At 32.6% G+C, this 72,089-nt stretch overlaps 2 pseudogenes; one reads left to right on the top strand and one right to left on the bottom strand.

The window, feature by feature from the left end:
- The first annotated feature begins 15,732 nt into the window (after nucleotides 1-15,732).
- LOC107504287 lies at nucleotides 15,733-16,703 on the top strand (annotated as a pseudogene).
- A 29,172-nt stretch (nucleotides 16,704-45,875) lies between these two features.
- LOC118603115 lies at nucleotides 45,876-45,994 on the bottom strand (annotated as a pseudogene).
- Nucleotides 45,995-72,089: the final 26,095 nt, after the last annotated feature.

Here is a 72,089-nt window from a genome sequence, read left to right as displayed (position 1 = left end):
AGGGATTATACCTCAAAAAGTATGAGTATAACCTATTGATTTTGAATCAACAGAAGAAAAAATATTCTCAGCACTTTGAAGATAGACTGAAAACAGATGATAACCATTTTCATCACGAGATGTGCTAAAGCTGAAAGTCCAGCTACAATGGCATGCATTATAGAGAAGAGTCTAGAAGAAATAACCCCAGATTGGAATCTAAATTGCATGAATGTCAACTTTCACCTACATCGGAAAATGTTTAATGTCATTAAAGCTACATATGTGTACATTAAATAAGTATTCCTGAAAAGGTACCATCAATCCTTATTTTAAAGTTAAATAGTTTTTATTTTCATAAAAGAGAATTATTCCACTATCAAGAAATTTTGGATAAAACAATAAAATAGAAAAGAAAAAAATTATTCTGATATTTCTATTGCAGAATGTTAGCATGCTAACACATTAGTTCATTTCTCAATTTTATGACTCTCCATTTCTTTTATATTATAACCATGCTATAAATGTAACATGTTGAATTTAACATGTAAAATAGTTTTATTTCTATAGAACTACATAGTTTAATGATATAAATGGATTTTTAAATAATACTTAATAATTTATCAATAATTTCCTTGTAGAATATTTAGTGTAAATTAGAAGCTTGATATAACAATACTGAGATAAAAATATTAATGCATATGGATTCTACTAAATATTAAATTATTTTTGCAGGAAAGCTTTCCAGGAATTATCTTATTAAGTCACATGGCATGGGGAGTATATGACTCATTGTAGAGAATGCCAACTTTTTTTCAAAAGTGCTGCATCTTTTCATTCACCTTCAATTTTATTTTAATTTTACAAATACATTGATTAACTTCCTAATATGTTTTTTGTAAATGTTTTTAACAGTTGAAATATAAGATAATCTTCTTCCATCGTCTTTTTACACATGACACATTCAGTATTTTTTCCACCCAAATAGGTATAAGCAAGAGAAAGTAAAGAGTAATTACTTTTTAATTTACCTATATAAAAACTAAGTAAAATACAATTGGCTTTTTAAAATATAAATGCAGTAATAATATTCTATTATAGCTATGACCCTATATGATGCTCCAAGTTTCATACTTACTGTTGGCACAGCAAGCATCTTAGACTACTTCCCCATATTTCCTACTTCTAAGGGCTTAAGCCTTTTCCTGCATCTCTCTCATCTAAGAAGCACCTTACCCTGGTATCACTATGTCCCCTTTTCTTGTTAAATAATCACAGATGCAAACAACCCTCAGGATAGATTTCTTGACTGATATTGATGATAATGATAGCTACATTAATTGTAATGAATAATAAGTTATTTCTAATTGATGCTTTTTATGTAGCAGACACTATGTCAACAACGTAAAAATTAACTTATTTAATTCCTACCCTTTATGCTATCACATCCATTTTACAGAGGACACTGAAACTCAAAGGTAATTTTCCTAACATAACACTTCTTATAAATGCTAGAACGAGGATGTGAATCCATATCTTTCTTACCTCAAAGTTATTTTTAATTCCTTCTGCTTTAAACAAATGATAATAATATTCAAACTAGAAACAGAGAGGCCCTAACAGTTATTTTTACCATCTACTCATGGGATATCTTCATTACATTTAGGAGTCAAATCAAGTTTAGTAAAACCTCCTCTTACCAGAGTTCTTTGTACTTGGTTTAAACTAGTATTGATCCTGAAGAAATATTAATTGTGTTTTCATTAGTAATCTTCTATCCAAAGCCACACCTTTTTTTTCAGTTTTTCAAAACTATACTTTTTTTTTTTTCATTTTACAGCTTCTATTTCCAATTTAGTTACCCTGACTACTCTCAAGTAGAGGCTTCTCAACTCCCATTGAATACTACTATCTTTCTCTTTCAACTGTAAATACCATTCTCATCTCATTTGTTTTTTCATGGAAACTGTAGTGTCATTTTTTTCTTAATTAATGGAACTAGACAGTGCAGTTTTTTTTGTTTGTTTTTTGGGTTTTTTTTTGCTCAGTAATCACCTTCTACAATCTGCATTAGTTTTCAAATACAAAAAGTCACTGGGATTTCAAATTCAATAAACATGGAGACATAATATAGGAAAGGGTGATGGAAAAAACTTTTCTGTGCCATATTGAGTTGAAACTACATAACTACAGTTCAAACTTGTCTCAATAAAGATATATTGCACCTTCCAAAGAGCTTCAGTTATAACATGTGGAAAATTAAGGACAAGGAAAAGTTAAGCATGAAATGATAAAATAAAATTAGTTAATAATAAACATTTATCTGATGAATCAGCAAAATTACCCTTTGGCACAGACTCAGGCCATTTGGGCATTCTAAAATGATAGTATTATCTTGGTGACTGGATAGTCTAGGATAATAATTCTTGAAATAAATATATCAGTTTTCATTCCCTCTTTCGCTTCCCTTTCTCTCTCTCACTCTCCCTTTCTCTCTCTCTCTCTCTCTCTCTCTCTCTCTCTCTCTCTCTCTCTCTCCCTGCCCCCATAAAAGTAGATCAATATAAAAGATAACTGTTTTTTAGCATTTCCATTTTAGCATTGGAAAATGAGCAGTGCAATAAAGCAGTACCTGAAAGAAGGAAAACTCAAGAGGCGAGCCCTGTGAACATCTTGGCACCTTATAAACAATTGTCAGAACACGGCACAGTGAAATGAAAACCAAGGAGTCAAGTGTTGTTAAATGATTACAGATGCAACCAATTGAAGTACCTATAATCTGTGGGAAATTTTATTGGTGAGAAAGGAGATGTGCAGGTAGAGAATGGAGACAGAAATCTAAGGGGTAAGGGTGAGACTAATTAAGATTTAGTAGAGATCAGCTGCTCTGAGATTGAGAACACAAAAGAGATACAAAAAGTCAAGTAGTACGAGGAACTTTGGAGTTCTGGCCCAGTGAAAGCAGAAGGATATTTATATAATACGCCATTAAAATGTCAGGAATTCATTGCTACAGCAGTATTTATGGTACTTCTTAAAACCTATATAAGAAGACAGTTCCCAAATTCATGATCTCAGCTGCCACTTTAAACAATAAATAACAAGAACAAATAAAACTTGAAATAAGTAAATAAAAGGAAATAATAAAAATGCTAGTGAAAATTAATAAAGTATAAAAAAAATGAAAAAATAAACCGAAGAGCTGCTTCTTTGATAAAATCTTTTAAAATGATAAATCTTTAGCCAGATCAATCAGGAAAAAAAAAGATAAAAGGCACAAACTACCAAATCAGAAATAAATGTGATATCATCATTACACAGTCCACAAATTTTTAAAGGCAAAAGACATCTACAAACCTCTTACAGCTACCTCTATAATTAATGCTAAAAGACTGACTTACTTCCCTTTAAAATCAGGAACAGAGTAAAGGTGTCCTCTTTTACCACTTATGTCAAAATAAAATAAAATGAAGAAAGAAAAAAGAAAAAATAGACAATAAATGACATCCAGGTTAGAAAGAAGAACTAAAACTGTCTTCATTCACACATGACATATTTGTACAAAATCTGATGGATCCTATTTTTAAAAAGACAAAAAAAAAACTAGATCAGCGAGTTAATGAGTTTGAGTTTAGCAAGCTTGCAGTACACAAAAACAATACACACACACACAAAAAAACATCAAAAATATGAATTACCTTTCACCTAGGTCCATATGCACTTCTATAAAAGCATGACTTGAAATAAAGTATTAATGAAAAAAATATGAATTACTTATAAATCAATTTAATAACAGATACGAAAGGTCGACATACAACAGAATTACTAGGGGAAATCAAATATATCATGTTCATGGATCAGAAGATTCAATATTATTAAGATGCCATTTCACCTTCAAATTGATATAAGCATTCAGAGCAATCTTAATTAACATTCTATTTAAATTGATTGTAAAATTCATATGGAAATGTAAAAGCCTACAATAGCCAAACAGCTTTGAAAAAAGACACAGTTGTATAACTAACACTACCTTTTTTTCAAGACTTATTATAACCCTACAGTTATCCAGAGAGCATGGTAATGGCATAGTGATCAACAAATAGGTCAACATAATGATACAGAGACCAATAATAGAGCCACATCTTATAAACAACTGATTTTCACCAAATCAGTTTTTGAAAAAAGTCTTTTTCAGTAACTTGTGGTATATCAATTGACTATCCATGGGCAAAACAAACCAAAATAAAACAAAACAGATTCCACTCATACTTTTCTGCATCTGAAAAATAACTCAAAATGGATCACAGGTCGAAATTCATAAATCCCAAAACTCTCAAATGTCTATAAAAGACTATAGGAATAAGCATTTGTTATTTTGGGATGGAAAATATTCCTCAGATTTGACAATAAAAGCATGACAGACAAAAGAAAAAAAAATTGATAAGTTGGATTTTTATCAAAATAAAAATCTCTTCTCTTCAAAAAACAATGTTAGGATAAGCTACAGATTGGTTGAAAATGATTTCAAATAATATATCTGATAGAAGACTTCTAGCTATAATGTATCTATAATTATATAGAATATATAGCGATCTCAAAACTCAATAGAAAACAAACAACTCAATTTTAAAAACTGGAAAACACTAACAGCTACTTTGACAAAGAAGATATGTAGGTGGCAAATAAGTACCTGAAAATTTGCTAAATATCATTTTTCTTTAAGAAAATATGAATTAAAACCATAATGAGATACCACTATACAGTTACTAGAAAGAATAAAAATAAAAATGCAAAACATACAAAGTGTTGAAAAGGACATGGAAAAACTGGACTTTTATACACTATTGATGAAATGTAAAATGCAGCAATTTTGGAGCAGTTTGGCAGTATCTTAAATAGTTAAATCTAAAACTACCACATCAACAATGAGGACATTCAATAAAAATCAGTCTCAAAATCACAGTGTTGCAGTTAGCAAACAAAGCCAATAAAAGCACGTAGTTCAAAGAACTAAAGGAAAACATTCTACATATTAAAATCAGTAAACTATGAATATCAGTTTTAAAAAACTATAAAAATTTCCCCAATTAATAGGAAAATTTTCCTAAATTAACTTGGTAGTTTGAAGATGTCAGTCAAAAAATAAGTGTCAGTGAAAGAGAAACCAAATACATAGAAATTTTCTGACCTGAGGAAGAGACAGAATAGGATTAAAGAATAACAGACTCTCAGGAACCTGTAGGAAAATATTAAATGAATTATATATAAGTGCAAGTAAATGCCTAAAAAGAGAAGAATGAGACACACAAAAAAAAGAAGAAAATAAAGATAGTCCGATGGTTGTAAATTTGGTTAAAAAAATCAATTTACTGGTTCAAGAAACTTATGAAGCCCAAGTAGAAGAAATACAAACAAACAAAACCTCTTATATAGACACATAAATGTGAAACTTCTGAAAAATTTAGAGAAAATAATGTTAAAGACATTTTCAGATAAATGAAAACTAAAAGAATCTGTCACCAAGAAAGTGCTGAAAGATACTCTTCAGCCTAAAGGAAAATGATACCAAATTAGACCCTGCTTCTAGAAGGAAAAAAAGATTCAGAAACAATTAAAAATCATGATTTCTTCTTGTAACTTCTTTATATGTAATAACTGTTTAAGAAAAAAATAAGAACAGTGGTAGGTGGTGATTACTATATATGTGGATGGAAAACATGTGAAAAATAGTGCAGAGAAGAAGCCTGGGCAAATGGAATTAAGCTGCTTTAAGGTTACATTTTTTAAAAGAAAGTGAGAAATGTAAATGATAAAATGAGACTTTAGGAAAGTTAAAAATCTACTTTTCAAAAAATATCATTAAAGGGCATAAAAAAGCATGCTATAGATTGGCAAAAGCATTCTAGTATACATCTCTGGCAAGGACTTGAAACTAGGATATGGAAGTAACTAAATAATTAAAAAAACAGCCCAGCATAAAAAAAATTCAACTAAACTTCACAAAAACAAATAAAAGCCTAATTAGATACCCCTGTACCCCTAACAGAATTTCTAAATTTAGAAAGAACGACAGCTCCAAGTGCTCATGAGGATGCAAAGTAACTGAAATCTTAATACATCACTAGTGGAAATGCAAAAGTGTATGGCCGCTTCTGAGTAAATAACCACTTCTCATATGACCCATCAATGTCAACCCTGGGCATTCACCCAAGAGAAATGAAAATCTATGTCCATAAACAGACTTAAAGAAGAATGCTCACAGTAGTGGTCTTCCTAAACATCAAGAATTGGAAGCAACCAAATGAATGTCCATCAACAGGTCAATGGATAAGCAAGTTGGAGTAAATTTATATATGGAATTAATGAATATGCATGATTAATTAATAAATAAATAATAGTATTAATAAATAATAAAAATGAACTAACCATGGATATGGGCAACAACATAATTGAATCTTAAAAACATGTTGAGCAAAAAAAATCTAGATTATTATATATTGTGTAAAGAATTTATATAAAATTTAGAACCAATACACATAAAATAAAATTTAACAGGATCAGACATAATTCTTAAGGCCATATTTTAACTGTAGTCATAGCTCCCTCATATTATTTTAGACAATTGCAACTTTCTACTCACAAGGGAACTTTCAAATACAGCATGTGAGTATATGAGTGCAGAGAAGAAGAGACTTAAATATCATCCTGTTACAGTGGAAAGGAAATATGACATGACAATGCCAATACAGTGTGAGAATTCAGACAGTGTGCTGAATGACATTCCTTTCTATAAGAGTAACTATCAACAGACATTCAGAACACTGACCACGCCCCTCATGCAAATCTAAGGCTTAACAAAACAGAAGAGTAAATCAAGAGTATGCTTCCTATAGGTATATGTGTATGTATAAAAACAAAACTGCCTAGAAAAAGTCAGCTTACCGTTATTTACAAAGATTTGGCTCTCACTTTTTCCTTCAAGAACCACATTCAGAGATCTTTCATTTGAACTTAATGTTCCTTAAGCCTAGGACTTCTTTAGAAGTCTAATATTTCTAAAACTCGATAAACAAAAATTACAAATTCTTTTTTGTTCCTCACTTAGTTGCTCCTGGATTGAATAGTGTGGCTACTTTATCCTTTCATAAAAGTAGTGGCTGATAGATAGTGATACTGATCATGTACATTTATAAAACATTGTTTTCTGCAAGCTAATACTTACTAATAAGAAGCTAGGTTTACTGTCATTGATATCATCCATATGGTCTTTTGGGTGACTTACCTGCAGATCAGTTTAATAAACTTGGGGGGAAAACTACTTTCATTTTACTTCTGACCGACCTAACAATTGAACAGAACAATTGTATTTTATATAATAGCCTTATTTTTTCAACCATTGTCTCTTAGACAAGAACTATTTAAAAATGACTGTATATCAATATAAAAATAAAAGATTTTCCTTTTAGAGGTTGCTATATCAAATAAAAATAAAAACATATGAATCACATCATTACATTAGTTATTTGGAGTTGAGAAGTAGGTGAGGTGAGGACCAGAAAGGCAGATTGCGTTGAAGTGAGTTAATTTCGTTTGAGGGCAGGTGTTAAACTATATCACAAAAGGCTGGGAAGATTAACTGATTTTCAAATCCATGAGGCAAGGAGAAAATATAATTTGATCTTCAAATTCATGAGGCAAAAAATCAAGTCATTGTCCAATAAATACCAAGCATAAAATAATTTCAAAGTCGAACCTATCATATTACTACAATAAGGTCAATTGCATGGTTATACAAAGAAATACATTAAATATTAAGAGTTAAACTTCTAATCTATCAAGATTACTTTCCTCATTTTTTCCTAATCTGAATATACCAGTAGGTATCATTATGATAGCCTTCGGTGTGCTCATAATAGCATGAATAAATATTTTCATGTAAAAAAATACAGAGAAGTAGATGAGAATAAATGTTAGCTCTTTCATTTCATCTATTTTCAGTTCCCCATTCTAGATCCTAATTTTGAAGAACCTCCCCCCCCCAAAAAAATAATGTAGTTTAAATTGACTGAATTTTCAGACTAGATCTCTTTCAAATACATCAATAGACAAGGAAGGAGGCAATGAGGTTTTAAAGAGTGTGCATATAATGAGATCTTGACTAAGCTCCAGGTGTTTTTCTTGACTTTGGGCAATTATTATGACAAGAGACATTAAGAACTTATGAAATCATGCATTTCCATGTACTGTGAAATCTATCATTAATTAAAACATATCCACATTTAAGTCATCTCAGAAAGATTCTAGTTACCAGGCATTTACTCTTATGCCCAAATAAAAGTTAATTTCAAGCTCATAGACTAAATCAACTATTCAGTTTTTTTTCAAAATCAGATTACTATTGATTTCTTTTGTCCTTTTTGGTTCTTATGTGACTGTTTGAATCATAGCTGTAAAATAAAGACCATATAGCCTACCATGTTTTATTCATGGATATAGTATGGGATTAAGTACCAAAGGCACTGCATGTCAAGTACTCGCTTATAAACATTAGATGCCTAAAGATGGTAATGAATAATTATAGTGAAAGTGAAATAGATTGGCTAATGAAGAAAAATGTCACTTTTAAGTTATTTTAGAAATGTTTTTAATATGTTTGAATTCCACCTCAGAAAAAGCTTGCAATTAAATTCTGTGTAGATAATTGAATAAGCACCATATACCACGTTACGTATAGTTATCCTCCTATATGTTTTCACTTGAAGTGTGTAATTTTATTTTAGTTGCCCCTTAGAGAGTTCTTCGATGACTATGCAAATTGCTTTTATAGTAACCAGTAGGAATTCACCTCCAAATCCCAAGGCTTTCTAGGAAAGAACTCATAAATAAAAATCAGTTCTGCTCCAGTTTATAAAGTAATATTCTTCTGTTATTCACAGTTCTCACTAACTACATTAACCCACAGGCTGCAGGACAGTGAAAATCATCCTTTTGCTTCTGCTATTCAGTGGAAACATTCTTAGAGGTACTGGATTAAACTCTTTGTTTTTCATTTTTTATGTTCAAATTCTTCATTGCTTATGTATACATGCTCATCAAATTTTGAAGATTCCCTTTACATTCAAACCTTAGTTATTGAGTTTTCTCCTTCAGTATTTGACATCAACACTCAGAGATCTCTAAAGCTGAAGTTACGTTATAGGTAACAAAAAATTGCCCACTGTTTCTTTTAGCAGTAAGTGTCAATGAAAATATGGTCTATCATTCTAAAATAGAGGTTTTAGAAAATTTAGACAATCATTGGAAATTCTCCCTGAGAGGCAGAAATGAGACAAATTAAACCTTCACTGACTTGAAATCCTGGAGATTTAGTCTGTCTACAGAAGCCAAACAGAAGCATAGGAGATTTATGAAGAAATCTGCTGTATCGCTATTAGTGAAATACACTGGAGACTCTCTCCTTGATCTGGTTTTAAATCATTTCAAAGCCATACTTGGGTGTTTTTTTTTTTTCTACTAATGTAACAAAATTGTATCCCTGCCTGATTGTAATTCAGAAAAAAAATCAGTCTTGACATTTCTGTTTTTCAAGCTTCAGGTTGTAGAGGAAAATTAAAATATTAACCACTTGCAAAGGTTTGATGTTAACTTTACACCCTGACTCTGGACGTTTTGTTTTGTTTTGTTTTGCTTTGTTTTGTTTTTTGAATGGGAAGAAATAAGTCACTATAGTTATGCCATATGTTGCAAACCTTTCTCTACTGTCCTGTCCAGGCTGTGTACTTTTTTTGACAGTGCTTTCCTGTTGTCTTTGAATTCATTGCTATAACCCCGTGTAACAATTTATTTGGACAAGATCAGTACCTTAAGGGAATGCTCGTAATATAAATCAAACTTCTGGGCTACCTTAAGAGAAAAGAAGAGGTAAGAAAACATCCCTAAACCCATGTTCAAAGAGTTCTAAGAAGTTACTTTTGCTAGAAGAGTTGGAGTAAAATGTCATTAAAGTAGTATATGATGGTAGAGTTTCATACAGAGATGCAAGAATATTTAAATTCTGCCCTGACCCAGCCAGCTCTCCAACTTGCCAGGTTTCCAGAAGAAATAGAAATTTGTAGGAAATAATAAAAAAGAAAATAAACTTTTACATTAACGGGTTATTTGACCACAAGGCACAATGTAGAACTCCTGAGCACTGAATTTTTTTCTTCAAAGTCAGTAAATGATCTATGTCATGATTCTTTAATGCCCAGGTTGAAATCTCACATCTCATAATCCCAATAAGAAAAAGAGTTAACTCAAAGCACAGCAGTCAATGTACACATGACTATGAGTGTAAGCCCACGGCATACACAAACACACACACGCACATTCAAAATTTCACACTCTTGCATGTTCAAGAAAGAAAGAAATAGAATACATTTTCTTAATGTTCATTGTAGAATGTGCCAAGTTACAAACTCTCAGCCTTCTTGGCCTAGAACAATAAGCCACAATTGTTGTTGCAAAAGATAGCAATTTTGATTTCGATATGAATAGAGCTCAGAAATCCTTCTGTTGTATAATTTCATTTGTCTCCCATTTAATCAGTCACTTCTTACTTCAGCTTCAATAGTTTTGATTCTGTGAAAACTAATACCTCAACAGACAAATGTGAAATTTGCTTTAAGGTGTTATCTGAGTAAACAGACTGAACAGAATGTTAAGTGTCCTCTCAAAGACACTGTCCAGATCTATTGGTAAAACAAAAAGTCAATGTACTGGCCTTTTCAAGCTGACCAAGGTCTAGATAAGAGCAAGTGTGAAAAGGTATAGGGCAAGTATACTAGGAATCATGAGGCAGTTTGCAAAGAGAGAAGAAAACGAGCTCGCTCTCTCTCTCTTGCTCTCTCTCTCTCTCTCTCTCCTACCCTTTCCCTCTCATTCTCTTTCTCCCTCCATCCTTCTCTCTATCTCTCTCCCTCTCTCCCTACCTTCCTTCTCTTTGGGTATCACCAAATGCTCTCCCATGGAAAGCAAAAAAAAAAAAAAAAAAAAAAGGATTACAGACTTGCTTCTAATTATTTCCTTCTCAATTAATAACTGTCAAAGAATTGTGATGACTGTTATTGTGAAATCATGTGAAAATGATATTAAAATGTTTGTAAATGAATAATTCTATAGTCAGATGTGATCTTACTTAACTTCCATAGCTTCCCATGATAAATAATAGGTTAGTTATTTTTTATGTGAGTTCATTTCTTTACCAAACATTTACTGAGCACCTACTTAAGGTCTGACACATTTAATGATACCTTACTATCTAGTATAACTGAAATAATCAATGCAAAGAAAATTACAAGATTCCAAGAATCAGGAATGGGTCAGTTACAATGCTAGTACAGGAAATTCCCTCACTACACTTTGTAAATGTTAATTCATTTACACACACACACACACACACACACACACACACACACACACAATTGGTTCTATTATTTACTTCATTTTATGGAGCCAGAAAGGAGGTGGGAGCATAAATAACTTCCCCAGTGTCACACAGCTAATGAATGGTGAAGCTGTGAATTTAACAGTTTAAATCTAATGTCTGAGTACTTAATTATCATACGGCACTTGATCAATATTTATATGTTAATATAAGCAATACATAATAATTTTTACTTAAATGGAAGAAGTTAATACTATAACATTTAATACAAGAAAAAATATACAAAAAAAAAAAAGGTAGGGGAAGGCAGATAGAGAGAGAGAAACACACACACAAACAGAGAAATCTAAATACTTAAGTCATTTTTTAGATGGTAATGGCTGCTGTGTCTGGCCCACCTGGATAGGTTTTATACTACTCTGTTTTACTCCTGCAAAACCAAAACCCAGACAGATCTAGATTTGGAAGTTTAGTTAGGACTTCACAACTTTTTATCTCTAGTGTTTCAATATTAAATTCCTTTGAAATGAAAACAGTGTAGATATTAGGCCCACAGAAGATAAGAACATCTTGTAGAAGAATTTAAATGGAAAAAAAAAAATCTTGAGAGACGGCTATTTCTTGACTGTGAAACTATCATCCCTCATTCAGTCTAACCAGATAGCATCTTTCAGTGATGACACAATAATAATTTATCTTTGCTCTGAAATCTGCTGGAACCATAAGCTCGGCATTTTCTTTGTAGGGGCCCTGGTTCAGAAATGTTCATTTCCTCTTAAAAAAAAAAATGAATAAAATTTTGTTTCTGTCTTCTCAGTTCATATCAATACCTACCTTTTGGCTCAACTTATTTAAATAAGTAGCCCAAAGCAATTTCCTAAACCCCTTTTTATTCATTAATATTATAAATTTTAAGTCTATTTGGTATAATTTTCAAATCCCCAACTTAAATTTCTTTAGATTTGAAGTTATGAGAAACATTTTAAATAAAAATTAACTTATGGAGATTCCCAATTGTAATTTTTAAGCAATTCATCATAACTCATAAGAGAGTAGCATTTGTTATTATTAGAGATATACTTGGTGATTCTCAAAAAATTTCCGCCTTCTGGAACAGCAGCTTTTGAAAATCATTCAATTAAAATAGAAGCCAGGGGAGTGAAACTCTTGGGCTATCCATTACACCTAGAATTCTAAACAAATGATTGATTTTTCAAAAAAAAAAAAAAACCTAGCTACATTAAATATAAAATGTCATTATATTGTATTGTATTGCATTGCATTGCATTGCATTGTATTTATTTAATTAGTGCATGCGCTGTTGAATTTGCGTTGCTACATGTTGTAGAAATATTTTAGAGAAAGATAAATTAACTGTTATTAGGACTAGTTACATATTTTTAATTTTTAGTTATCCCAGACTGCCTTTTAAAGTCAAATATTATTATATTTGAAGTCAAGTATTATTATATTTGACTACTCCCTCTTTTCTAACACACCTCATGTTGTTCCTTAACTAACTTTATTGGAGTACACATATCTGGTACTCTACACAGATTTCCTTTACCAGCTGGTGCTGTAGCTGGCCTGAAACTAATGGCTTACACCTGAGCCTTCTCCAGATACTGCTTTGTTTATTAAGAAATGCCTGGAGACTTTACCCTATAGAGCTCCCCATGAATGAGTCAAGGATAGATTTGACTTAAGAAAGACCACATACCTAATGAGCTACTTTCCCTTCCTAATTCTGTTTCTCTCACTCCCTTACAGATTTTCCCTGAGGAGTACTCCTTTAATAAATCACATGTACATCAATCCTTGCCTTAGGCTCATCTTTTTGGAAACCCAACCTAACCATTTCCACTCTTTCCCATCATATAAATTACTATTATTCTCCAGGGTCCAGCTCAGATGCATTTCCTCCAAAGTCTTTCAGTATATTCTCTCCAACCTGACATTCCTGGCAAAATTAATGATGTTTTCTCTGTACTCTAATGGAATATATGGCATTTATATTAATTTATAATATTTTTATTCACTCAAAAATCACTTATTATATACCCACTACATGCACAATACTATTTTAGGCACTAACAATACAAAAGTAAATAAAATAGACAAAGTCTGGCTCTCATGGAGCATACATTCTAATGAAAGGAGATATGATAAATATTAGTGGATGAATTAGTGTACAAGATAAGGTTGGACATAAATTAATGCAACAATGAAAACTCAGCAAGTAGAGTGATAAAAGTTGAACATTCTTTAGATTGAGTAGTCAGGAAAATGCTATTGAAGAGGTAAGCCAGAAAGGTTTTTTTTTTTTTTTTTTATTCTTATGTAAAGCTAAGAACTCAACAAGAGCAACAATATATGTGATTAGCAGAGTGAAATGCATAGCACCTAAAAAAAAAAAATGACCAACTTGAATTAGAAACTCTACTGTTAATTGAATGGAATTCCTAAAAATAGTGTTCTCTTTGAAACTTTACTCCATGATTCAATGATGTTCTAATGCGGTAATTTGAGACTTCTTATTTAAAATGTTATCTAAGAGCCCTTAAATTATCCTTACTCAATTTTCATTGAAATATCCATGAAGACTGAAAAAAAGGGAAAAAAAATCACAACTTGGAAAGCAAAGTCCTACAAGTAAGAAAATAGCAAACTCTGATATAAATCTTGTAAAAAATGGCTTATAGAACTAGATAAAGACTATTTGGGGACACATGCATGCAGTCTTTTTAATTCACGAAGTGCAGTCCTACCTAGTTAATAGGGAGACTTATGGTTAGTGCTATTGCTTGCTCCTGATTCAGAGGTTGAAGATAGGCACCAACCAGAAATAGAAGTTACCATCCTGCCCTCTGATAGATTTGTTTCATGAAGAGAGTCAATTCCCCTGCTTTCATCAGGCTATATCAGACTTATACAATTCTCAGACTCACTCACATCCTTGAGAAAAATGACCACATGATAAACGAATGTTAAAAATGTAGATTTCTTAAAGCCAACAACCAGTTAAAAGATAATTCAAAGAATAACTGCATTCACAGCATAGCTTAAACAAAAAAAGATAAGAATAAACTTGACAAAAAAATTTTGAAGTACATATTTTTAAAAACTGAAAAAAATAAATAGTATGAGAATAAATATACATACTGAGTTTCTATGTAAGAAAAAAGGAGTACTTTAATAATATCTCTTTTCCTAAATTTATTTACAGTTTAATATCACTGTTTTTCAGAAAAAAAGGCAAAATAAAGACATTTTCTGAAAGCAAATGTTTAAAGAACTCATCATCAACAAACTTACACTAAAAAAATGTTAAAAGAGTTTTTTAGGCAGAAGGAAAATGATACCATAAGGGTATTTGGCTATGCATGAAGAAATGAAGTGAGCTGAAAATCGTATATATAAAATCAAAAATTTGCATAATACTTTATTATTATTCTTTAAAATTATTTTAAAAGTAATTGAGTATTTAATTCAAATATAATAATGATGTATTTTAGAGTTTATAACAGAAACAGAAACAAAATGTATCACTGCAATAGCATAAAGAATCTGAAATACACTGGGTGAAGTACTTGTATTATATGTGAAGCATTGTATTATTTGAAAAAAGATTGTGATAAGTTAAAAATGCATTTTGTAAAGTACAAAACAAGCACTAAACTAATATTTAAAAAAGTAAAGTTCTTAAGGTAATGGAGGAGATAAAGTATAATCATAAAAAATATACAATTCATGTAAATGCAGGAAAAAAATAAAAAAGGACAAGTGAGGACAAATAGGAACAAATTTTAAAAGGGTAAATTTAAAACCCACCTAATCAAAAATTATATTGAATATGAATTGTCTAAACATTTCAATTAAAAGGCACAGATCGTCAGATTGGATTAAAAAAAGCAAGTGCTTACTATATGTTGCCTATAAGAAATCCACTTTAAATGTAAAGACACATAGAAGTTAAAAATAAAAGGATTTTAAAAGATATTCTATGAAAACAAAAATCATAATAAAACCAGAATTATATTAATATTAGAAAAAGTAGAGCATAGAACAAAAGATATTACCGATGATAAAGAGGAAACTTTTATAAAGATAAAAGGATCAATTTAATATAGGGATGAAGCAAGAGAACTAAAGTGTTAAATCAAGCCACATTCAGTGACTGCAAGGTGCTGATGAGCCCTACAGCCAGGCCAGAAGGAAACTTGCAGAACAAAGGAAGATTTCTGCTGAGAGTGCTAACAACTTATTTCCCACACCTGTGAAGGGGAAACAGGAAAAGCAATTTTTAAGTGGCTGCCCTGCATGCCCGCATGGGCGTTTGGGCAGGACTTGGGAGATTACAGCCTTGGGTTGATGTGCTGGTCCTGCTAGGAAGCCAATGTCATGGTTGCCCCTCCATCCACCCCCCAGTGGTGCACCTGGTGGTAGTGCTCTGCTTGATGGCCTTATCTACTTCCTGACTTGCAGACAGGGCTGGGTGGCAGTAGGTGGTCAAGAGCCAATGCACAATGAAGAGCCAGTATTAGCAGGCAAGTGGCCCAGCCTCGATTCCTGGAATCCAAGGACGGAGATCTGGGTGTAGGCCCCCAGGCAGAGATCTGGGCAGCCGCCTGCAGGCTCAGCATTGAACCCAGCAGGTGGCCTGGTCAGAGATGGATGGGAATGAGTCAGAGGCATTCATCACAGTCCAGGAGAAAGAAGACATTGAGAAGCCAGTGGAAAGTCACCTGTCAGGGAAAATTGGAGCCAAGAAACTATGGAAGCTGGAGGAGAAACAAGCACGGAAAGCCTAGCGCGAGGCAAAGGAAGCAAGCTGAGTGTGAGGAACGGAGGAGAGGCTTCACCTAGAGGGAAAACAGAAGGAGGAGGAGGAGAGGAAGGCCCAGTGGGAGCATGAAGAGTACCTGAAACTGGAGGAGGCCTTTGTGGTGGAGGAAGAGAGTGTGGGCGAGACCGTGACTGAAAAACAGTCCCACAGCTTCCTGACAGAGTTTATCAACTATGTTAAGCAGTCCAAGGTTGTGTTCTTGGAAGATCTGGCTTCCCAGGTGGCCCTACGGACTCAGGACACTATAAACCGCATGCAGGACCTGCTGGTTGAGGGTACTTGAAAAGCGTAATTGATGACTAGGGCAAGTTCATCTACATAACCCTGGAGGAACTAGCTACTGTGGCTAACTTTATCTGACAGCAAGGCTGAGTGTCCATCGTTGTGCTTGCCCAGGCCAGCAACACACTCATCATCTGGGGCTGGGAGTCCCCTGCCCCGGCCCTAGCCTGACCTAGCCCTTCCCTCTTTCTCCTGGACTGTGATGAATGCCTCCGACTCATTCCCATCCATCTCTGACCAGGCCACCTGCTGGGTTGACCATACATCTTTATCCCTTCCTACCATCCTGGGGCAGTGATGGAGTGTGGCCAGGCAGTTATAGATTAAAGGCCTATGAGCACTTCTGAAAAAATGAAATAAAATCATTCGTTCCTTTATGCTAACTCTAAAAACCATAGGGAACTTCTGGATTAAAGGCTAGGAACTGCAAGGTCTTTCACGTTACATATTCTTACCTTTTTGCTATATACTCTTCTTCCCTTTCCCCTTCCTTACTGTATGTCCGTATCAAAGGAAATGCATAAACAAAGTCTTTAAACTGTAATTTCAAGAAATAAAGAATGATAAATAAACTGAATTCCCCGAAGTCAGGGTCTCTCTCACTGTCTTTCTCTCAGTCCCTCTCAGTGCCTTTACTCTGTCTTTCTCACTGTCCTTGTCTCTCTCTATCTCTCCGAGTCTCTCTCACTCTCTGCTTCTGAGAGACCATACTCTGTGGAGTGTGACTCCTTCTCCAATAAACCTTTCTTTTAATTCTAACTTTGGCGTGTGTATTGAATACTTAGTTAAAGAACTCTCTTTTCTCAGTGCACAGATTGGTCCCCCCGCCACTCTGGGGAATTTGCCTGAGTTCATTAAGTTCATTAAGAGGACATAATCCTGCATCAAGTTCATTAAGAAGACATAATCTCAAATGTGTGTGGACACAATAACAGAGCTTCATATATATGAAGGAAAATTTCATAAGAAAAAAATTAGACAACTCTATAATTATCACTGGAGATTTTAACACTTTTCTATCAGTAATTATGCAACAAGTAGTCAAAAATGGTCAGAAAGGATATAGAAGACTTGAACAATGCTATCAACCGATTTGTATGTGTTTCAATTTACAGAACATTCTATCCCAAAATCACATTAAATATACATTATTTTCAAGTAACGTGAAATATTCAACAAAATAGACCACATTCTGAGCCTCAAGACAAATCTCAATAAATTTAAATGGATAGAACTTTTACAAAATACATTCTCTGGCCAAGTGAAATTATACTAGAAATTAAAAAGATGAAATCTGGAAAATCCCCAAATATTTGGAAATTAATCAACACATTAAAAATTACTCATGGATTAAAGGAGAAATTATAAGTAAAACAAATAATTAGAGAAAGAATGAATGTTTTTCCACAGCAATGATGATAACTTTTCAAATTCTATTTTCTTCAAGAAGTCATTTTTGTGAGTAAATCTGTTAAATATTTGAATTATAAAGTTTTTTGTAGTGCTTTCGTATCCCAGCTCTGAATCAGAATGTCTCCATTTAAATAGTCAATTTACTGTCTGCCTGACCTGGGCAAGAATTTGAACCTCTTTCTTTGTCCAATGAAGAAAATAACAAACTTTTTTCATTGTCAAGGAGATAACGAGTTAAGAACAAAGCCTGACATATACTGTGTATTTAATAATTTTTTTATCTTACTTTTAACATTATTACTATGACCTAAATGTAGTTTCTCTTCCCTGAGAATTCTGGTGCTTTGCACAGACTTGCACTCTGCTCTATAGACATTTAACATATAGGTATCTCATGCATAAGCAGCTACATTTCTTGTGGCAATGAGTTAGTCTCTCATTTTAAACTACAAAAGATACAGGTGATCTTTTAACATGTTGATCTAAAAAAATAATCGTAATTCCTGGACTGGGGTAAGATACAGGGTCTAAAAGACAAGATAAATTTTTGACTTCACACAGTTGATATGCTTTAATTTCTAATTGCAAGTAATGAAATATTAAGAGAAGGTCTAAAATTATGTCTTTCTGTTTTAACAAATTTCCAACAGAGCATATGATTTTAAATAGGAAAAGCTTAACACTTGCCTTTAATAGGAAAAGCATATTCATTTACATGCTTCCAACTGTTTATTACAAATAATTAAACAAATGATGTAGTATACTAATACTGTCTCATTCTTTTCATCCTTATAAGTTAATGAAAAATATACAAACACATTAATTAGCATAACAATTCCTGGGAAATCAAAGCTCTCAAATTCACAGAAAAGCAGGAAATATACAATGCTTCACAAGTAGAGCCAAATGCTTGTAAAATAAACACAGGATTTATTTTTCAGAGTTTAAGAGAAACAACAGTCAATATAGCCATAGAGCAAATTTGGGTATCAGATGACAGTACTTAAAAATGATGTCCAAGTTTATGAAGACTAAATGGAGTCCTGAGCACACTAATGCTGATCTAAGGACCATTTCCTACCAAGCCTAGATGGCTGAGTTGGGGTGGGAGTGGGGGATACAAATACATGCTTATTGCACTTTTTGTACAGAAATCTCAGATTTAAGGAGGGTTGCTTTACCTTTGTCACAATTCCTTGGAGTGAGCTAATGTTCTAAAAAATAATAATCTGTGAGTAATAATAGTTTAAATTTACTGAATTCTTATTATTGGCAGACTTACCAACCCTGTAAATGACATTTGATAACCACCTCAAATTCTGAGAAAACTGAGGCACATGGATATTAAAAAGCAATACCAAAATCATATGTTTATTACCAGTTAGAAATGAATGAATTACAAATGAACAAGAAGTCTGACTCTGAAAACTAACTATATTGCAACTTGACTAAGTCATATACTATAATAAATGCCTCAATCTAATATTGCCCTGAATCTCCTCTTACTTGAACCATAGCAATACACCTCATAAATTGTCACTGATTCATTGTATTAATTCTAACCATGTCGTCAATCTAGTTTCAATTAAATACAGCTTCATAGTGTCAAATTTCAGGTCAAAAAATGTTAACGACTCCCCATTGCACAATCCAAAATAAAACCGTATAATTCTTAAGATGTAGTCATTTCCCAGAAATACCCCTTTTTCGTGACTTTACTCACATTGTTTCCTCTGCATAAGGTGAAAATCTAAGTAAAGAAGACACATTAAGCTAACATTCTGTAATTTGCTTCTCGTAACTTATTAAAATATTTATAGAAAAATCAAAAATGTCAAAAGGGTATAACAACCATCAAAATTAAGAAAAAAAGCAAGACAAAGCTTTAGAAGTAATTACTAATAATATCAAGACAGATTAAGAAAAGAAATGCTAAAGTAAACTTTCCTGTCAATGATATGGAAGAATACCACTAATGAGAAGCACGCAAGGGGAATACTAGCCCCTCCCCAACTTTATTTCCTTTGATTAAAAAATGGAAGTCCATCAGAAAATCAGAAAATCCAGCAGAAAATCAAACACTATTGCCAAACTTTCTTCCTTCTGAATTTATTATTCTCACTGTCTTTATAAATTCATTGAAAGGTTACAATTTCATTGAAAGCCATATCAGGAAATAACAGATTTCTTTTTTGCACATTGTGTGCAGGACTTAACAGTTTTCTAGTATAGAATATGATTCATTCAATGAGGGAAGACCACAGATGACCTTGTGGTGTTCTATTGTTGATAATCAGAACCTTGCAAGGAGTGGGAAAGGATGACAGAAGTAGAGGCATTTAGTTCTGGAAAAAGCTAGTAAGTAAATGTCAATTAAGAATTTAAGGCAGGACCAAAATTTAGGCACTTTTTTCTCCTTTCCAATTTTAGATGTGAAGGGGAGATTCTAATGGCACCTACATGGTCAATAGAATGGTTGAAAATCAATTCAAGCATGCTCTTTATTATTATAAATAGTAATGATGAAAAATCCCATAGCTCAAAAGAAAGAAAATATTGCTTAAAGGCTAAGAAAGAACACAGCTCTAGAAATTAAAAAAAAGAAAATACTAGATATATCTGTTATCAAAGGTATAAAAAAGTATCAGTTCAATGGAACATAATGCTAAGTTTTTTGATTATTCCAGAAAGAATTTATTACTTTGTGGCCTCAAATGGTTGGAATTTCTGTATAAGGAAATAGAAAGAATACAAAAATATCAATCTGTTTTTTAAAAAAGTTAGCCAGTGTCTAGTACATACCTAAGCAATGTATCAAAGACAAAAAGAAACACTTGAAGAGTTAGTTTTAATATCTTCATCAGATCAGGCAACATAAATAGAAATAAATATCTACCTAGGCAGATTGAGGCAACTTGATACATTATAGAAACAAATAAACTAAAGAAGCACATAAATACAAAAAAGGACAAACAAAATTATGTTGTCCTCAAATTCAAATTTATTTTTATTCATGCACCAGCTGAGAAATCATAATATCAACAAATTATTACTAAAAGATAACTTACAGTTCCCTTTAGATCAAAATTTTGGAAATATAATTGGGGTTTTAATGATACTGAAAATTTAAGATATGAAGAGTTTTGAAATATCTCAATATAGAGCTAAGTTAAAATAATTGCTGTAAAATTTTTTTGCTATAAATTTCTTAAACTCAAATACAACGACAATATTGTTGAAAGGATATTAAATAAAAAAATAAATTACAAAATTTATGTAAAGTATCAATTTATATAAATGGATGTATGGGTAAGTAGCTAGACAAAAAGAGAGATGATTAAATAGATGATCAACTAAGATAGATGATAGGTAGGTAGGTAGATAGATAGATAGATAGATAGATAGATAGATAGATGATAAATAGAATAATTTATTTCATTTTTCTGTTTCCTGGGTTTTCTCCAATGTGATTTAATAATCTAATAGGCAGAAATTGTTATTAAAGTACTTGTAATATAATAAAATAAAATTCATGAAATAATTCTTCTCAACAAATTGTTTTGGACCTAAATATTTTATGGATGATCTTTTTAAACTTATATATTTCAAATTTTCTTGATATAAAAATGGGGGAAAAAGTGCTTCCAAAATAAGGAATAAACAAAAAACTAAATAATTCATATTCTGAATATAATTTTGTGTCAAATCTAAAAAAAAGAAATAAACATTTTCAATTATAAAGTTATATAAAGAAAAAGTTATAAATAAAATAAATAGATCAATTTAACAGAAAACTTACTTCTACTAAATAGAGTTTATCTTAGAAATAAATAGATATATTAATATCACAAAATTATTAATAGGGAATATCACATTAATAAAGTCATAAGAAAAAATACATTGAATGGATGTTAGAAAAGCATTAAAAACTCATATTAACATGATAAAGACTATCTAGTTTAAACTAACAGTCAATAGCATTCTTAACGGTGAAATATCGATGACTTTCTCATTAAAAGCAGAATCAAAACAAAAATTACAATTTTTCAAGCATTACTCAGGAATTAATACAGAAAAGCAAAGGACAAATAAAAAGAGAAGAAAATCATTTTAGAAAGGAAAAAAATATTACATATTTTAAAAACTAAGATCACTAATTGAACTACTTAGTCATTGTTTATGAGCTAAAGTAAAAATATGCAACATTCCAAAACTTTTTCTTCGATGCAATCAATAATTATTTAGATTAGATAACGTAAACAAATATTTCAATTATAGTAACATCAAAAAATGTGAAAGATTCCAGGATAAACTAAGCAAGGTCTTTGAAAAGAAACCAAAATCCCATTGAACTATTTCAAGAAAGACTGAAACTAATTAATATGATTTTATAATGAAATTGGATAGAGAGAATAAACAAATTACAAAGCCCAAACAATCAAACAAGTTTGATTTTGGCACATAGTAGACAAGAATATCAACAGAACAGACAAGGAAGACCAGAAGTAGACCTGAGTATATAGGTTATTGGTTAATGTGTCCTAAAGGACAAATAAAAATGGACAAGGGAATGATTTAATAAATGGTACTTGATAGTTATATTTTTCAGTAAAGCAAATCTCAAAAGGATCAAAGAATAAAACATAATTTAAAAAATTATTTTAAAAATAAAATAAATTATGTACTTAGCATTTGATTTTTTGATGTTGAAAGAATTTAACATCTTAGGAGCAATGAAAAAACAAAAATTGAAGGGTTGGTAGAGTTGATTTTCTCCATTTTAAACAATCTGATAACCATAACAATATAATCTGAAACATATTTCAAAAAATATATGACAAAGGCTTACTATTTTAATCCATAGTGAAATCATATAATAAAAAATTTAAACTCCAGTGCCTAGTTATAAATTTCAATACAGTTATATGAAACAGAAGATCTAGAAGAGGAATGTTAAAGCTAATAAATTATTAGAAAACTGTTTAACCTTTCAAATCAATGAAATATGCAGTTTTTAGAGACATGTTTTTTCTCATTCTAATCATGAAATACTCAATAAAAGTAAAAGTATCAAACAAAATAAGAGTACATTGAAATATAGCATTATACTCATATAGCATTACATATTTTCACACTCAAATAGCATTCTACATTTTCACAATTTCTACAGCAAGCTATTTGGTGATGTTCATCAGAAGTTTTCAAATGGTTCATGCTTTTCACATAGTGATATGACTGACAGCAATCTATCTTAAAACACTAACCAGACAAGCTGTTAGGCAATTATTTATACTAAAGAAATTTGGAAACATCGAAACAAGAGATTTGATAAAACAAAATGTATTCATTATGTTTTATAACTAGAAAATATTGCCGTCTGTGACTTCCAGAAACACTTGGGACTTAGTATTTAGTAGTAAAATCAAGTTATGTAACATACATTCAGTTTATCTATAAAAAAATATATATGAAAAAAGGAAAATGTTTTCTGTGGTTATTTCACTGTTGTATAACTAAACTATTTCATTCTTCTCTATATGTATTTTATAGTTTCAACTTTTTAAAACTAGACAATCAAACATCAACAATATTTATTTCTAAAAAACTTAACCATAGTTCACTGTAGAACTCAATTTTTTCTACTCCTAAAACCTTTCTCTTGTAGATGAATATCTTTTTGGCCAGAAGAATTTCTCAGTCCTCTGAACCCCAATAATATTTTTATTACAAATTTCGCAGTCCACTGATTGCATTTCCTTTGTATAGTATTGTGTATGTGTGTCTCTGCTCTCTGCACTAAATTATAAGATCCCGAAGCCACATCTATTATGGTTTATCAGTACATTTTCCAAGCAAAATTGGTAATTGCATATATACACGCAGGTCTGGAGATATGACATATAAAGAAATATCTGAGGAAAACACATATAATAGGTGACCTGAAATGTCTGGTACATATGTGGCCAAAACGTGGGATTAGCCATGCATTTTACTGTTTACTTGGGAATAGGAGCTTCTGCTCTCATGATTCCTATTGTAACATAAGCCCTGATTTATCATTTGTGCTATAACCTCAAATTTTCAATATGATCTTGAGGGTCTATCAGTAGCCCTGCCTGCACCTTAAATGCAATACCTAAAAATTATGGATATTAGATTATTTACCTATTAATCATTTAATAATGTCATGCTATAAAAAATAATTCACAGTATCTTAGAGTCTTGTAGAAAGTAATAAAATATACACATAGTAAATGATAGCACCCATAGAATGTGTGTTTAAGAATTCTCCATACATTATTTTGGTCCTCAAGAGGAGAAAGATCAACATGCTTGGGAGAGGGGAATAGTGAGTAGCAGAGGGATAAGAGAAATCTTCAGGGACAAAGGGGGTGCTGGGATTATAGAATCTGAATGTAAAATAAAAGAAAGACATTGTTTGGAAGTGGGTGCAGGAAAGAACTATATAAGCAAAACCTCTGTGATGTGAAAAATGAAGGAACAACAGTGGAATGCTTTCTCTAGAATGGAGAGTTTAAGAAGGAGTAGAGGACCATAGCATTAATGCTGCAAAGGGTCTGGAAAGCCAGGCTTGTGGCTCATATACTTACAGCTATGTGAACTAAGGAGCAAGATCCATCCCATTGGCAAAATGGAGTAGCAGGAGTATGAGCATTAAAAAGGTTAAGTTTCTAGTATGCCTTCAGTTTACAAGACATACTATCTCTCCTTTTTTTCAGTGGGTAACGTAAGGTAGCTAAAGTAACTGATAGGGGAATGAAAGGGAATGACCTGGCCAGAATTGTGCCTTCAGACAAAATAACCAAGCAACCGTACGCTATGTAACATTGTAAAACGAAGAGAAAAGGAAAAAAGGGGCGCACGTGCGTGCGTGCGTGCGTGTGTGTGTGTGTGTGTGTAATACAGCCATCCACTCCAGCTTTTGGACCTGCTTTAAACTAGATTAGGCCAAAATTTCCCTCAATTTATTTCTCTGAAAAAACATAGCACATTACATAAGGCTAACAAGTACAAGGTTCCCAAGCAGAATCTTTAAAAAGAATGTGAAACATGGTGTAGTCTGGGGCACTTACTTGGTATTTTAACACATAATGGAGAAGTTTATGGACAGAAGTGTAAAGGTTGCAGCTAAAACTAAAAACGTACATTTAGACAGACCGAAAACAGCATTTAGCAGAGTGTCTGAGCCAAGCTAGGAAACGACAGTGACAGACAGTCCAGCCTCTCTCCTGGCACGCAGTAATGGGGTTGCTCTTTTGGAACAAAGATTCAAAACAGACACAAAGGATGAGAGGTAGGTCCAGATTGTTGAGAGAAATCTGACAACAGTGCCATTTGCACCAATCTGATGCCATGGAATGTTTATATAATTAAGGAAGACTTTTTCTGTGACCCTCAAAGAAAAAGAGAACATAATTATCCACATGGAACACAGTTTGTTAATTCTTAGGTTGTAAATTGTACAGACCTAGTTTCACCTGCATAAAAGAATCTCTAGTTCATTTCCTGGTCCTAGTGTGTCATTTCCTTTTTTTTTTTTTTTTTACCATCTCTTTTTCAAAACCTGAGCAAACCCTCTACCCAAAAAGCCCAGGCAACTTCCCTACAAAACATTTTGAAGATTTTATCAGGAATAAGAGCAAAAATACTTGCTATTAGTTGAATGTTCATCTTTGGTTTCCTGCTGCCTTTAGTTGAGCCTTATTTTATATTTAGTCCTACCCAGTAAAAAGGATTCTACCCTTTAAGAAAATCATATGTCCAAGATTTGGATCATAGCTTCTATATTTTAAAAGTATGTTGGTGATTGCTTCAACATAGGAAATAAGCATATTAATATATTGGAAGAATATTCTTATCAACAGAAATAGGTCAATAGATTCATTGCTCAATTGATGGATTTGGATGTCAATATGTATATATAGAGAGATAGGAATAGAAATACATATTGAGATGATAGAGATAAGAGAGAGAGAGGTCTTAAATCTCTTTTAAAGTTGTTGATAAGTTTCCCCAAAAATATTCCAAAATGTTGAACTGTATGGTGGCTTTTCCCCTTTCTCAACAGAAATTTAATGTTTAAACTTTACCTAGGTTTTAAACAGATTAATTAAAATGGCAGCCAGACTTACAGAGCTAAAAATTGGAATGTTTGCTCCACTTTTCATGTCCCCTCCTTAATCTTCTTCATATGTATATAATAGAATGAAGACTCTAAGGGGAGAAAGGAGTGTCTGTTTGGAGGCCAACACTCTTGTGTTCAAGTAGACTACTGCCTTTGAACAAGTTATTTATCTCTCTTATCATTAATTCTTTCATTTATAAAGCAGAAATGATATTATCTACCTTAAATGGCTTTCTAAGGATTGTAATAGTGTAAATCATAATAGATAACCCCCAATTATTATTTCTTTTTCTTCCTTATTAATGAGAGATGAACCCTGAGATGACTTATTACATAGACACTTTATAAGCTCAAGAAATAAAATAAACTACTTCCCTTTTCAGATTTATTACATTTGTTTAGAAAGGCATTGCTGGCCTCTTTTCTAGAACAACTACATAGCAGGAACAACCCTAAAACACAATTATTCTTCTCAAGTAGCTAATGAAATCTGAGAAAACAACCTCTCCACAAAAGAAGAGAAGATAAGGTAAAGATTCAGAAATGTTAATACAACATAGTGATTGGTCAATACATAGATGAGTCCTTCTAAGTCTTACTTATCATGTCAACAATAAGCAAATTATTCTTCTTAAAACTTCTCTCATTGCTCACTCTTAAAACTCAATTCTCATTGTTCATTCATGGTACAATAATTTCAACCTTGGCACAAGGAAGCTTTTAATATTGGCTTCCATGGTTATGTAAATCCTGCATCACCATTTACTCAACCATTTATAGATGTATCGCCTCCCTGCCAGCTAGGTTTTAAATTCTATGAGGATGAGCACTTATTTATTAACTAGAAGACCAATACCTAGAGAATAGTAGACTAGTGTTTAAGAACACAAATTGAGTTAAAATGTCAGCTCTACCACTTATTAGCTATATGCTCTAATAAAAGTTCTCAAGCCTCTCTATAATTTAATTTTCTCATTTGGAAAAGTTGAAATGTTAGGTAGTTAGTTAGACATGAGCGACAGGGGAACAAAGGAATGAAACCCAGCCCAGACACAACCCAAAGATCATCCAAAGAACACCATTGGTTGTTAAAGAATCCTTCCTACATCTTGAGAAACAAAGGCCTGGGGCAGGGTGGGGATGGGGGGACATAAACCTATGGGTGGTTTAATCTGGCCACAAACACATGAGCAGAATGTACCACCCTAACCCACCTACAACCTCAGCCTCATTATACCATCATTATAATACCATGTTTATTCCCAGAAGTTCATTCATCTATAACAGAGCGAATTTGGGGTAAGCACAGGTACACTAGGCAAGGAGTTATATAGCAGCCAAGTGTTAATAAAAATGACCTTACGTGCCAATCTTTAGGAATGCCTTTGTAACCACCCACCATGGCCCTAATATAATACAGACCTTCCCATTTATGCATTGTTACAGCCCTCTTCTCTGAGAACCTGCTCCTTCCTTGGAGTATACTCTATCTTTTATCTTTTCACCTCCAAATTCCACAGGGCTACATACAGCCTTCCTTGGGCTGTTTCCTTCTGAAATGTACTTTCAATAAATCTTACTTCTAAGTCTTGCTGACCTATATTTTTTGCCGTGTCTATGGGAAAGAACCAATGACACACATCCCCACTCCACCCCATCCCGCCCATGATGCTAGGGTGACACCAGATTTCACATCACCCCAGTGGTAACAGGAACAATAAAAATAACTACTTTATAGGATTGTGAAAGTATTAAGTTCCTGGCACAAATGAATTACTCATTAAATTGTTGCCATTACAATAGTAACTATTTGCATGCCTACTATGAGTATGACATAGTCTGCACATTATATATTCATTATTTCCAATTCTATAAGTTCTTTTATCATCAACTTATAGATAAGAACATTGAAGCATAGAGGTTGAAGTTTATGACAATATATCCAGCTTGCGATGGCTCAGTAGGGATTTGAAACTATGTATTTCTGATGCATAATACCCTCCCAATTTGTCTACTAAAGTGTACATCTATTTTTCTTTGCTGTTGTTTATCAATCACTTACTACATGCCAGATATTGCTGTAAGTGCCATATATAATTTTCTCTTTAAAATCCTTACACAAAGCATTTGAGATATGTCCAATTAGTCTTAGATTAAAAATAAATAAATAAATAACTTAAATCACAGAGGTTATTAACTTGTCCAATGTTGCAGAGGTAGGAAATGGAACAGCCAGGACCTTGTACCTCTCTTTGCATCCTTTACACATCATTGATTGACACACATTGATGATCACTCACTATACAGCAGTCTCTGATCTGGATATAAGACATACGGCTGTGAACAAAATAGATAAATTCTGACTGTCATGGAGCTTACAAGTTCATATGTAATATTTCATATGGTATTAAATACTTTGAATAAAAGTTATGTAAGATAAGGGTGATTAGGAGAGTTAAGGAGTAGCTTGGGGAAGTCAGAGCTCGGATTTATGTATTGTCATTGAGAATGGCCTCGTGAATTCAGCGATGTCAGAAGAAAGACCTGAAGGCAGTGAGAGACTTAACTCCCATGGTACCAGGGGAAAAACATGCCAGACATAGGGACCAACAATGTTGAGACCTTGAGGAAGAACCATGCTTGGAACATTTGAAGAACCACAAGGGGTTCCATGTGTCTGCTGTGGGAGAGGAGGGTAGAGAGTAGGAGGAAGTGACGTCAGCGAAGTAGATTATTAGGGTTCCCTAGGCAATGATAAAAAGATTTTTTTTATCTGAATGGAAGAGATAACGTGTGGAGATTCTTGAGTAAAGGAATGTTACAGTATAAAAAACAGAATATAAAAGACAAAAGGAGAAAGACTAGTTAGGAGGGTATTGTAGTTTGCTCAAGTGAGAGATGACAGTTAATTGTTGTAGAGAGAGAATGGTTAAAAGCTGTCATATATTTACAGACGTAACTAGTGTATTTTGAAGTTCACAGGGCTTGCCAATGGACTAATTTGGTATTGTGAAATAGGGAAGAAATCAAGGCCTGATCAACAGAAGGTATGGAATCACTATTTAGTGAGATAAAGAAGACTTTATAAAGACTTTATAAAGAAGATTTTATTTGGGACATGTAAGATATTAATATGCAGGAGTTTAATGAAGAATAAACACATGAGATCTGGAGAAACAGAGGTGTTTGTACCAATCGAACTACTTCATTATGCAGTAGTTAATAGATGACTTCCAAATCACAGTGGCTTATAGAAAAATACATCTTTATTTATCACTCCTATTATAAGACCACCTCAGGGCTGCTCAGGCTCTGCTCCAAGTTGCCTTAACTCTGAGACCTAGGCTCTCAGAATAGATCTGTTAACACTTTTCCAGTCTCATAGTAGAAGAAAATGACAACACACTGCATAAAGTTTATAGAGGCCACCAACATAATTTCCAATCTCATTTCATTGACCAAAGCAAGTCACATAGTTGAGTTTGACATTTTTAGAGTGAAGAAATGTAATTCTCATCTAGAGAAGAGAGGAATAATTCAATTAACCACCAAGATAAAGGATATAGATTTGAGCATCATTAGTATACAAACACTAGTTAAAGTCATAGTCTAGCTAAGATCACCAAGAAGATGATCATAGGAAAGTATAGAAGTCTGATGCCTGGGGCACTCCAGATTTTAGAGGTCTGGATAAATCAGGAAAATAGTCTGCAATGAAATTGTCAGTAATATAGAAGAACAAAGACTGGTGTCCTGGATGCCAAGTAAAATAAATGCTTCAAGAATGAAAGATTGATCAACAATGTGTTGATCAAACACACTGAAGACTGGGAATTGACTATTGTATTTAGCAATGTGCGGGTTATTTGTTACCTTGACAATAGCAGTTTTTTAGAAAGATGAGGGTGAAAGCCTGATTCAAGTGGGTTCAAGAGTAAATGGGAGGAGAGGAAATGGAGTATAAATAACTCTCGCAAGGAGTTTTGCTATAGGTAACACAGCACAATGTCATCAGTAAAAAGCTTCGCCTCTCCATGGGGCTAGAATCGAATCAGCAGCTGGGACTGATAGAAGCTTCTAGTTCTTAAAGAAAGGACAAATGTCATAGAAACAGCAGCCACTAATTTGTGAACTCTTGGAAAACAGGAGAAATAACCAGAATAACAGTTGGAACTAACACTTTGCTTTGAAAAGAGTGGTATCTATTCACTCACTTCAATTCATTCATATTGACACTGGATAGTCTTATAATAAATCATTATTTCTCTGAAAAACTACATGTAGTATCTTCTAGTCCTTTTATAAGACTTTATTTTTCCCTCCAAAATAGTGTGTATTGCCCTTGTTTGTTTGCTTGTTCAATTGTAGATAGCACTAGATTATAGGAAGATTGAGACATTGGCTGTCATTGTGGCACACCTACTATTTTATATATCTAACATATAATATTACCTAAAATGCTAAGTGAATACATTAAATCAACACATATTTCAAAATCTTTGTACATTTATTGTTTACATTTCTCTCTTTAAGTTACATTTCTCTCTTTAAGTTACATTTCTCTCTCTGTGTTTTGGACTTTAATCATCGTCAGTACAGAAACAGCTCACAGCAACACACCAGAGAGTAAAGCCTGGTAGCATCGGCACCTGCATAACCTTGTGCAATTACCAAATACCTGTTCAGGTTCTCTGCCCCTTTTTAAACTTGTTTATTTTTCTGCAGTTAAATGGTATATGTTCTTTATAAATTTTGGGTATTAACCCCTTATCAGATGTGTAATTTGTGACTATCTTCTCCCAGTTGGCAGATTGTCTTTCATTTTGTGGATGGTTTCTTCACTCTTTTTAGTTTGGTGGAGTCCCATTTGCTTCTTTTGTTTCTTTTCTTGCCTTGGCCCATAGAGACATATCCAAAAAGATGTTGCTGAGACTAATGCTAATGAATTTATGGCCTGTGTTTTATTCTAGGAGTTTTGCGGTTTCAGGTCTTAAATTTAAATCTGTAAGCCACTTGGACTTTATTTTTGTATATACTGTAAGAAGTTGGTTTAATTTAATTTTATTTTTTGCATGTGCCTGTCCTGTTTTCCCAGTATCTCTTATCAGAGAGGCTGTCTTTACCGTCTCTTTACAGTATACATTGTATATTCTTATCTCCTTTGTCAGATTGATGGACCATATAGGTGTGGGTTTGTTTCTGGGCTATTTTATTACATTGAGATATATAGATATCTCAATGTAATAAAATAGCCCCAAAATGTGTATCTATCGGTTTTTATGCCATTATCGGACTATTTTGATGATTGTGGTTTTGTCGTGTAGTTTGAAATTAAGGAGTGTGATATCTCATTCTTTCTTGCTTTCTTGAGTTTTTCTTGACTATTTAGGGGTTTTGTGGTTCCATATAAATTTTAGGATTAGTTGTTATAGTTCTGAGAGGAAGGCCATTGCTATTTTGTAGGAACTACACTGAATCTGTATATTGCTTTCGGTGGTAAGGACATTAGAACAATATTAATCCTTCCAACTGACAAGCATAGTATACCCTTCAATTGATGTATATCCTCTTCAATTTCTTCAGTGTCTTATAGTTTTCAGGGTTCAGGTCTTTCACTGGTTTATGGTTTTTGGTGCTACTGTAAATGAGATTGTTTTCATTTCTCCTTCTGAGAGTTTCTTATTAGTGTTGAGAAATGTAACAGATTACTAATGATTTGGCATCCAAGAGATAATTGGTTGGCCATCATCACTTATCGAGACTTTTCCCTCATTTTTGTTCCCATATTTTCTTTATCTCTCCTAAATAAGTGAGGAGAACCAGTCCTAACTGATGATGATAATACTATTACTACTAATAATCATAATTAATAATAATAATAATAATATTTAGTTGTGGTAATAGTAATAAAAAAAGAAAGCATTTCTTGAGTAATCTTGAAATGATTTTTCTGACATGTTAAATAAGCACTACTGTCAAGGTAATTGACCCTTGGTTATCTGACATATAGAAGCAATCACAAAATCTGTGCATTGGGGTTCAATTTCAAAAGTAAAGCGTAATCTGGTTTTGTTTTAGTGTATATAGTGTTTACCTCTTTACAAGTCAACATTTCATCTCTTTTGAGCTTAAGAATTTTTTGCCTAAGAACTATGGACTGTTACACCCTTGAAGTAGCATAAAATGCACATTTGAAAATAAAGGGCTTTTCTATTTCACGTTTTTGTTTTTTTATCAGTCTCCTGAACGATTAGACTCAAGTTATTTAAAATCATATACATACTACAGTGAGTTTAAGTAGCTACTAGCAATATTTAAGTGTTTCCTTCTTAGAACAGGAATCAAGGACCCAACTCTACACTCTGAAGACAAATTGATTTATCAGAAGAAATCCTTTACTTTGCTGATATTGGATTTCAATTTGTTAACTAAACAACATCACAGTTAGATGTTTTTCAGAAAAAAATGTATAAGGCAATGGTAAGAATGAGTTATTTGGTATGACCAATGCAAGTTTACAAAATGCGTAATCTATATGAAATAAATAGCAATAAAAATCTAATATGTATATAGGTTCAAAGTATGTGTGTGGGAGAAGGTAATGACACTAAAAAATTATCAAATAACTTTTGTTAAATATTTATTTTTCTGAAGTTGAACATATCTATGCATTGCCTTTTCTGAATTTTTATAGAACATATATGTGTGTGTGTGTGTATGTATAATCTTAATTTTTTAAGGAACTGAAATTCCAAGTGAAAGAAAATTCTCTCTTATTGTGGATGCTGCTTTACATTGAAGTAGACAAATGCTTGACTTGCAAATATTTTATGTTTAACCAAGTCCTATAAGTGGAAAGAAAGGCTCAAATAACTGGGACATTAGAAATCAGACTTTTATTGGACTTGAGTTTGTTGCCAAGCACGTGTTCAATAAACTCAAAATATATCTCTATCCCAGAAATGTTGGTAAAGAGCAAATTTAAATCCATAAAGCACTTGTTCTTACCCGAGCGTGCACACGTGTGTATGGGTGTGTGTGTGTGTGTGTGTGTGTGTGTGTGTGTATTCAGAGTTAGGTAATATATTGTGTACACATTTCAAAATTGAGCCTATATTGAGAGGTCAGTAAGGCATGTCAGAAAGTTAGCATAGCCTATTATTTTAATGATGAAGAGATAACACTCTTCAAAAAAAGTTCCAAGGGGAACAAATTGCTCTCCTTATTCATTGAGACACATTCTAGATGGGACTAGAGAAAGTGAAGGAGAATTTCCAGGGTCAAGAGATTTTAAATTAGGAATGAAGCTTGAAAGAAGATTTGATCAGATTTTAAACACTAATATACAAAACAAATTTACAACAAATTATAAGGCGGTAGCTCAGATCATAGACTGTAGAGTAAGAGTTTTCCAAAATCCATTTTTTAAATGATTACCTTAGTTTGAGCAGGCATTTTAACCTCTTTGAGCCTTACTTTCTTCATAATAAAACCTAGGACACACTGTTGTTATTAGGATTGATTGAGAAAAATGCATGGAAAGCATTTTACTTAGTACCTGGCTTAACTAAGTCCACAATCCAAATATATGTTATTTTTAACTGGGTGGGTGGGTGGGTGGAGGGTTGAGAAGGGATGAATAGTAAAAAAAAATTTTCAGAATAAGAGAATGGAAGTGCCTTACCAGTGAGATGGTAGGAAATGCGTAAGAATTCCTTCAACTGCCATGTTGTCGCTGCACAGATGGTGACCTTGAGATATGCACTAGCCCCTTTGGTCTTGCAAGGCATTAAACCTACAGGTTACAGTGTGCTACATAGAAGAGATGATCTTCAGTAGAAAAATCATGACTACGAGTTAAGGAAAGAATGTAATCTATCTCACTCTACAATGAAAGGGAAGAGCATCCCATTTAATTATAAGCCTAACTTGTACACATAAATAAGATGCAGACATGGATACTAAACATTCTATGTCAAGGACTTTACAATACATGATAGAAAATGACTTAGTATCTACATTCTAAACACTTAAGTATAAAAGATATATATAAAAGAATAAATATTTCTAAAAGCATATTTAAAATGTATTTTAAGAAATATGGAATAGTTAAAATGTTATTTCAGCCTTGTAACTATTCCATATCAGAGTTTAAAGAAGAGCAAGTGTGAGAGAAATTCAAAATATAAATAGTAGTTTTTAAATTATTAATGAGAAAATAGAGGTGTGTAAAGAAATTATTCCAAACATGAAAATTTCTAGTTTTTATTTACAAACTTGCATTTATATATTAGTAAACTTGAAGTAATAGATACTTACTTTGCTATTTTACCTTAATTATGATGTTCTTCAGGGAAGCATTAAAATTTAGTTTAACACTTTATACTGCATGGCATTTTCTAAGAGTTCAAAAATGCACTCATTAATGCAAATTCGAAAGTTCTGCTTGGTATCTATTATGTGCTAATTTTTTATTTTTACTACTAGTTGAGTCCCAAAGTAAGGCAGAATACAAGCTGGTGCAGTTTTCCTATAGGAATACTTGGCTATCACACGGTCCTTTATATTAACAGCTTTGGAAAGGTAGCATTTTAGGTAGTATTAAGTAGTATTTTTTATGTTTCTAACATTAATTGCTACTTCTATGCACTGTAACACTCCAACTAGGTTTTGTAATTTATTTTTAAAGAATTTATTTTGAAAAGAAATTTGAAAGTTAAATACTTATGAAAGCCAATATTACCTTCTGCTAACATTAAAAGATTGAATCCTAAATAATTTCATTTTTTATGGTAATTAACATTATAACATGCTAAGGGAAAGAAAAGCTGATTTTTCTAAACAAAAACTTAATATTTGATATTTTCTATTGTCTATGTTTCTTTTTTAATGAGAAAAAAATAGAATGAATACCACATCTACCAATAATCTGAAAGCCCTATGGTTAAGGATTTTAATAGTGTTGAGTTAAACAGCAGTGACAGATTTGGACCACATATAAAACACAGCTCAGAGCTAAAAACATAATCCTGGGGATGCTAGAAATGAAGGAAGCTAGAAATTATAAGATAGTCTATAAGGTCAATTGTATCGTCTAATCAAAGTTTTTATTATAATAAAATAGTTTTGCTATTTTATTGGGCCCTTTCTTTGCTGTAAGAAATTGTATTTTATTTTCAAATTTGAAATCATCAACACAAATTTTGCTGAGTTTAGTGTAAGGTTTTTTTTAACATTCTTTTCTCTACCTTTATATAAGATTCAAAATAAAAACATTGAGCCTTGACTTGCCTCAAATCCTCATTGATCACGCAGAAGGGGATGTGATATGAATGTGAAAAAATAAACAAATTCTCCTGCGGCATTTGCCAAACCACAAACTCTGACAACAGAAAATGAAAGAGCTTTACTTTATAAAAAGGATGTAACTAAAAGTTGTTTGTAAATCATTTTATTTTTTCAAGTCAATTTCAAGTCTGTTTCAGGGACTGCCATTTTAAATGCACCTCCTTTCTATCCTGAAAATACTTCTTGCAACTTATCACACTAAAGCATAATCCTGTTTTTACTCCATGGGATTGTTGGTGGTGGTAGTAATTGTTTAGGTCAAAACTCTTTTTTAATGCACTTCACCGCATAGCTCCAAGTACCACTACTATGCCATGTTGAACTCCAATCCTGTCTCTGTGCTTAACTCCAGACTCACCAAACCAGAAAGTTTTGAAGATCTTTACCTGAAATTCTCACAATAAATTAAACTGCAGAGAAATGAATGTATTATCTTTCTCCCATCTATAAAACTTACATAATTAAAGGTCACCAGTACCCATCGGATAACCTCAGATAAATCTTTCCTTTTTTCTTTATTCTTTTCCTGGGAAAAGAAACCTACATTAACCTAACACATCTACTTTAACTCTCTAAGTAGCTCTTACTCCTCTCTTCAATTTCAACACTCCTAGTGAATACAGGGATGGGTACATTACCCAGGCCTGACCTGAACAATGTATCCCCTGACTGCAAGTGTATATTTGTGTGGAGGTGGGGGAGAAGCGTTCAGGGTGAGAGACTGGAAATCAGAAACATTCTTGTCATTTTTCTCGGTCATTGGAAAACAGAAATCTTCTCTTCTGAAAATTGCCATATGAACCTGGAGTGGCTGGCCAACAAAGGAAGTGGATCCATGAGAGAGATAAAGAGGGTACCTCATCCTAATGACATGTTTCAGCCTCCTGGATCTTAACATGTGTGGAGACAAATGCATCTCTGGAATTTGTAGTTGATTACATGGGCACTTTTATAACTTAAACTATTAGAAGTTGTTTTGTCGCTGCAATGAAGGAGCCCTAACTCATGCACACACAACATTACGATTTTTTTTTTGCTTGCTCTCTTTTACTTTCCTTAGAACACAAACTTAAGGCAACCAGTGGCTGGGTCTTATTTATCTTTGATTCATAGTGCTTAGACAACTCTGTCCCATGAAACACGATCATTTCCTCTCAGTTAGTTAATGAGTCTCATATTTTATTTTACTGATACATAAAAATTAATATTTCACCTCTGAATAATAAAGGAGTGAGTTCGACGAGAAAAATTAATACAACATGACATTACATTATATAGAATAGGATTCTGATCAAATATTTCATTTAAAATTCTACTTAGTAAAAGTCATATGAAGAACTGGTATGAGTGTCTTGGGAAATAGACCATGTGGTACTGTCGGAACCACGAATAAATTATCAAAGACACGACCGTTTTGTATTTCTAGGTTATTGCTATAGATACAAGGAGAACTGCAAATAAAAGTGAATTAACAGGGCCTCAGGGGATAAAAACCATCTTCATGAAGTCCCAATTCCTCAGTGTTCCACATCCTTTAGTCACCTTATCCATGCTTAGAAATTCAAAAGGACGGGACTGTTCCAGGTCTTGAATTGGGCTCTACAATCTCTGTGTTCTACCTTCTCTGTTTCTCCTATTCTGAAACTGTCTTATTCTTATTCCAACTTCTGTATTATCTTTATTCCTAAATCCTAACCCACTCCTATTAGAAGGATAAATTCTAAGTCTGTGTTTGTCTAGAAACCCTCAACTGTAATGTGTTAACCTTTTTTGGAGTAGATGGTATGGACTTTAGGTTCTTATTGAAGAAATCTTTTGTCAATCCTCATAATACAAATATACATTTGGGTTTTCTTTTTAAAAGGTTTAATGGTATACTTCAACACATTTAGGTTTTATCATATAATTTATTATTCAAACCTGAACATCTTTGGTAGTGAAAGGAGGTTCTATCATAATTACTTCAAGGTGGCAGGTATAAACTGGGACTGGTCTGTGCAAGGAGAGACTCATGGTCATCCTTTCTAAATTCACCTGGATTTCATATTTGTGCATGGCACGAGAAAGGGATAAAAATATTTTCTACATAGATAGCCAATTCTCCTCCCAACATGAGTTTTTTAATATTCTTTTTTTCCAGTGATCTCTATGATACAACAATCAAACATCAAATTTTATAGGTATATGGGTTTTTTCTTATGTTTCATTCCTTTGTTTATTCATGTTCTTAATTACTGTATCTTTATAAGGATTTTATACTTGGTAGAAGAATCTCTTGACTTTATTATTTTTCTTCAAAATTTTCTTAGCTAATTTTAACCCTTTTCTCTTCCATACAAAGTTTTGATCTAGCTGGTCAAATTCCATATATGAACATAAAATTTCTATTGGGATTTGCTTGGGATTGCATGAATGTGTAAAAACTATGAGAATTAAAATCTTAAAGATATAAGCTCTTTCTATCTACAGTATATTTATCTATTCAGGTCTTTTTGGATAATTTTTAATATATTTTATACATTTTTCCATAATGATTATGCACATCTTTTGCTACATTTAGAAATAGATACCAAGGTTAGTTTATCGATTTTTTTTATCATTTATATTTCTAAGTTGTATACCATATGAATTAATGTTCTAAATGTCGGTTTTTAACATTTAGGGGTAAAACTTAATTTGACAAGTTAGTCACATATACAGAACACTTGCTGAATTATACAAACAGTTTTTTTTAATGTAAGTTGTGAGTGTTTTATATATATATATATATATCGTTTGTACACATTCTTTATTAGATGTATATTTTGCAAATATTTTCTCCCAGTCTTTGACTTGGCTTTATTTTCTTAACACTATTTTTCAGAGAAGTTTTTATTTTTGATGAAATTGATTTTTTTTTTCTTTTATGGACATTCTTTTTGTATTTAATATAAGAAATCTTTGCTTGACCCAATGTTAGAAAGACTTTTTCTTATTTATTTTAGAAGCGTTATAGTTTTAGCTGTTTTATTTAAATCTATGATCCATTGTGACTCTTTTTTTCTTTTTTCTTTTTTTTAACTAAAGTCACATCATTGAACACATGTCATTGTTCACATACTAGCTCTTTCAGTTGTTAACCGTACGGCATTGGGAGAATTTCTCAAAACATTCTTAGTACAAGTTTTCTTATCTTTAAAATGAGGATAACATAATCCAAGGGATTGTTACAATGATACAATGAGATAATGGTTTGGAACTCTTCGTCCAACCTTAGGCACTCAGCAAGTGTTCATTAACTGGTTGCTACATGGTCACTTTCACATGAATATGCAGAACATAATACATATTTGACATATAGAACATACTAAGCCTAAATGTATGATAATGTCTCTTACATGAACTTTAACTCATGTAGATAATCATTTCTATAATTTATACATTCTGTAATTTAATACTATTTTTCTAATAAACATACTTTTAAAAGAAGCATCCCTGCCCTGACATATATTTAAATGACATTATATAAAAAGCAGTTTTCTGAGTCAATATTTTTTAAAATGTTATTTTGCTGGAGTCAGTGATATAGTATCAGCTTAATGTGACAAATGATAAATTTGGTGGGAAAGCAAGTCTAAAAAAAAAAATGCAGTGTAGCTCTGAACTGTATGATGCTTATGTCATAAAAGCTGTTAAAATGACAACACATATTTCCAAGGTAATAGGAGGCCTCTGAGACCTGGCTATTAGGAAATGCTAAGCAGTTAAAAATAAATCATAATAGTGCTGTACTTACATTCTCTTTGGTGTTTACATGATAGACACTTGAGCTATTTAGAATCTATGAGAAGATAACAAAGGAATTAAAATTATTGATCCATACAGTATTTAAGTGAACATTTTACTCTATTTGCTAAATTTTCATTATAAAATGAAAAAAAAACCAAAACAAACTAAAGAGCATATTATTTACTAAAAAGCCTAGATGATATCAGCACTTCCATGGGTTGGTTCTATTAGTAGGAATTGGATTTTCGGTGTAACCTCATCCAGCCCCAAGCAGAAAGCACCTATTATGGCTTTCCTGATACTCTCTGAATACTACTTATTATATTTACATTAAGTGACATAAATTTCTAGCACTGAGCTTTGACCTAGAGTCATCCTAAACTTCTGAGCTTGTCTCTGTGGACAAGGGTGGCCTTTGCCAAGGAGGTACCATCTAAAGTCACTGACAACATAGTTGCCAAAGGCTCGTTCTGATTATCCTGTCATCCAGAACCCACATTAATTCTCTTGTGTGGGTAAAAGTCCTATTGTGTTCACTACCTCTACATTTCCTACAATTTACTTCACTTTGAAAATTCATAATTCTCACTATAGCCAAAATTCAAGAGCAGGTGTAAGTGGAGGACTGAGTTAGGCATATGTTGAATATAATGCTTTCTTCAATTCTGTGCTCTCACATGCAAATTTAGGCAAGTTGTTTAAATTTTAAGTCTAAATATTCTTATGTGCAGGATGATAGTTTCTACTTCATCAAATTATTCCAAAGATGAAATAAGATCAAGTATATAAAGTGGCCTGCACAATATTCATGCCCAGTAAAATGAATTGCACAACACACTTGAGAAACAGACTACTCACCTTCTAAAATCTGTCAGTGATATCTAACCTCCTGTGCTTACCTTCTGCTACTTCTGACTAAAGAAATATCCTTATGCATCTTTAGGTTGACGTTCACAGTCCTGCATTTATAGAGATTACAGGTTTTACACAAAGTCTCCATTTATTTTTTAAAAATAAAATTTTGATGAAATTTCTCTAAAATAATAACCAATTGATTTCAAAAGAATTCTGAAACTTATTTTGGTATAGCAAAAGATAGCTGAATGTATTCATTCTAAAACTGAACTTAGAGAAGGTATTTATCATTTTATAGAGACAAATGGATAAAGGGGAATACAGAGTTTTTGTTGACAACTCATCCTTTTGAAATTCTAACACAATTACTTACAAACCACCTGCATACCCCCCTGACAAAATGTACATACTTCTGTATTTCTGCACATTAAGGGCTAGCCCTGAGCAATTTTAAAAAGATTTCACAGGAATTCAGGGATGAACTATGACTAGAAATGACAAAAAGCCTCTTGTTCTTCTGAATCTCTAAATCTGTAAAGAAAAACACTCCAAAGTAGCAACATTTATATGAATTAAGAGAGAGGTTTCTGCTACTAGAACACAGTATTTATTTTCTGGTATTTATTTTCTCTTTGGATTTTGCTTACAGTGTTTGTAAGCAATGTATTTTGCCTCTCTCCCTCTAAATCACTTTTTAAGAGGAAAGTCTCTTTCGACAAAAACATTTTTAATAAGAATGTCATATATGTGCCTATAGCAAATTAATGCAAATTTCCTAGTGTGATGAAATATGATCATCAGCAGCAATGTATTCAAATATATAGATGCAATAATTTTTAAGACTACAGGCAGATGGAAAGCTTTGAGTAAAATCAATATGTACCCAACTTTCCCTGATTCCTTATTAAACCTTAAAGCTTACATTTTGGCAGCTGACTACTTAAAAGAATGAAAGGGTGCAAGGTCTCCATCCATATTACAAAATAGTATTTATGCATGAAACACATTCAACTTTTAGTTCTCTGCAAAGAAAATTGTTTATATCCATAATCACTACCTATTTCTAACCACAGAGGTTGAGATGATCTAATCTCTTTGAGGTCAACTCCTTAATCTATGCCTTTGATTTCATTTACCCTCTTCCAGAATCTTTCTCTAGTAAAAATCAATGCCTTTCTTTCATTGCTGGCATTTTCCTGTGTATTGGCTTCCTTCTCCAAGACTATATATATGGCCGGTTCTGACTCATTCTTAAAAAGAATTCTCATTGGCAATTAAAATTTCGATTGTCTCCTTTCTTTCCTTACCATCCAATAAAATTTTCTTTAAAGAAAGGACTATAATCATCTTCTCCAAGTTCCCCATTTCCTTTTTATATCTCAGTGTAAAGCGGATAGATTCTGAAACCTACTGTATTCATTCAACTCACTCCCAAGGGGGCTATCAGTGGTCTCAGCATAGCCAAACCCAATGTGTTGTCAGCGGGGAGACTTTGCATCACTGTTTTATGTACTTTATCTATTATGGTTCCACATGTATATTGATCTTAATCACATTCTATGTGTTGGTGACTCACAAATCTACTTATTTACCTTGGCATCTGATCCCTCAACATGTTTAGTAATGTGGACTCATTCACAATCACAAAATCAACACTTAAAATCTGAACACATCATCTTTCCTCTACTCTCAAATCTGTCCTGCCTCCTCTATTCCACAGCTTAATAAAGAAATCACCATCATCCCCATCTTGCAAACATCAAGTTAGAAATCTAAAAGAAATCCTGGGCTTCTTTTTATAATACTCATCTAATTCAGTACCAAATCCTGTTTGTTTGATTTTGTGAAATTTTCTGAATCCCTGCTTTCTCATTTCTTCTCCTTTTTACTCCTATTCAGGTTTTCATATGTTTAATTCTAATTGTGCTCCCCCTAAACAACTTTAACTCTTTGCTGCTAGACCAACCTACATAAAATGTTATATGCAAAATTCTTTCATGGATCTTGATAAGGTTGATATTCTTTATGAATATACACAAGTACCTCCAAGGTACGTAGTATATGAATTAAAGCTCACTTACAAATGTCATCTCATTTCCAGTATACATTTTTCTTGAAATCCATGATTACTTAAAAGTATAATTTGTTATTTCTAGACATTTAGTATTTTTTTAGTTATATGTGTGGATTTTAACTTAATGACATTTTAGATAAAAAATGTAGTTTGCATGATTTCAATCCTTTGAAATTTTTGAAGCTAATTTAAAGGCCAGAATGTTTTATCTGGATTAGTCTAATCAGAATAGGTATTTTTGTTACTAGGTTTAATATTCTAGATGTGTTCAGAGTATACAGGTTGACAAGCTGTTTAAATTTTCTCTATCTCGATTAATACATTGTGTGATTTATCTGTCAATTTAATGATACTTTGTCAAGTTTTCCTGGTGGTTTTGCCAAATTTTATTTTATATATATTTTGAGCCTGTGTAATTGTAATTAGAAATATATAGTTTAAAATTTTTATATACATTTGTTCAATTAGCTTTTTATCATTTTATAGAACTCTACTTTATTTCCAATATTACTTTTTGCCTGTTGTCTAATATTAATGGATTCATACCTTCTTCAAGTTTGTTTTTCCCTGTCATGTATTTTTCTACCCTTGACTTTCAATCTTTCTCTTTCTTTATGTCTTCATTATATAGCAGTAAACACTATATAATGGCATTTTCTCAATATGTATAAGATAACAATATGTCTTTTGTGTTTTGAGACTTTAGTCTATATACATTAATTATAATTATTGATATATTTGAATTTATTCTTATCTTTCTATGTATTCTCTATTTCTCTCTCTTTTTCAGTTTCTTTTTTTCTGTCTTTCTTGCTTTCTTTGGCAACTATTCAGTTTGTAGTTTTATTTCCTCATTCTATTTTCCCCTATAGCTGTTGAGAAGTTGTTTTTTTTTTTTTATCGATGTATAATTTACATACACTAATAGCTCAGGTCTTCTGTGTACACTTTGATCATTTTAAAATGCACCTGTATAATCCATAGTCTAGAAATATATAGAACAGTTTCATCCCCCCAAAAGATCCCTTTTGCTATTTCTCAGTCAATTCCCACTCCCATCCCATAAAGCAGCTATGCATTGAATTTCTATCATAGATAGCATAGATTAGTTTAATTTGTTATAGAACATATAAAATGAATCATATGCTATTCTCTTTTGTGTCAACCCTTTTTTCACACAGCATAATAGTTTTGAAATCCATCCATCCTGTGTACACCAGTTATTTTAAATTGATGAGTAGTCTTCCATTGTTTGAATGTACTATAAATTTGTATTTTTGTTTTTGTTTTATTAAAATACATTCATGGCCATCTGAGATATTTCCAGTTTGAGGCTAATGAATAAAACTGTCCTGAATATTCTTGTTCAAAGCTATTCGAGGAGAAGCAGAGGTTTCATTTCCTTTGGATAAATAACTAGTAGCAAAATTACTGGGTCATAGGGTAAGCACATGTTTAACTTCTTAAGAAACTGATAACAGTTTTTTAGCTTTTAATTATGCTCATCTTTCTCCCCCCTTATGTGCCTTGATGGTTAGTATTTAATTTTTATTCTTTTTCTCTTTACAAATATAAGCATTACCATTGCTTCGCACAAAGTTCATTTAATCTTACCTACACATTTGCTAATATCTTTTATCACTATTCACTCTAGCATCAAGCACAGATCTTCACTATGGGATTATTTCATTTCTTCCTCAATTCCTGCACTTTGGTATGTTATCCTGCGAGTATCTACTGGTGATAAGATTACTCAGGTTTTGTGTATAAAGTACCAGTATTTTACCTTCATTCTAGAAAGGTAGCTTCTCTCTAGATTGAATATTTGATTGTTATTTTCTCTCAGAATTTGGAAAATATTCCACTGTCCTCTATTCCATTGGTGCTGAAAAGTAGCAGCCATCAAACTAATTCTGGTGCCTTTGGAGGTGAACTCTGTTTTCTCTCTGGCTACTTTTAAGCTAGCCTCCTTTTTTCTTCATGGTGTACACTTTCAATATTACAGGTCTGGGTTGGATTTCTCTTCATTAACCTATTGAGATTTAGAGAGCTTCTTAAATTTAGGACTGTTATTTCACCACTTTAAGTGTTAGATTTCCCCTATTCACATTCTTATCTCATTCTGGGACTCTGAAAAGACATATGTTGCAACTTCTCATTCTATCCTCCCTTACTTTTAAATACTCTTTTATATTTTCACCTCTCTGCATTCTGGGTAATTTTAAAAATTATTTCCCTTATCTTCAAATTCTGTATTAAACTCTGCTGTTTAATTCATCTATTGATTTTAAATTTCAATTAGATGTATAATATATTGTATTCGTATATAATATTTGCATATCTTATTTTGTTACATTTACCTCTGTAATTCTTTGTAGTTTTTTTTTTTTATTTTTATGTCCTATATTTCCTTAAATGCATTTAAGATAACTATACTAGATTATTTGCCTGATCATTTTTGATAATCTGAAATATATGTGTATGTCATTACACTTTTAGTATTTCTTCTGAGTCTCATTTCAGAGGCGTTGTTTCAATATGTGCTATGTGACTTTTTATTGTGAACTCATTGGAATTATGTCTGTAGAAAATTTTTAGTCTTTAGTTGATATTATCAGTTGATTTGAGGGCTATCATCTAGGGACCATAGTAAATTAAATTATATGCTTGATATTTTTCAAACCAAACAAGTGTTATAAATTTGGACATAAACTAGGAATTGATTATCTTGTAAAAAAAATTCTCAAGAGAAATTATTTTTTTCCTATCTGCTCAATATTCATCTCAGGTCAGATTTGTTTATTATTCTCTACGAGCAAGGAATTTATTTAGTATTCATTTTTACTCTGAGACTGGTCTCAACTTTCTTATAAGGGTCTTTTCTGATATACTCCATCTTTAGCAGACAGCAAGCTTTACCTACTATTCTCCAAAGCTCAAGGTCTCCACAGCATGACAGAAAACTTTCCTTGGAAAAAAAATGATTTTGATATGCACTATTAAGAGTACTTTTGCTTTCACTTTATGAGGTCCATAGAATTCTTCCTTCCAACAACAGATCAAAATTGCACTACAAAAGATGTTCGAAATATCATATCAAAACACTTTAGTTGTTTTGTTTGAAAAACAGTAGCTAGTCTGCCAGATTGCTAGAGAAGAGAGATCTTAGTTTTCTTTATAAGCTAACTCTCATATTTTAAGAGTCAGTTTAGCCATCATGCTTCTTCCAGAAAAGCTTTCCTCTCAGTCCAGATTAAGAATGATTCCTGTGTTGCAAATTACCTCAGAGTTTGCCATTTTGTATTTAAATTATCTCCCTATGTGACCTCTGCCACCATTAGAATGTTGACTTCTTTGGGAAGGAAACATGATATATAACTGTTTCTTCAAGGACTCCTTAATGTGTCAATTAACAACTTGACTCTCTTACTCACAGTTATACAAATTTCTGAGTTTTTCTGGCTCCCTGGTTTCCTTCTGAAGCAACCTCCTCTTGTACAGCAGTTTCAATCCCCGGTTCCAGTGCCTTTAGCATTTTAATTTTTCAGTGTTTCACTTTATGTAATTTGTGTGTGTGTGTGTGTGTGTGTGTGTGTGTGTGTGTGTGTGTGTGTGTTGTGAACACTTGAGATCTACTTTTATAACAAATTTCTTTTATTTTTTTTTTTTAAGGCGAGGCAACCCTTGGTTGACCTCAAAGGACCTTGTCAGCTTACAAGCTCTTTTTTTTTTATTTTTACACCTACGGCACCTAGTCTTCCTAGGTGGTCTCTTATCCAAGTACTAACCAGGCCCAACCATGCTTAGCTTCCAAAATCAGATGGGATCAGGCTTGTTCAGGATAGCATGGCCATAGACACAAATTTCAAGTATACAAGGCAGAACACTTTAACTAAATCACAGTGTTGTACATTAGATACCAGAATTTCACTTTATAACTGAAACCTTGTATCCTTTTACCAATTTCTCCCCCAACCTCCACCCCTGGAAACCACCATCTTATTCTCTAGTTCTGCAAATTAGACTTTTTAAGAGTGAGATCATCCAGTATTTGTCTTTCTCTGTCTGACTTATTTCATTTAGCATAATGTCTTCCAGGTTTGTTCATCCATGTTGTCATAATTGACAGAATTTCCTTCTTTTTTATGGTCAAATAATATTCCACACAGCATACTATCTTTACTCTTCAACAGAGACTTGGTATATTTCCATATCTTGGTTATTATAAATAATTCTGCAATGAATATGGCAGTGCAGATAGATAGCTCTTCAAGACACTGATTTCATTTCCTTTATACATATACCCAGAAGTGGATTGCTGGATCGCATGATAGTTTTATTTTTAATGTTTGGAAATACATCCACATTGTTTTCCATAATAGCCTTTTCAATTTACATTCCCACCAACACAGAATGGTAGAAAATATTTGCAAACCATATATCTGCTAAAGGTATAATATCCAAAATACATAAAAAATTCATATAATTCAACAGCAAAAAAATATAAAATAAAAATAGACCAATATAAAAAATGTGCTAAGAACTTGAATAAATATTTTTACAAAGAAGACATAAATGGCCAAGAGGTATTTTAAAAAAAGGTGCTCAATATCACTAATCATTAGGAAAATGTGAATCAAAACCATGAGTTATCACCTTACACCTGTGAGCATGGCCATTTTTCAGAGATGATAAATGTTAGTGATGGTTTGGAGAAAAAGGAACACTGTGCACTGTTGGGTGAAATGTAAATCAATGCCTTTAGTTTCTAACCTGAACTATTTGTATGTGTTTATCTTAACTTGAAATTATAAGAGCCTATTTTGGAAACATAAAAGGAAAATGACCACTTGCATCTGGACAAGATTTTAATATTTATCTAGGATTGACCCATAGCCTTGATCCCAATCTTGCTTTTAGTCAAGATCTTTATTGCCATTCATTAATTTCTATTATTTTTATATTTTTGAAGTCTCGAACTTCATTTGGAAGAAGTACTAATACCATCATTTGAGGAACTAATTTATTAATGTCTAAGAGCTCATGCTTTCTGAAAATATTTACCAATTTTTATCATGGTGTTGGTGAGAGGATTAGAATGGATAAAATCTAAAAAGTACATTTTAGAATTCCTGGAATATGATGAATGTTCAACACAAAATAAGGCTATAGTTATTATTACAATCATTATTAGGAATATATTAAACAAATAAACAATCATTAGTACAATTACTACATTACTAAGAAAATTTTTGAATAAATCTCTACTAGAGATCTTTTGCTCCCTTATAAACCACATATTTGTTATTATTTTGTGGAAATGAATAAATTTTAAAAACATCCAGTTAGGAACAAGGTTAAACAAAATTGTGATGTGAGAGAAAGTTTGTTTCCATGCCCTGACTCCTTTCTTCTCTCTCACCAAACAGTTAAGCACATTGTTCTTTCATAAATGTCCTGTGCTTTCACACTGTGTTGGTACATGACTTCTTAATTGAAAATAAATGAGGCATTTGCTAAAACTACAGAGTTATAGAATTTTAATATTACCCCATGCCTTAGAGTATTTTCATAACAAAAAAAAAGTTAAGGATAATCCTCAATCCAGTGATATAAATCCATATTGTCATACGATGAACATAGGCTTTCACACTAGGGCATATCTGATTAGAGCCACAACTCTTCTAATTAATGAGAGTAACCTTGGTCAAGTTTCCTAATCTCTCTGAGCTCCAGAGTGTTCATCTGCAGATTGGGTAAGTAATGCCTAAATCATATGGTTGGTGAGAGGGTTAAAATGAATAAAATAAACAAAGCACATGTTAGAATCCCTGGCGTACAACAAATGTTCCACAAAAAAGGGGGCTATTGTTATTGTCATTGTTCTTACTATTGATTATTAACTAAATGACCATTGTTACAACTATGATTGTATTTAGGAAAATCTCAGGGCCAGGGTGCTAGTGGAATCATAAGTTTGCATCTCTATGTTATGCTGGTCCTCTGTCCCAGGATCAGCACAAGTTACCATCCTGTCAAAATGGCTGCAAATTATACCAGGCATCCTTGTGACATCTGTAAACCACTATCAAGAATTTGTTAAAATATTGAAAAGAAAAAAAACATCTAGAAATTGCTGGAACTAGAGGAAAATGTGTTAAATAAACAAAAAGTCGATTTGTATTTGAATGACTCTTCCAGCCAAAAACCAGCATGTGTGTGTGTGTGTGTGTGTGTGTGTGTGTGTGTGTGTGTGTAGGAGTGGAAAAATGAAGAAAAAACTTAAAATATTATTAAAACAGAGATTCCTCTGCTGGTCAATAGCACCGTAGAGAAAAGTAAGAGACAGCAAATTCTGTAATGAGGTCACATTGGCTGCACGTGTGCAGTTACAACTTTCATTCTAGCTGCCTATTCTTCACTCAGCAGGGTTAGGCACGAACTAGTTACCACTCTCTGCAGTACCTTCCTCAGGCCACCCTTGAAATGTTAGACCTGGCTTCCAGACACTGCTCTTTTTTTTTTTACCAAATTTTATCTAATTCAGTACTTGCCGGTTATCCACTCATCTTACTTCTGACTCACGTTTAAATGTCTGTCTCATAAAAGACCCTCATTACTTCTCCCTCTTTTGTTTCCATTCGCACCCATGCCATTGCCTTTCTTTCAGTTAAATGTAACCACTGCTGACCTTCAACATAACTGTTTCACCTTTTTTTTTCTTTTATGGACATTTTTCCAATCTCTATGCTAAAATCAACTTCTTTTTTCTTTGTACCACCTACCTGAGAAATTCCATTTGTAATCAAAGCCTTAGCATAACCTCCACACATATAATAGCCAAATCAACTTCCCACACCCATTCTTCGGCATTGACTTTAGTTATTCAGCTCCCATCATGCATTGGTTTCATGTCAAAACCAATATTACCTTTCAAACCTGATGTTATAGTATTTAACTCTAGGTCCATTTCTCTAAAGCACTATTTCATGATGCAGTGTGAGAGTTATTATGACACATACTGGAAAAAAAGCACTGACATTTATCAACCTTGTCATTGGATAAGGTCTGATTTACTGTAATTAAGGTTGGGCTGTACTGAAAATGCTTTTTTCTTAAATATAGGGGATATACTTAACTTCACTATTAATCCCAAACATCCAGAGCACTGCTGCACAGTCACTGATGTGGATTTAGGTGTTTTAAACTACTGTGAATATAAAACTGGAAAAGATTGATGGGCAATAAAAAGAAATGTGCTCATAATTCACAACTGGCCTGTGAGACCCTGGCTGTGCTTTGGAGTCACCAAGACAGTTCATTAGTTTCACAAGACAACCCTGGAATTGAAACAGAATGGTCAAGCATCACTAATGTGATTAAGGCTCTTGATTTCACGGTTTAAAAAAAAAATAGATTAGTTGACCTAAATGTGATTTCAGAGCTTTTTTTTTTTTTTTTTTTTGGCATATGCGTCAGGGTCAATAGCCACTTGTTGACGAGAGATAGGATAACCTTGAAATGTCAGCAAGTACTAAGGTTAGAACTCCAAGGAAGCTTCTGTGTGCTTATTTTCTTCCACATTGGAAATAAAAATCCCACTGGCACATTCAAAAGAATTGTCTGAAATGATGAAATAGCTCTATTTATTTGGTAAAACAACCCACATTCATTTTCACATAGTGAATCACCATCCACTTTCACTCTCTTTTGAATGTTTGATGAGGCAACCAAATGCAATTTAATAAACTTGCCTAAGTTAAACCATCCACTATGCATTTTGCAATACTGACATGTTTAACACATGGGGAAAAAAAACTTGAACTTCACTGAACATCTTTGTGTTCTTAATAAGTGACACAATATTTCTACTTATTTCTGCTAATGTATTTCCATTAATTTTCAATCATTAGAACTACAAGTCATAATTACAACATATATGACCTTGGTATTTACTAAGTGGTCCCTTTTTAGGACACATGTAAAACTAGATTTACATAGGTGATAATCTATGTTTTTCCTCTCCCCAAAATTTTTACTGGAAGTGAGATATAAAACACTCTGGCCTAATAGAATTTGAATAGCAATGTGCAAGTCACTCCTACTTGTAGACTGTGCAACAGGTTATCATACATTCTAACAGATAGGATTTCATCTACAACCTCAAGAAAAGATTACAAATTATTTTAAGTTGTTGACAGATACATTTTCTATAATATAAGTGTAAATAGCAAAAATCATTCAATTCACTTAATTTCCAGGAAAAAATATCTGCTCTTATCCAGGGGTTTTAGAGTGATCTGAAAAACAAATCGGGGCAAATGAACAACACAAGCTTACACAGAAATCAGTGGCATAGGTGAAATAAAACCCAGAACTACATAATTTATTCTGGTTGACTTAACTACTGCTCGCAGTTTTTTTTTTTTTCCTTTAATATAATTTTTTAAGTAGATCATTGACATTCACGCACTTAATATTAGTTCTTTTGAGTATTTGAAAACAGCCATGATATGCAATAATTTGTAGTACTGTTTCTTGCTTTTGTTTTTGAGGCAAGATTCGAGCTGTCCGTGTGGTGAGATTGCTGTGCATGAAGGCGTCACCATCTATTATAGGGGACTTCTGATAGCACATGGGCCCAGGCAAACTCTATTTGCCTCTCTATAATTTTTTTGTCTTCCCTACTAATCATTTCTTATTCAACTATCTTCAGAAGAAAATTTGGTTCTATTTTTAACAATTAAATTCTAAAAGAAACACAAATGATAATATTAATTGAGATAGTAAGAATAATACAGAAAAAGGAATATTTTCTAAAGCAAGTACAAATTTGGGATCGATTAAAAAATTAGTATGGCTCAATCACATATTGCTGAATGGAATTTTAAAAAGTGACTCAGCTACTTTGAAAATCTCTTCAGTCCTAGAAAACTAAACATGCAACTACTCAACAGCCTAACAATTACATCCATGGGTGTTATCCCAGAGAAATAAAACCTTATGTTTACACAGAAATCTGTACATAAATTTTTATAGCAGTTTTATTTGTAATAGTCAGAAACTGGAAAGAACCAGATTCCATCAACAGATGAATGGTTAAACAAAGTGTGGTACATACAAGCCACAGAACACTACTCAGCTATTAAATGGAATGAATTATTGATACATACAACAATTGGAATGCATCTCCAGAGAGTTGTGCTAAGTGAAAATACTCAATCTCAAAAGGTTACATACTGTAAGACTCCATTTATACTACATTTTTAAAATGACAAAATTTTAGCAGTGGTGAATATAGTGGTCTCCAGGTGTTAGGAATGAGGAGAGTGGTAGACAGAAGGGAGATGGGTGTGTTTATAATAGGGTGTCTCAAGGGGACCTTGCAGTGATGGAACTATTAGTATCTTGACTAGGTAGTGGATACATGAACCTATACATGTGATAAAAATATATAGAACAAAATGTATATACACATAAATACATATGCAATTAATACAAGTAAAACTGGGCAAATCTGAATAAGATCAGTTAATTATACCAGTGTCAAAATATAAGTTATGGTATTGTATTATGGTTTTGCAAAATGATGTCATTGGAGGAAATTGGCAAAGTGTACATGGGATCTACTTAAAATGTTGATATTGTTGAAAATATTGATGGCTCAAATTTATGAGATATTTATGCATACACAAAATATAGTATATAGAATTGCTATATAAGTAAATAATAACAAGTCATTTAACAATTTGTTTTAATGAGAGCTTTAGCTAGGACAATACAAATAATTCTGAATTTTAGAGTAAGAATCAGTGATCGTTTCAGGAAGCACTCCTTAAAAATACTTAACAACAACCAGCATAAGTCCTAATATTTCAAAAAAGGATGTAATGAGCTAGGAAAACCATGTCTATGTTAGTTCACTAGGAAGTACTGGCTAAATATAGATCCAAACTCATATGTCTAAGTCCATAGATTGGAAAAAATCGACCCAATGACTAATACAAATCCAGTCAGACAGGGCTCAAATGAGATCACCAAGCTGGCACAAAGTCACAGTACAGATAAATGTGACAAGGAAAACTCCACTCTTTAGACATCAGCCTTGACTTTTATTTTCCTAAGAGAAGATCTGAAACTATTTGGCATGTTTTGAAAAATTCTTTCATCTCTCCAAAAGGAAAATTACCCTTACATGTTAGATAACTGAGATTCAATAATTTATTTCAAAGAAGTAGAAAATTATTGTTCATAATGTAGAAGTATTATAAGCTTTAAGAGACAGCGATTCAACTTAAGATATGGAATTCTTTGGAACTGATAAAAACTAAAATAAAGAACTGAAGTGTGGGAAGGTATTCCTTCCTTTAGATCAATCCTTGGGAGATATCCTAGACTAGAATAGAGCAATTACCCTGCTTTTGTCTTTCAATAGAATACATGGTAAACAGGAAAGGACACACTCTTTTAGCATAATAAAGTCCAAAAATCACGCTAGAAGGCTTCATAATCTTGATACAAACCCAGAAATAGAACTACTGACAAGTAACAAATTCTCTCAATGAGAGTTATCTGATTTATTAAAATACCATGGCTGTAAAATTATGTTTCCATACTATATAATGCTTGAAATTGTTAACAATTAACAAGATGAAAATACAGGCAGTAGACTTAAAATACACTTTTGTCAAAAAAGAATGTATAACTCTATGTTATATATATATCAATAGTTTACATATAGAGATGTACACAAATGATTAGAAAGATATGTCTATATAATTAGACAATAACCAATTTTGAAGGTTAAAGCAAGGTTCATGCTCACTAGCAATCAATGACCAGCATTTAAACAGCAAAATAAAAAATGACCGTGATCTCTGTGAATCGATGTGAAGAGAATCTTCCTACAGGGTTGGTTCAAATGAGATCAATCTTTTGGGGAAGCAATTTGTCAATATACACAAATCGTTATGCATGTACCCCTCTACCTCTAAGTTTGTCTGTTAGCACCTCAATTCAGAGAACTAATATTAAGCATATTAGCTGATAACATTTGATTATAGTTTGTAATTTAATAATATTATTGTATTAATAATATTTATTTTCTGACTCTGACAATAGTATTATGATTAAATAAGATATCAAAAATTAAGGTAAGCTGGGTGAAGGATGCATGGGAATTCTTTGTACTTTGCATTTTCTTATCAGCTCTGCTTTAGCTGGAACACACATTTTCATTATATTGGTTTTTTTTCTTTTATTTAATTCTATGCAATTTCTATTTTCTTGAGTCTTCCTCTTTGATGAATGGATTATTTAAGTAATGTTTAATTTTCACATATATAGAGATTTTATTTTTGCCATTAAATTTTACTTTGAGCCAATTATGGTCAGGGAGTATGCTCTGAGTTACACTGATTCTTTTAAATGTTTTAAAGTTTGTTTCATGGCTAAAGATATGTTTTATATTGGTGAATATTTCATAAAAACATTTGAAAAAATGTTTATTTTTAATCTCACAGGTCCTTAGGGATCTATTTATTTAATTTTTATTTCAAATTGAGTAAATTCACTTGACCTGTCCTCCAGTTCACTTATTCTCTCTCCTATCACTCAACTATTGAGCCCATCTAGCAATTTTTTAATTCATATATGTTATTATTTTTTCACTTTCGTAATTCTTGTTTGGTTCTTTGTTATATGCTGATATTTTTATTTTTTTTATTTGCTTAATAAGAATTTTTAACCACTTAGTGGATTATTTTTGTGATAGTTACTTTAAAATCTTTTTCACATAATTCCATCATCTCAATGTTTTCTATGATAATTGAATTTTTTAGAGCCTTTGTGCTGTTATGTTGGTCTTCTGGGCTTGTCTCATGCCACAGGGGCTATCAATGGTCCCTGCTGATATTGCTTGAGAAGTAAAAAGTTTCTCTAGTCTGGGCAAGCTTCTGCTTCTACATGGGGAAATGGAGTCTCTAGCCCATGGACATAAAGTATTTCCCAAGTGAGTAATGGTGATGTAGGTTGCAAGTGTCTGGCAGGAAGAAGGTAGCCTTAGGCCCACAGGGACAAAGAGGCTCTCCAAGCTGAGTGCTTTTAGTGTCAGATCCCACCTCTTGTCTCTTCCTCTTGGCCGCCTGGTAACTCAGGTTGGGGAAGGAAATGTCAGGCCTGGCAGGAAAGGAAAGCATTTCCAGGCTGTGGTCCCCCACTGTAGGGAGATCTCATCGTCAGCGCCTCAGCCACATGGAGTCATTGAATGAAGGAGGCAAGGTGTCAGCAACAACAGCTAGTAAAGACCTGTTTCTTATCTTAAAATGCATTTATAATATTCATATAACACAGATAGCTTTAATAAAATCTTCAAGGCGTTGCCTAAACTTTTAAATGGGAAATAAATTTGGGCATCTATAACAGTAATTCATGGTGTTTCTCTTAAGTCTAGTGCTCCTGAGGTGCCCAAGGGAGTCAGACAGTTTTCACTTTATAATTAAATCTGTTCCACATATTTTCTGTTTTTAGCTGCACAATGAAGTTCATAGAATTTCTTATTGGGCATCTAAAACATACATTCAAGTTCTTACTGAAATTGTTTAAGGAGAGCTAAAATTCATGGTATGCTTTAAAAACCAGTACTGCAGTGAGTGCTTTCTATATATGTCAGGCAATTTATGTTTGACAAGCTTCTGTGCCTCCTGAAAGGGTAGATAGGGTTTTTCTGTCATTTTTAGGGCATATATATACCAAAAAAGAGCTGATCATGTGGAACCAATATTCTGGACAGCTCAGTAGCAAAAGGATATACCAATACAACAACAAAAAAATAGCCTGCTTCTTGCAGGTGCTACTATAGTTTGTGATGTAGCTCAATGATTTAAAACTGGCCGGTACTCATCAAATTTACACAGCTGACTTGCAATGTGTTGGTTTTTCAGTATCTCAGATATAACATAGGGGATATTTCATACTTTAAAAGTCAGAACTATCTTTCTGAAACAGGCTTTTTCCAAGAATCTTGAAGGAGGAGTGATAATTTGCTGATGAGATATTATATTTTGCCTCAAAAAGTAGGATAAGGGTAGAATTTCTGAAAGTATGAACGAGGTAGTTGTTAATCTCAAGATATAAATGAAAAATACTTGTGCTCAGATGAAAAGAAAAATACACCATATATGTAGCATGGCAGTTGAATTTCAATGCAATAAAGAAATGTCAAGATAGAATTATTAAGAGAGAAAATTTCTATTTCTTGATACTTTTGTTCATTTTACAGTAACATATACAGTGATATCTTCAAGGTAGTAAAACAAAACACAGCATAATAGAGCTAAAATTTAAAATTCCATTTACAAACATTGCTAAAATTTTCATACATTAGCCGTGGAAGCATCAATTTTGAGAAATGCTGATTATTGATGAATATGAAAATGTTCTGAGACTGTATTTCCAGATATCATAACTTCCATTTCTGTAAAAATACATCAAGTACTCAATGTGATCCACATTGAATTGATTTTCCTATTGTTATCTTTCATGAGTGTACTTAAATTGGTGCATCTGAGCAAGATAAAGGCAGTCTATTAAGTTTAAGAGTAAAAAATTCGATAGTAGAGAAACAATTTGACATTTGCCAAGAGTTCCTTCTCTCTAAAGGCACAAGTAAAACCTTAAAAAGGAATATTAAATAGTTATTGAGTATGCTGTCTGTGCTGGACACTCTTCTAGGTAAATAAAACAGATAAAGTTTTCTTCTCTCATAAAGCTAACCCATTTGCTAAATGGGAACATAGATGTTAATAGAGTAGGTGGTGATAAATGTTGAAATAAAAATAAATTTGGGGCGATGTCAGAAGACAGGCTTGGGAAGAGGGTTCTTTAAGGAAGTCAAGAACAAGCCAGATCTTTTAGAAGTGATGGTTTTCCCATATTTAAAGGTAATTTATTAAACTCTGTGCAAAGAAAAAATATAAAACTACCTATCTTGCTTGATTAATGAAAGAATCAAACACGATTCAAATAAAGAGGATGGATGCTCACTGAATAAGACGGTCTGTTATCATTATTGTTAAAATTAGTTTATTCACTCCTGATCTCAGCTCTTTATCTCCAAAATAAAGTCAATTGGAAAGGGGATTAACTGATAATTTCACTTTAGTGGAAACAATTAGGGACTACATACTACATTTAAAGCGCTGTGACAACACAAGATTTTTTGTCTTTAAAATCATGGATTAATGATTCAAAAACTATCTAAATAATGTATTTATATAGTTAATTTAACCTTTGTTCAGTTGCAAGAACTTACTGAGCACCAACTCTGTCCAAAGAATTTTACTAGGCATGATTTATCCATTCATAAATTTCTTTGGTTAATAAAATTACTGCTTTTAAAGACAATCTTAGTTAATAGAAGTAAAAAAATATATATGAACATCAAACTTTTCTGGTAATTCAAACAATCTTTCTGTAAGCTTCCACCTCTATAAAGTGGTTAAAATAATAAGCCTAAATGTCTAAAGTTCTTATGAAGACTGACAAATAGTGAAGGTTAAAGTGTCTTGTAAAGAAAAAAGCACCTAAAGAAGTGTTATGCCTTAAAGTAAAGAAGAAGGGCCTCGTCTTAGTCTCTTTTCTATAATAAGCTAGAAACAACAGTAACTTTAATGACTTGACACCTTAATTGCACATGGTCCATTATTCTTACAATAAATTTAAGTATTAATAATTCTTAAAATAATACACGTATAAATTTACCTTTCAAATTAAAAATACAAATGCATCTAAATCTTCCTTATTTTCTGCTTATCCAATTCAGTTCCCTTTTTTGCTACCACGACACCCTAGATGTAACTTCTACTATTAGTAAATTCTACTATTCATATTAGCTATGTATGCCTCTAAAATGTTTTCTCTTTACAAACATATATTCATCCCCAAATAAAATAATTAGTATTGTTTTGTTAACTTCTGTAAATATCTTCTACATTCCTTTTTTTGGTCAATAATATATAGTCACTGGGAATTAAAGAAACTTAAAATAATGACTCTAAAAGAAAATCAGTCTCATTAACTTATAACTTTATGTTATATATGAAAATACATAATGAATTATGATGAGTTTTATTTGTAAATACTCACTTTGGGGGAAACACCTTGCTGGGTGCTATCTTTAGAAGCTCTATTGTCTCCTTGTCCAGTTTGACACTGAGTCTGAGTCTGGTTATGATAATCACTGCTGTTAAAATAATATCTTTTAATAAAAAATGTAGTCATGTAGTTTTATTATTGTAAATGAGAAATAAAATTAGTTGGACGTTTCATAATAAATGTCTCACTTGGTAGTAGTGTAAATACCTTATTTTGTTTAAGTATTAATTAATGAGGCACCCTTGGAAAGTATTTTGAATATTGCATGTAAGCAGGGGATTTTGTCATTAAAGACTTTCCCCAGACTTTCCCCATTCATTTAAAAATACTCTCTAACTTTTACTTTATTAGTCAATATTAATAAATACTAACAGATATACAACATTTTGGCAATATTTTAAACTCTCATAAGAGATTTGCTTTTTCATAAGTTTATTTCAAGCTGAATGTTATCTGGTAGGTCATAATGGCAGCCACTGAAAAGCCAAGTTTTCTCTCAATGCATTTTATGGATGACATATTGAAAACAAGACTGTAACAAAAACTGCATCAAAAGACTTATGAATCTATCTTAAATTTAATAAGCACCAGCAATTATATAATACATTTATATTGTGGAAATCTTATGTAGTATTTTATTTAGTTTCTTAAAAAATCCCAAGACAAGAGGTAATTCATTAATTTGGAAAAAGAAGATAAAGTGAACATTATTCTATTGTTTCCTCTAGGTGGTCTAATTGAAAACTTACAGAAACAGGTCTGTTAGAACTGAGAGATGTTAGTATTTATAAGTGTCAAAAGCCCTGAGTGTAATGATGATGATGATAATTAACATAAATTAAGCACATGTTTTATCTTCTTTATCCTCAAAACCAACTCATGATGTAAATTATCTCTATTTCTCCACTGAAATAACAAAGGCCTCTTAGATGTTAAGTAATTTGCTAATGTCAGACCACACAGTCTATAAAAGATGAAATTATGATTCAAGCCCATATGTTTCTCACTTTAATGCCAAATACTTTTAGCTTCTATGCTGCCATTACCATTACCATTTAATCTCTCTGAAACTCTTTTACCTGATCTGTTAAAAGATAATCTTTTCTTTCCCCTAGAATTACTGTGAAACTGGAAATAAGAAATGTGTGAGAACATACACTGAATGTTATGAGCCATGGAGATGACTTTAGAAACTTCTGGAAAAACTAGTTAGCCACCAGGAGGCTTATATCTTTTGCTACCTTGTGGCCTACTGTTCTTTGCAGTCTAAACACAACAGAAAACATTGCAAGGAGCTAAGTTCTCAGATTCTGGAGCCTCCTTAATTTCCCAAATCTTGCCTACCTCCCTCACAAGGCAAAGGATAGTTTGGTAGAAAAACTATGGACCGTCTAAAAAAGGATTAGATAATCAGCAATAAAGTAAAATGTGGTTTAGCAATGGTTTCAACATATTAGGGAAAATCACAAAGCCAAAGCAAATTACTGCTTCCTGTGCTCAAACTGAATGACAAATATAACATATGCCTGAGAGAGGCTGTTGGAAGCAACACGGTAAGCTTGGCGTAAATTACCTGAGTCTATGAATGCTAGCATTATAAATTATGGCAGCTGGAATTCATAAAAACAAAATCACTTCTAGTGGCTATTTCTATATAGTTTCTCAACCTTGATAAAGCATTTTGACTCTGAGATCATACAACATGATTATACCTTCTGTACTGAATCAATATTAAATTAACTGTGTTACTTGGATAAATTAATTAAACTACTTTTTTTGGAAATTAAAAATTCACATAATCTCAATTTATTTGAGACAGATTGTTCAAAGTGTTTAAAGCACACAAAATAAAAATAACTTCATTTTTAAAGTATTGTCACAAATGATTGCATACATATAATCAGGAGCCTTTCTTTGAATATTCTGAAATGTCATAGGTTATCATATTTGAAAGAGGATGTTAAGCATGCAAGTGACAAAGAGAGAGGACAAAGGGGTAAATTAATTAAACCAATTAACTAATGGAAGTGCATAAATTGATATATCGTGATAAATAGACCAGCTATATTTATCAAGCCCTTGCTCCTTCTTAAAACATTTCTTTTGTGATATGACTTTCTCAGTTTTCCTCTTGCTAGTCTGGCCACAGATTTCCTGGATTCTTTCTGTGACAATCCCTTAAGTGCTGTGGATTCTCAGAATTTCCTCTTCTCTTCACCTTGCATATATTCCCTGGACTATGTCATTCACTCCTATAACTTTAGTTAGCATCTGTTTGCCTTCTCTTATTCAGCTTTTTTCTAAGCTCTGACACTGCCTAAAGGAATCTTGAATATCTCACACGGGCAGAATTATAATCACAAATTAAACAAATTATCAATCACCTCTCATAAACCAGTATGAACATAACAGAGCTGTTAACTGTCACCTGGATTACTCACAATTGTCTCTGGTCTTGCACCTTTCTAATATATTCTCTTAAAAATAATAATTTAGTATGCAAACCTAGTATTATTCTTTTGTTTATGATCCCCCAAATTCAAACTCTTTATATCCTGTAAAACTTTTAAGAATCTATTCTTTGAAGCCTCATCTTCCCCATTATTCTATTACCTCAGATACATATCTGTATGTACGATGCATTCAGTTCTTTGGGTGTGCCATGCTTGCTTCTGTGAGAAGCCCATTATATAGCTCATGCTCTACACCTGGAACAGTTCTCCTGCCATTTCTCCAATTATTTCAATCTCTTCTCATAGATCTCCTTTCCTCCAAGAATCTTAATCTATATGTACTCATCCCTTTCCCACCTCTCTCTATTTTGTGTTCTTTCCATATTTTTTCAAAAAAAACTTTTTTAATTATAAAACTTGGAAGAATCTAATTTTGATGTAATTGTTTTATTTTTTCTATTATAATATAACAGTCATTATATTGGCACTGTATCTATTTTTACTTCATTGTATTCCCAATGCTCAACACAGTGTCTAACAAATAATAGGCAATTAATAATATTTGTAGTATAAATTAGTAAATAAGTGAATGAGTGCAGCACCTAATAATTGCAAGATTCTTTTATATACATATTGATTTAACCTTCAAAATTACCTTGCATCACAAGTATTGTTTAATTTTCAAGTACCTGTGGTTTTCCTAAATTTCATTCTGGTATTGATTACTAATTTAATTACGTGATTGGACTCTAATTTAACTAATTCTAGTTTGGTCAAAAAATATGTTTTGCATGATTTCAATCCTTCAAAATTTATTTAACTTGTTTATGGCCAAACATATGATCTATAGTGAAGAATGTTCCTTATATACTTGAGAATAGTAAATTCTGCTTTTGTTGAATAGAGTGTATAAATTAGGTCGACTTGTTTAGTGGTATTGTTCAGGTCTTTCATATCCTAGTTTAATTTCTGTCTTGTTCTATCAGTTATTGAGAGTAAGGTATTAATGTCTGCAACTACTGTTGATGAATTATTTTTTTATTTCTCCCATCAAATCTGCTAATTTTTGTTTCATGTATTTGGGAGCTCTGTTATTTAGTTCATATATGTATTTAATTAGAATATCTTCATGATGAACAGACCTACTTTTAATTATAATATGTATCTCTTTGTTGCTAGTAACACCTTTTTGTGATAAAATCAATTTTGTCTGATATTAGCATAGCCACTCCAGCTTTCTTATGATTACTGTTTGCATGGCATGTTTTTTCTTCCTTTTAATTTTAATCTATTTGCTTTTTTAACTGTAAAGCCTATCTCTTACAAACAGCTTTTAGTTGGATTCCGTTTTTTTTTATTCAGTCAGATAATCTCTACATTTTGATTACATTGTTCAATTATTTTAAATTTAATGTGATTAGTGAGATGGTAGAATTTACATCTCTATTTTTCCATTGAATTTTTATTTCTTCTGTCTTTTTTTGTTCCTGTGTTTTTCCTCCACTGCCTTTCTTTGTGTTACATAGATACTTTTTTTCCCTACGTATTTTGACTTATTTTCTGTTATTATCAGCACTGCTTAGGTTACTCTGAAAATTATAAAATGCATCAATTTAAAATATCTATTTCTGACTAATAGGTACTTAAATAGTACATAGAAACTTTGCTTATGTACTTGCCTTTTGAATCAGGTAAGAGTAAAATATGTATTTATATACTACCTTTTATGTTTATCTGTGTAATTATCTTTATCGGTAACTTTTTTCTTTTTTTGATTTTAGCCACTTCTTACCAGCCTGAAGAACTTCCTTTAGTATATCTTGTAAGGCAAAGTCTGCAAGCAACAAACTTTCTCAATCTTTATTTACCTGAAAATATCTTTATTTTGGTTGGTAGCACTTTTTTCCAGCACTTTAAATATAATATCCCACTTGCTCTGGCACCCATTACGTCTGTAACTGTCAATCTTATTGAGGTTCCTTGTATGTGATGGGTCATTTTTTTTTTCTTTCTTCATTTAAGACTTCCTCTTTACCTTTGGCTTTTGCAGTTTGACTATGGTGGGTCTAGGTATGGAGCTCTTTGAGTTTATCCTACTTGGATTTTGTTGAGCTTCTTATATATGTATAGTAATGATTTTCATCAACTTTGAAATGTTTTAGTCATTATCTTTTCTAATTTTTTCTTACTTCTTTCTTTCCTCTCCTTCTAGGATTCCTATTATGTACATATTGGCATAGTAATAATATGCCACAGGTCTTTCATGACCTGTTTATTTTCTTCATTGATAATTCATTCTGTTTTTCAGACTGGATAATCTCTATTGACTTATCTTTATATTCACTGATTCTTTCTCCTGCCAACTCAAAGGTGTAGTCAAGCATGTCTAGTAAATTTTTCAGTTACTGTTTCTTTTAAACCTCAGAATTTCAATTTTTTTCTAATTTATATTTTTTATTCATATTCCATAGTTGGTGAATTTGGAGTGTCATAAATTCCCTTAATTACACAAACTTATATTCTTTTTGTTTTACAAACATATTTATAATAGTTGACTTAAAGTCAGAGATAGTCTCTATTGATTGCTTTATTTTTCTCCCTATGGGTCAGTTTTTTTTTTCTCTGTATTTATATCTCATGATTTTAGGAAAAGACTGGATGTTTTAGATAAATTATTGTAGCAATTTTAAATTCTTTTTTTTAAAAAATTAAACTTATTGTGATAACATTGGTTAATACAATTATATAATTTTCAGGTGTACATTATCAATTGACATCTGTATATTCTATTGTGTGTTTACCACCCAAAGTCCAGTTTCCTTCAGTTACCATATATTTGATTCCCTTTACCAACTTCACCCTCCTCCTAAACCTTATATTTGAACACTTTTACCCCATTTACCTCCCTCTTCCTCCCCCACCCTACTAGTAACCACTAGTCTATAGTCCTCTGGTAATCACTAGCCTATAGTCCATATCCATGAGTCTCTGCTTGTTTGTCCTGCTCATTTGTTGCTTATAGATTAACATCCCACATATAAGTGATATCATGTGATTTTCAACTTTTTCTGTCTGGCTTATTTTGCTTAGCACGATTATTTTGAGGTCCATCCACGTTGTCACAAATGGCAGTATTTCATCTCTTCTTATGGCTGTGTAATATTCCATTATACACACACACACACACACACACACACACACACACACACACACACACACACCACAGCTTCTTTAGCCTATCATCTATCGTAGGCCACTTTGGTTGCTTCCATGTCCTGGCCACTGTGAATAATGCTGCTATGAACGTCAGTGTGCAAATATCTTTTCGGATCTGGGTTTTCAAGTCTTTAGGGTAAATACCCAGTGGATCATATGGTAGATCAATTCTTAGTTTTTTGAGGAACCTCCATACTTTTTCCATAGTGGCTGTACCAATTTACAGTCCCACCAGCAGTGTATGAGAGTTCTTATTTCTCTTCTTCCTCTCGAACATTTGTTATTACTTGTCCTGTGGATGACAGCTATTCTAACAGGTGTGAGATGGTATCTCATTGTGATTTGGATTTGCATTTCCCTAATAGCTACTGATGTTGAGCATCTTTTCAAATAACATCTGACCATTTGTATGTTCTCTAGGGAGAAATGTCTTTTCAGATCCTCTGCCCATTATTTGATTAGATCATTTTGTTGTTGTTGTTGCTGAGTCATATGAGTTCTTTGTGTATTGGATATTAAGCCCTTATCAGAGACATTGTTTGCAAATATATTTTCCCATTTGGATGGTTGTCTCTTTACCTTGTTGATGGTTTCTTTTGCTGAGCAGAGCGTTTTAGTTTGATATAATTTCATTCATTTATTTAAGCTTTTGCTTCCCTTGCTTTTGAGATCAAATTCATAAAATCCTCTTTAAGTCCAAGGTCCTTCAGGTTAGTTTTTATGTTTTCTTCTATGCATTTTATTGTTTCAGGTCTTATATTTAGGTCCTTAATCCTAAATATAATTTTGGTGTGTGGCGATAAACAACAGTCAGTTTCATTCTTTTGCAGGCCGCCTTCCAATTTTCCCAGCACCATTTATTGAAGAGGCTTTCCTTTCTCCATTATATGTTTTTGGCTTCTTTGTCGAAAATTATTTGTCCACATAAATATGGGTTTACTTCTGGCCTTTCAATTCTATTTCACTGGTCCGTGAATCTATTTTGTTGCCAATACCATGCCATTTTGATTACTGACACTTTGTACTATAATTTGAAGCTGGGCGAAGAGATGCCTTCAACCTCCTTCTTTTTACTCAGGATGGCTTTGGCAATTAGGAGTCTTGTGCTTCCATACAAATCTGATGGTTTTTTGTTCTATTTCTTTAAAAAATGCCAATGGAATTTTGATGGGGATTGCATTAAATCTGTATAATGCTTTTGGTATTATGGTCATTTAAATTATGTCCATTCTTCCAATCCAAGAACGCGGAATATCTTTCCATTTCTTTGTATCTTTTTCTATTTCCTTTAATAGGATCTTAGAGTTCTCATTATAGGTCTTTCACTTGCTCTGTTAAATTTATTGTTAGGTATTTTATTCTTTTTGTGGCAGTTGCAAAAGGAATTTTTTTTTCCACTTCTTTTTCTGACATTTTGTTATTAGAGTATGGGAACGCTGTGGATTTTTGAATGTTGATTTTGTACCCAGAGACTTTACTGTATTTGCTTATTGTTTCTAGTAGTGTTCTTGTGGAGTCTTTAGGGCTTTCTATATAGAGAATCATGTCATACACAAATAGTGACAGTTTGACTTCATTTCCTATTTGGATGATTTTTATATCTTTCTATTGTTTGATTGCACTTGCTAGGACTTCCAAGGTTACATTGAATAACAGTGGCAATTATGAACAGCCTTGCCTTGTTCCTGATCTTAGAGGGAAGGTTTTTAGTTTTTCACCATTAAGGATAATGTTGGCTGAGGGTTTGTCATAGATGGCCTTTATAATGTTAAGGTACTTTCTTTCTATACCGATTTTGTAAAGTATTTTGATCATAAATGGATGCTGTATCTTGTCGAAGGCTTTTTCTGCATCTATTGATATGATCATATGATTCTTATTTTTTAATTTGTTAATGTGGTATATCACGTTACACCACATTAATCGATTTGCATATGTTGAACCATTCCTGTGCCCCTGGGATGAAGCCTACTTGATCGTGGTGTATAATCTTTTTAATATATTGCTATATTCGGTTCGCTAGTATCTTATTTACAACTTTTGCATCTGTGCTCATGAGAGATATTGGTCTGTAGTTTTTGTGTGTGTGTTCGTGTGTGTGTTATCTTTACCAGGTTTTGATATCAGAGTAATACTGGTCTTAAAAAATGTGTTGGGAACTATTGTCTCCTCTTCGAATTTTTGGAAGAGTTTGAGGAGAATAGGTATTAAATCTTTGAATGTTTGGTAAAATTCACTGGATTTTTACTTTTTGGTAGGTTTTTGATAATTATTTCAATTTCCATACTGCTGATTGGTCTATTTAGATTTTCCAGTTCTTCTGATTCAGTGTACGAAGCTTGTATTTTTCTAAGTACCGGTCCATTTCTTCTAGGTTATTAAATTTGGTGTTATCTACTTTTTCATAGTATTCTTGTATGATCCTTTGTATTTCTGTGATGTTAGTTGTAATTTCCCCTTCTTTCATTTCTGATTTTGCTTATTTGTGTCCTTTCTCTTTTTTCTTTAAGGAGTCCAGTCAGGGGTTTGTTAATTTTATTAACCTTCTCAAATAACTAGCTCTTTGTTGTATTTATTATTTCTATCATTTTTTTTGTTTTCAATTTCATTTATTTCTGCTCTAGTTTTGATGATTTCTTTCCTTCTACTGACTTTAGGCTTCACTTATTCTTGCTTTTCTAGTTTTTTTTAAGATGAAGCATTAGGTTGTTTATTTGGGCTCGTTCTTGTTTTTGGAGATGGGCCTGTAATGATATGAATCTTCCTCTTATGACCACTTTTGACATATCCAAAAGTTTTGATATTTTGTACTATCATTATTATTTGTTTCTACGTATCTCTTGATTTCTTTTTATTTTTTTCTCTGACCCAATTATTCTTCAGTAACATGTTGTCTAATCTCCATGTATTTGTGGTTCTTCCTGATTTCTTTTTGCAGTTGATCTCTGATTTCAAAGTATTATGATCAGATGATATGATTGGTATGATTTCAACCCTTTTATATTTGTTGAGGCTATTTCTGTGTCCCAGTATGTGGTCGATTCTTGAGACTGTTCCATGTGCACTAGAGAAGAATGTACAAGCAGCTGTTTTGGAATGGAAGGCTCTGTAAATGTCAATTATGTTCCGTTGGTCTAATGTGTCATTTAAGAATGTTATTTCCTTATTGATTTTCTGTTTGGATGACCTATCCATATCCGACAGTGGTATATTTAGGTCTCCTACTAGGATAGCATTTTAGTTTGTTTCTCCCTTTAGTTCTGTTATTAATTGCTTTACGTATTTCGGGGCTCCCTGATTGGTAGCATAGATATTAAGTGTTATGTCTATTTGGTGCATGATTCACTTTATCATTATGAAGTGTCCTTCAGTATCTTTCTTTACCTTTTTAATTTTAAAGTCTATTTCATCTGATATTAGTACTGCTACTCCCACTTTTCTCTGAATGCCATTTGCTTGAAATGTCATTGTCCGCCCTTTGCACTCTGAGTCTATATTTGTCTTTGGAGCTGAGCTGTGTCTCCTTGAAGCAGCATATGATTTGTGTTTTGTTTTTTGATCCATTCTGCAATTCTGTGCCTTTTTATTGATGAGTTCAATCCATTTACATTGAGGGTGATTATTGAAATATGAGGTTTTTTTAGAGCCATTTTATCCTTTGCTTTCTGATAGCTCAGTGTTTTCATTGCCTCCTTGTCCATGTGTTTCTGTTTTCTTTATTTTGATTGCTTTTGTGGGTTTTTCCTCTGGTCCTTTTTGTTTTATGTTATATACTTCAGTTATGACTCTATGGTGTGTGGTTACCATTACAAATATTTAAAAAATAGTTATATATATATATATATATATATATATATATATATATATATACAGTCATCCATTTTCTTCTGTGTGTGCCTTATCTCCATTCCTCTTTGTGAATTTGGATCTTTGAATCCCCTTCTTTTCAGTCATTGTCATCTCAATTTGTTCCTATGTATGCTGAATATTCATTACTATCTTGTTATAACAATTCTTTAAGCTTATAATGCCCTATTCTTAGTAAGGGTTGCACTCCTCTGCTTCTATTTGCCTGATAGTTACTTTACTCCTAATTATGTATTATTTTTTTTTTTGTCATTTTGTTTTAGGTGAACTGACCCCTTTCAGTACTTCCTATAGTGCAGGCCTTGTAGTGGAGAATTCCCTCAATTTTTGTATGTCTGGAAATGTCTTAATTTCTCCTTCATATCTAAAGGAAAGCTTAGCTCAATACATTATTCTAAGCTGGTAGTTCCTTTCAATAAATAGTTTAAATATTTGAATACGTTCCTTTCTGACTTGTAAGGTTTACTCTGAGAAGGGCAAGGATAATCTAATGGGTTTACCTTATATATTATCTTTTTTTTTCCTCCTGGCTGCCTTGAGAATTCTATCTTTGTCATTGCTTTTTGAGAATTTTAATACAATGTGTCTTGCTGAAGGCTTTTTTGGATTGATATAGTTGGGTGTTCTGTTGATTTATTGAATTCCAAGCTCCAGCTCATTCCTTAGCTGGGAAATTCTCATCAAGTATTTGTCTGAAAATGCTTTCTAATCCCTGTTCCTTTTTCTCGACTTTAATAATGCCCATTATTCTTATGTTTCATCTCCTAATGGTATCAGCTAGTTCTTGAATTTCTCTTTCATTATTTTTCATACTTCAGTTTCTCTCTTCTTCCTTCTGATTTATTTCTAGATTTCTGTCTTCAATATCACTTATCCTTTCCTCCATTTGGTTGACTCTATTTCCCAAGCTTGCTATCTTATTTTTCAACTCTTGCAGTGTGTTCTTTATTTCCAGAAATTCTATTTGGTTCCTTTTGAGGGTTTCATTCTCCTTGCTCTGCTCACCTAGTTGTTTTTTCAATTCCTGAAATTGTTGATTTGAGTTGTTTTGGATTTCATTGAGTTTTTTCAGAAGTCCCATCCTGAATTCTCTGTCATTTAAGTTGCATATTTCTATGTCTGTAAGCTTATTTTCTGGAGATTTTTCTCTTTCTTTCTGAGATGCCTTGTCACCTTGGTTGTTCATGGTGTATTGTGGACTAGTTCTCCACTTGGGCATTAATGGAAGTGTATTCTACTGTTTTTCCAGAAAGAAGATTTATTGTATAAAGGTCTCTCTTTAGCCTGTTACAAAGAAGGCGCCTTTCTTTTGGTTTCCCGTAGGTGGCGTCTAAGCCTCTTGGATCCTTGCTTTATATAACGTCTTAATAACACTTTAAATTTTCTTGTAGATATTTAATCACACTCGCTATTAATCACACTCGCTACCCTCAGTTTCAGATCCTGTCACTGTCACCAACAGTCTCGGCAGCGTTTGCTCAGATTTCCCTGGGGCTCTGCAGTGATTGGTCTTGAAGGGTATGCAGAAGAGGCCCTCTAGGCTAGGGATTGGGTGCTGTGGCTCGGCCTCGGTGTGCAACTGTGGCCAGCCAAAATCAGCTGTTGCTCCTCTGCAGTCCTGTCTCACTTCTCTGCTTTCTATCATGATGACTGTGCCCTGCAGCCACAGCTATCCAAGGTAGGAATGTTCAGGGAACTCGCTGCTCCTTCACACCTACTCTTCCCCTTGGAAGGAGCTCTGGTGGCTGAGGGAGGCAGCATCTTTATTACTCCCATTTTACCTCCCGACACCTGGGGTTCTGACCTATGATAGCCCTTATTTGCAGATCCCATGCTTAGACATGCTGGTGTGCATGTATTTTTGTCATTTCAAGGGGAGACATCTGGGGACATCTCTCAATCTTCCATGTTTCCAAAGAACCTTAAATTCAAAATTCTTAATTCTAATATCCCCCAGTTATTGGCTTTGTTTCCTTTTTCTGTTTGCTTATTAGTGACTTGACTAGATTAACTAGATATTTTAGGGAAACAGTCTTCCCTAAAATATCTAAACATTAAAATCTCTGCCTATATTTTAAAACTATTTTTTATTATTATTTTAAAACCCAATTTCCTAAGCAGAGTTTAGTGGTCACCCATTTGCTGAGGAAATCTGTGAGTGTATTGTGGCACATATTGAAAGCTCAGGTAATTTACATAATTACTTCGACTTTGACTTTCTCCTTGTAAAGTGTCCCATGGTCTATCAGGTACAAGTAACTAACTGGGATCATCTCCTTGATTTCCTGAGCGTGCATGGTGCCCTGAAGTTGAACATACACATGTTCATACACACAGCTTCCTAGATTACCAAGAATATGGTGAAGCTTTTCAAATTCCCATAACTGTCTCATTCTCTAGATCTCCCTTTTAAGTTTTTGGCTGGTCCCTTGCTTGTTTCAAGTAGCATCACAGCCTGAATCACCTGAACTATTAACTTTTCTCAATTATTTGCCATAAATTACTCATGTTTTTGACAATGCCCCTGAGCGTGTCTTCTCTATTGAGCCTCAGACTTGATGAGCCCTGATAAGAGTTGTGCAGTTGGAAGAACTGCACAACCCACTGTCATTACTAAGATTCAGTAGTTATCTTGTATAATTTTTAGCAAATTTGTTGTATGCCTTCAGTTAATTTCCAGAGTTTTGAAATGTTTCTTTTTGGTAATATGGGAGGTATTATTGCTTTTTAGGAAGAGGTTTTGCCAAGGTGCTCGTTCAGCCATTCCTGAAGATACACCACAGTTGCACAGAATTTTAAAACATAAATAATAGGTTTCCAGAAAAATAGTAAGAGAGAAATTATCCTGGATAGTAAGAATGAGTAAATAATACATGAATTGCAGTATGGGTTTAGGTTAACTACAAACCATTTACTGAAAGCAGAGAATAATGAAAGATAAGGCTGAACAATTTACAAGATATTGTAATAATATCATGTTAAGGAAGTAAGATATCATTCTGTAGGTATTTGAATGTGAATAAAGAATTTTGAGCAAGTGAATAAAGGTTATTTAGAAAAGTCACTCTGATATGGAATTTAGGTACATTGGAAAAGATAAGACTGAAGAAAGGGATAATAGAACACAGGTTGTTTTTATATTATGGCTGAGAAATGATGACATTTTGAACTAAGTCTAGGGCAGTGTGGAGATGAATAAATATGAGAATTGTTTAAATGTTCAGAGGGTAGTATTGATAGAACTAATTATCTAAAGCGGAAGGTGAACTCTAGCAATAAAACAAATCCAAGATTCTAAGAGAGACATTCAATGTCTCTGAACTACATATTATTCTCTTATGCAATCTTAATAAACATTTTAGTAAAAAGAAAATGCAAATGGTAACCTTATGATTGGTACACAGCATTCTATAAATACTTATTTTCCTGAGAACACATTAATTTTGCTCATGAATATCCAAACACTTCTGAATTACTTTAAATGAATACATTTGTTATTAAAATTATCAAAGATGAAATATGATAGTTTTAAAGCTGAATATAAAAATCCTGTCAGTCAGAAATGGATTTGTTCATTCAGTCAGCCAAGTATGTGAATGCAGACGAAATAGGGATAAACTGATAAATGAATGTAACTGTATTATGTTCTTAAATATGCAATTTTAACATAAAACAGATGAAGATATATCTCATAAGTCTCTAAAATGTATTTAAATAATTATTCTATTTTATGAAAATAAGAGAGAAAAAAGATTAAGGATATAAATTCCTAAGAACTCAGGAAAAAATATCTAATTCTCTTTAATGTTAGGAATATGTTCTATCCTTGTATGTGCAGTTTCAATAAGTAATAAATCTTTAATAGTATAATTCAAAAGAATTGAATGTCTTAAACACCAAGTTTAAGAAATTTACACTCAGTAAAGCCAATAAATAAGTAACCATGCCTGAAAATTGACAAAGGCAAACTCCATCAAGATTGCAGGCAGCACATTTCCTATCAGCATAAATAAAATTAAATCATGAAAATCAGTGAATATATTGTTGTGGAGAATAAAAACTAGATTATGCAAAATCCTGAAGTGTTTATTTTACAGAAATATGCATACACTGAGAAAAATTCTGTATCTTGTGTTGATCTCATGTTTTTCATTTGTATGAAAATTCCTTGCTAGCAATCTGGACTTATTTTTAGATATTAAGAATTTAGCAATTTTTGATAACCAAAAAATGGAAATTTTGTATTAACATATGTAAGCTAGATTCTTAATAAAAATAATTTGAAAATACAGTGTTGTCACTTAAAATGCAGATGGGCCAATTCTTTCAACCAAAGAGTAAAAGCACAAGTTTCCTCTTTTCTCTATTAATAGTGCTAATTCCAAGCTTCATTTATACCATGCTTATCAGTCTCTGAAGATTTGGTTAATATCAGCAGTTAATGATTGGTTTGCTCTTAAGGCCTGTGATGAAACTCGAAGCAAATGAATAGTTTCAAAAGCTATGTAATAATTATGTTAATAAATGCTTTGGAAGGATTGATACTATTAAAAGCTGTAAATATATCTTTAATGATCAGAATGTGCATTTAAGTTACAACTGAGTTTCCATGCAGTGAAATGAGGCATTGGATGATTTTCATTCCATGTGCTGCAGACATACTACACTGTTCTGAATCTCCATCAACTTTTTCCATCTACTTTTAAAACAAAGTTAACAATTATCCCATAATACAATGGGTTTTTAAACAGTCCTGTTTCTCAAAGTCCAGAGAAGCAATGGACCCATATCCATGCAGCATGATAGCTGCAAAAACAAATATATCTGGCCTATATCATTGTCAGACACTTCAAGAAAGCATTTAAATATTGTAAGACTTAAACCAAAATGTAATCATATAATAAATTTAGTCTATTTTCTTTGATAGATTTGGCAAAAAATATTTTACCAACACAATTTCAAAGAAGCACGTAGCATATAATAATAGATCTATAAATATAGCATATTGAAATATAAGCTAGAGTAAACTATTTAGCACATAAAAAGCAAACTGGCCAAACTTCACACTTCATTAAGTTTTGAAGGAACATTTTGCCACCGCAGTTTGGTAAATGGTGTTATAAAGGAGGAAGGAGAATGACCCAAAAATCAATCCCATTTTCTAAAACTTGGTTTGCAAATAAATTACAGGTAAGGCCCAGGTATGAACTTTTAATTTTGGTCTAAGTTTTGCCACTGACTTACTAGGGTTTCTGAAATTGTCT

The sequence above is a fragment of the Rousettus aegyptiacus genome, unplaced genomic scaffold (assembly GCF_014176215.1).
Source record: "Rousettus aegyptiacus isolate mRouAeg1 unplaced genomic scaffold, mRouAeg1.p scaffold_m13_p_5, whole genome shotgun sequence".
Lineage (NCBI taxonomy): Eukaryota > Metazoa > Chordata > Mammalia > Chiroptera > Pteropodidae > Rousettus > Rousettus aegyptiacus.
The sequence above is the reverse complement of the archived record's forward strand: the minus strand, read 5'-3'. Positions and strand labels throughout refer to the sequence as shown.